The sequence below is a fragment of the Lineus longissimus genome, chromosome 7, assembly GCF_910592395.1.
Source record: "Lineus longissimus chromosome 7, tnLinLong1.2, whole genome shotgun sequence".
NCBI lineage: Eukaryota > Metazoa > Nemertea > Pilidiophora > Heteronemertea > Lineidae > Lineus > Lineus longissimus.
The window spans coordinates 17,412,774-17,484,862 of record NC_088314.1 but is presented as its reverse complement, the minus strand read 5'-3'; the positions used below and the strand labels follow the sequence as shown (position 1 = coordinate 17,484,862).

The following is a 72,089-nucleotide window of genomic DNA, read 5'->3' as shown; positions in this document are numbered from 1 at the left end:
CAGGGTTTAAATTTACCCATGTTAATATTTTTTATGCTTTATTGTCACAAAAGAATCGTGCGATATACATCTATATGATATGTCACCGGGAAAAATTTAGGTGGGTTTCGCAACCATCTCGAAGAGCTCCGAACGACGAAGTACAAAGTATTCAAATAATGTAATTTATCGATGACTTTTTTGAAAGAACGACGATTCCTCGTACAACTCGATCAATATGGTTAATGATTACGATTGTTGAGTAAATGAATTAGCCCAGGCATTGATGAAATCTTTGCAGTTCGTAGTAGGGGTTAAAAGATTCCTCTTCGAACGAAGAACGAAGTATGTGTAAATGCATTTTATCCGCGAGATAATCGTTGGAATTTGCAACACAATTCAATCCACAACTAAGTCTGACAGATGATCTACTCGTGTCGAGTATATGAATAAACACAGGATGTACATCGTAAAGCCCAAATCACAATTGACATACCCTAAGTTGCGTCATTGGCGCGACTTTACTCGCTATCTAGCGCATGGGTCGCGCGTAAGTCGCGCGTAGAGAAACATAGAGAGATCATTGGCGCGTGCGTACCAGCGGGAAGGATGTCAATTGTGACTCGTACTGTACTTCGTCGATCGTGCGGTTGCAAAAGACGCCAGTTTTTGATAAATGAAGGAAGAAGCCTCATGAGGTTATTAGTTAACGTGGGACCTCCTACAGTTTCTTCTATGTTGCAGGTGAGAAACCTTGGAGGTCACGTTACGAATTACTACCGTAAAGATGAAACACTAAAATATTCTTCGAGTATGGGCGCACATACCAAATTTGTCTTCACAACTGACGAATCAAACCCTACCTGGATGAGCAGCAGGACCTGTTTTTACAATAAGAAAACCGATGTATCTTCTACGAGAGGAGGCATCAGAAGAAATAAGACTAACAAGCGATACTGCATTTGAAATAATCATATGCACATTCGTTAATAAGTTTCATGTTTCTCTATGACGGACAAGTCGAGATATCTACGATTATCAGATGTGATATATAAGTTTCACATTGACCTTGACCTTTGACCTTGAAGTGGATTAGTTCATTGAACGCCCCAACAACACAAACATACATGTCATTTAGTTTCATACTACCGTCTGTCCGACAATTCGAGATATTTCCCACTATAAAATATGACAAGTCAGTCTCCTCACAATGACCTTGACTTCTGACCTTGAACATGGAACATTGAGAAATCAAGGTAAGATCTTTGACTATAGATAGTAGTGTCAACCCGGAGGAAAAATCTTCTACATGGTGTAGTCGAGGGAACCCGTTTTATATCGAGTTCGTCGAATCTATGAAACTACCAAAAAAACGTCATTTCATGAATTTAGTTCAAACAAAAGTAATTCCAACTGGTGACACATTTATCAACAGTGTCTTACAGTTTTTTTATGAACTGCATCAAACTGCACCATGAAATGTAGCAGTGCTGTATCCTGATTCTTTTTTATTTTTGAGTCTTGGGGGAAAATTATGCGATTCTTCACCGTGGGAATTCATGTGTCACTGAATGTGTGGCCCACCCAATAGAACATGTTTTATTGCAATTAAATACATTAAAATCATCATCATTTAAAAAAAAATCGTAGATTTGGCAAACCGACTCGTGAAGTTCCCTCGGCCCGATCACAATGATCTTATGATCTTCCCTTTCTCCGGCGTGTACTTGCAATATTGTCTGCGGGCCGCCAAGCTTCCATCGAGAGTGGTTTCTTGTTCTTATGACTGTGTGATCCCATGACATACAGAAGTAACACTCAATGCCATCTCGAGGTGATTGGTTCAATTGAATTCTCATTCGGGAAAGCTCGCAATACAGCAGCTAGTACGGAACATCTTGCGCAAGCGTAATACACTGTGTATCGGAATGCATTACTCGACCGATCCAGAAGTATTAAGGTAGCAGGAAGGGTTGGGCGTTTGTGGTTTCTGAGTCTGAGGGGGTTGGTGTCTGTTGACTGTGCTTTAAGAGAGACTAGGCATGGCGCCAGTCTCTCTTAAAGCACAGTCAACAGGCATTTGGTCTCAGTATTTGGGTTTTGATTGCCATGACTGTACCCCTGTATAAGTCAGAGGAGGAGAAGTTTGGAATGATGAAAGCATTGAAGAAGAAGAAATGTTATTATTGAGGAAAGCAAAATTTATTATGAGACTAGAAGGCAGTGTCCTGACTTGATTATTTTGAAAATGGCGGTCTGAACACATTAAAAGGTGGAACATGGCATTTTATCGACTTTGAAGTGTTCCGCAGTTAAAGGGAGACTATAGGCAGCAGCTAGGTAGGCAAGATAAAGTCATACAAATTTGCCAATAGGGGCCAGTCATATCTCTAGGCATGGCGCCAGTCTCTCTTAAAGCACAGTCAACAGGCATTTGGTCTTAGTATTTGGGTAAGTACAGAATCAAGGCAGCTCAGAGAGCAATGATTGAACGATGCTGTGGACAAGTCCAAGGATACTGCATCAGTCACGACCAACTTCTCATCAGAAAGCGTCACCACCAGCATATTCAATGTTCAGTTCCAACCTGTACCAGTCCAATGCACGCCTGTCATGGTCAGCAGTGGTCAGCTTAGCGCGATATGGAACATTCTTCCGAAACTCAAGCGAGGGAAGTCTGCTCATTAGCCTATCTCGCGCACTGCTACTTCTTGTCAAACATCGTAGTGAAATCGTGGTACAGTGGGGCGTCCTCGAGGATTGCAGCTGGTCGGACAGACGTGAGGTGGAATGTGGGCGGCTGCACTTCTTCGTTGATGTGCGATGGCAGATAGCACAGTTGTTGCGTTGCATGACAGCTGAAAGTGAATGTGATATCATAGAACTGAGGCGTTTGCAATGAGACTATAGGTGAAGTAGAAGCAAGGAGTGAAATGGGCCATCTTCCAGTGACTAATATACAGAGTAAGGGCACTGGGTGTTGTTAGATTCAGCATTGAATGTATTCCTCGTACAAGCGTGAATAGTGTGGACATACAGTGAGAGGTGAGAGACCCCTATTGACTACTTCTTGTAACTTTATCTTGGATATTATATTAGTATTGAACTTCTAGCCATGGAATATGAAGAAATTGAAGTTGTAGGCATGGAATATGAAAAATTATTCAACGGTGAAAGACATTATTCCATGAGGCTTTGCCGTGATCGCAAAGGACGCGACGCGATTGGTTCACATGCTAATGAGGTATGATAATGATAATTACCTCTATAATGCTACTTGGATAGCGACTGTGTCGTTGATTGCAACAGTGGTCTATGTCAATGTGTGCCTGTAATGTCAATGAAGTATGATGAGGTGATGACGATAGTGCAATTATTAAATATTGGCAAGAGATCATACCACAACATAGGTCTTGTTTTTGACAGATGACTGTGCGACATTCCCATTGGGTCTTGTTAGAGTCAGCGCTGCATGTATTCCTTGTACAAGCTTGAATAGTTGTGACAGACTTTGAGGGGTGAGAGACCCCTATCGGCTACTTCGGCTAACTTTATCTTGCCTACCTAGCTGCTAGCAATAGTGCCCCTTTATCAAAACTGAAACCCACTGTGCGGGGCTAAGAAATTACCTTTATAATCCTAGTTGGATAACCACTGTGTAGATGATTTGAAGAGTGCTCTGTGGATGTGTGCCTGTAATGTCAATGAAAGTATGATGAGGTGATGACGATAGTGGAACTGGAATGACGAAATATTGGAAAGAGATCTATTCCTAGAAGAACATATGTCCTGTTTTGACTAGGTGGCGCATTTTAGAATCAGCAGTGAGCACTGTGTGTAACATGGTGGAGGCAGCGGAGATAATAACTGTGTCGAAAGTATTGTTATAGGGCCTTCCCTAGGCCCATGGGGTTAAATTTACAATCCACGATTGAAAAGACGTAGTTTGATCGCATTCAACTATAAATCCATTGAACAGTTGTGTTCCTTTAGTCAACCGATGACCTTTTGTTGGACCATGATCGGGGATTGTAAACTGTAAATGTATTATGGACTGGGGTGGGAGACGGGGGAAACATAAGTGAAATAGACCAAAACAAGTGATTTTGGGGCTTTGGTTTAGACGCATGCCCCACATGCGCCATGCGGGATTATACGGTTCATGTGAACTTGTTGACATATGATCTAGTGCTGTTATTGGTCATGGTACATGGTAGGCCTAATCATCATGGCTATATGTTTCAGGAAAAGCTCGGAGTAAAATGAACTGCTGATGAATAATGATGTTGTTCATGTTTACCATGTTTACTAGTACATAGCCATAGGGTATGTACTGGCCAGTGCACTTTCTGCACGTCGTCATGGTCATGTACGTGATACCTTGCATATTTTGTTTTTTGAATGCGCATGCTTTTTGGGCAAAATCACTTGTACCAACACTAATGAATAATGTCTTCTTATCCCTATGACTCCATACACAGTGAGAGCATTGTCCCATTCTCATCAAATGGTAACTTATTGTACCGTATTAGGGTGGAAGTTGGGGAGCAGATACCTACCGTTGCACGCATGTCATAATCAGCATCAGTGAATGAGTGATGAGCTTAGCGCGATATGGAACATTCTTCAGAAACTCAAGCGAGGGAAGTCTGCTCATTAGCATATCTCGCGCACTGCTCCTTCTTGTCAAACATCGTAGTGAAATCGTAATGGAAAACGTCTGGCTTTGCGCCAGACGTTGAGACTAATAAGTGAAGAACTAATAGGTAAAGAACTTCTACTTGCGCGAGACTGCTCTGATAAAATTATCATTGCAGAGACTACGGTGACGTACACATATATTTTTTACAATCAAAAATGCCCTCAAAAGACGACATGGAATGATTATTTTATTGATATTTCCTACTATATACCTTCCAATTATCACTTTATACAAATAGATCGGCGTTAGGTCGCATGCTTTTCTTTCCTGGTGACACTATAAAGCAAAATAGTTGCAACCCCGTAAATGCGCTATAAGTCCAATAATAAGTGACGGTGACCCGTTATAAATGTTTCGCCAGCTTCGCTTTTTTGCCGCTACGCGGCGCGTTGGGCCCTTGCGTCAAGATGTCCGCATACAAGCTTCTACAAGGTGTCGTATGCTATACATTCTTAACTTGGAAAAAAGCTTACTCCTGCTCCTTGAATATTCGTCGTTTTATCACTTCTTTCTATAGTAAACAATACTAATTTCAGTAGTATTATTTCTGAATTTCATTTTAAAGTGATACAGGAACAAGGGCAAGTAGCTCTTGTTGCTGAAAATAATACGTTTTATTTCCATCTGTACATTTCATTACTAGTTTTAAAATAAAGAATAACATCGGAAAATTCATCCCCTCAGCATTTTCTCTTTGGCCTTCTCTGACTAGAAATCCCAGAGTTCATTTTACGTTTTGTGAAAGAGAGCATTCATGATCTTGCAAATTGAATGAATGTGCTGAGACGGGTCATAATAGAATCGCCTGAACCTCGTTATCAAGCTAATATGGAGTTTGGGATGAGAGGTGGTATGCAATCCATTCACCTCTCAGTTTCGACAGGCACAAACTATTCCGGCGGCTTATTGCTACTGGCAAGGGAATCCACACACCAGCATGGTAGAGGCTTTGATGAATTGTAAACTTCATCGAAAACATGCATCAGATATATACATTTGTATTCTTTTAACCTTCAGATTAGGCATGAAGTGTTGCAGATGTCTATGTCAAAGTCACCAACTCATTGTGTTGCAGGCCGACCATGGTTATATACATTTAGGTCACAATATTAAAAATCACAAATTTCATAATATCATTCGAAATCACAAATCCTAGGAAAGTTAGAGAAAGTTGTGAATGAGCCTTGGGTCCACGGCAAACATGTACATAGGCGTACGAATGTATGACTTATGCATTCGGGCATTTTTTTCAGTTGTCATTATGCAAATATGTATTCATTCGACGGATCTGTTATTGATAAAGCACTTCTGATCACATTAATTTAGTATATTTCACCAGAATCAATGTTTCACAAGGGATCAATAAATCAAAAAACACAAAGAGAACAGGATACAGAAATGATATATTGTCTCTAACTTGCATTTTGCATTTTGTATTAACAAGCTCAGTACTGTTCTCTGCAGCATTTGCTCGGATAATGACATGTGAGCGCGGGCATATATCGCAATGAGGAAAATCCATTCATGTTTCAGGACATGCCGAATAGAAGATGGGTATCACACAACCGATCACGAAATCCTTTTGAGCAAGCCAAGATCTTAGACCCCTCCAATCAATTTCCATACCAGTTCGGAGATAGTTCAACAACACTAACATCTTGAGGGAGTGGTAGCCTTGGGAAATCCATGCATAGACGTTGTCAGATCGGGCGAGCGTTGGGACAGACAGTCAACCAGACGGGAGGAACACCCAAACTACCTGATGGCAACATGCCGCGAGTCTGACGAGAAAATCACGGCGCGTTATTCCGATCTACCGCATTTTAATACAATTTTTTTCATGAAAATCAACGTCTAATTGCGTCGCGATTCTGGACTGATGGGAACAGTAGAAAATCCTCCTAAACAGACCAAAATCTGCTGCAATTAGATATTGCGAGAAGCTGGTCGCGAAGACAAGAAATATCAATGACTATAGTCGATGAGATGTAGCACTAAGAATGATTGCCAGCAAACGGGATAAACTTCAATTAAAAATGGGTTCAACAACGTGGATGAGGCTTTTATTCATGTATCAAATAGTTGTGGCGACGGCTCTTTTGAAACGTAAGCTTTTTGATGGCCATTTAGGACCATATTCCTGCGAGACGGAATTTGTATGGGCTTCGCATATGGAACCGCAAGAGGCTCTGAAAATGTCAAGAACCTCCCGAATTTTGCAAGTAGGTCAGGCTCGCGAAAATATTCTTCCGCGAAAATCTCTTGCTTTTCTCAATAATTCCACACCTCAGTATTGCAGAAAGTTGAATTCAAATTCGATTCATAATCGTAAACCATACGGAGTAGGGGTTAGATTGCCCGCGTATACGCTGGTCAATTAGCTCATATCGGCCCGCAACCCAAAATAGGATGTCAATTGTGATTTAGACTGTAATTACACCTTACACTTTTTGCACCACTGAATGAAATGAGTTTGACCTAACTAATGCCAATGTTCGTGTTCTCTAGGATTAGTGACACAGTTGATTTGAGTACATCATAAGGCATCTACAATACAGCGACTGACACTAGAGCTCTATTTCACATTAGGAAAATTTTACCCCTCGAAAATTCTACAGCATACCAGCGTCAATTATCTGTCAATCATGTGTAATGTTGATTTTCTGGCTTAAAATGAAACGTCCGAAATATTTCCCTCTGCTGCCAGAGTGTCAGGTGCCTAATACATTTGCATCTGCCAAGTGTTTAATACATTTGTAGAGTCAACTGGCTGATGTCTATAATAGGCTTATATCATAGATGTCAAATATATGTCTTTTAGATATTTTGTCTAAAAAACACCTTTTCCCTGTGTAAAATGTTCATGCATGTGGCATACATGCAAGAAGATACACGCACACAGAAAGATGAACCTTTGTTGCCCTTATACATGTATATCTTCTATTATAATACTACTGGATGGGGGACGAGTTACGTCTCACTTTGGGACGTTGTATCGCCTTGAAATGTGGCACGGATGTTGGTCACATGTTATTCTGATGCAACGTTTTGTTTCTTTTCAAATATTAACTTCAGCAGAGCAGCCTGTTCCTTCTGACCTGCTGAACCCAAGGAAGTTGTATACAATCAGGCTCCAAAGCAGACATTTTGACTTCTATCACCGCGCTGGAGTATGGCATGCATCCAAACACTAATGACCATGCGTGCCTATGTGATATTATACGTTGCCCCCGGTATCCCAACATGAAGAGATCAATGTCTGACCAAAGCTACTTTTGATGAGCACGTCCAGAAACTAAAAACATGACCAAATCAGTTCCTGACTACAATACACCTGAGGAGATGAACATTTAACGGCAAAAGACCTAGGTCCTAACGTCGTCGGATGTCATTTCATGGTTGTTCTCATCGCGACAGCAGGACAGGTGTAAATGATCAATCCATCACCTTTTCACACTCTTCAAACAAGTACTTCTCCACGGGTCCATTTCAAGTTTAGATACAATGCGTGGTAGTCCAGGTAACCTCGACCCTATCCGCCGCGCAGCGGAGGATCGAGGATGCCGCGTTGATTTACCCGAGGCGAGCCATACATTTTCAGTGCATACAGTGGATGCATTGTCGATACTGAGCGCTCTGGTATTCCCATCGAGTTCATGATGAGTGAAATGCCTACACGTACCAGTCTCCGTAATGAGTGAATGGTGGAGACTGGTGAAAGAGTCTAAATGCGTGAGAGATCTTTTTAACAGCCCAGTATACGATAAATATAATCATTTTAATCTTTAGCTGATTACAACTGGGCGTTTGATGGTTCTGATCCAGATCTCAGGTTCGTACAATACATATTTCTATCACACATATCGACGCGTAGTATGGATTGCGAATGTCGGTGAACGGTGTTTCAAAAAGTGAAAATACATGTATGTGCAACTAAAATCTATGAAACCGGTGTTTTTATGTTGAGGAGTTCTGATTATACAGACATCAGTTTGAACTGCTATCAGTGTTTTAACCAAATAGAACCTGGAAACAGAAGAGAAAATAGGTTGCGTGTATTGGATGGAAAGTTAAATCAACCTGGATGTACGAAACGAAAAAACGTGGTCTTCATTAGGCACACACACAAAACTCCTACTGTCCTTGAGGCAACATCGAATGGATATGACAAAACTAGGACCGAAATCAAAGAGTTTTGGCCAAAGGGGAATCCGAAATGACTACAGGTCCCTTGATTTTAGAATACAAATGGATTCTCGATGGAGCCAATCCACCACTATATACAATAATTTGAAAAGGTCTCAAGTAAAATAAGCCAAATTTTCTTTCAGAATGCTCAGTTCGGAGGCGTCATACGTCAACTCTTCTTTATTTGGGAAGGTTATGTCTTTCAATGAACATAAATCCCGTCAATGTGTCAAAGTACCGGATGTCGCACTGTTTGAGACAGGTTGGATGAGTATAATGCTCTACATTCGACCAAATGTTTGTGCGACAGGTTTCGCACTAATGAAAATCACTCAAGGAGACGGCGCGCTATATGTTTATATAGGAAAAGGTACTGAACTTTATATAAGTATTTGGCTGCTCACAGGCAACAGCTATGATAACAGGAAACAATATTTTGAGTTGGCTCTTTTTGCTGCCAGTTGGCTGTTGCTCGTTTTAAGATGCGAAATGTCCAGTTTAACATGCAACCCCTCAATGAATGGCAGGACACTGAGGTTGATCCGAAGTAATGTCGTCGTTAGAAGAGCTAGTTTAAGGAATTGAACCCGAGGCGGAGGACCTTGGTTGAGTTACCAAGACACTCGAGGGTGGAGCTAAAATACAGTCCAAACCCGAGCCGATAGGCGAGGGTTTGGACGAAATTTTAGCTCCACCCGAGAGTGTCTTGGTAACTCAACCAAGGTCCGAAGCCGAGGGTTCAATTTCTATTCTAAAATACCTCAAACTTAAAAAGATAGGCCACGAAATAACTTGAATATGTGCGAATTTGGCAAATTCCATCCATCGCCTGCCCGGAGCGCCGGTAGCGCCGTTGTTTACATTATGTTACGGCAGCCCGTATAGGAAGTCCGGATCGGCTCGCTCAAGTGACGCTAAAATCCGCGCAAATGGGCTATTTGGAGCGTTTTTCTCAGCAAATATGTGTAGTGCTCATTAAAAAACTTAGGGTGGTTGATGCTTCCTTGGCTGATTTGTGTTTGAAGCAGTGTTTTGAGAGCCTCAAACTTCTGAAGTGAGCGGTGTGCATGGTTCCACATTTTAGTGCAACCCGAGGGAACTTTGGTAGAGCATCTTGGTTGCGTGTCCAAAACACTCCACTCTCAGAACGAGGCTTATGCATTTTCCATTTAAAAGTTGACTTTACGGTACCAAGGTATTTTAGAATTAGCAATTGAAACTGTAATAGGATGTCAAAACTATCGTTCAGGTTCATGCCTGAAACGTAAAAAGAAATGCAAACATGATTTTGGGGGAAAAATTGCCAGAGTGACAATTTACCGTGCCAAGCTCGAAATAGAAGAGATCAAGAGGCTATATGAACGAGATTGTGAGTACTCGCGATGATTCTACCATATATACAAATAACTGAGATTTATGTTGCATGCACTACGATGACGAACGACGATGACTTTATGTTGCATGCACTACGATGACGAACCAACTGACTACGCTTTATTGGCTTCCGAAAATAATATATGAAATATATCATGGTTAACAAGGTATATAGTCTAGTATCTGCAACATTTCAAATCCGAAACATTAGCCGCATGCGAAAGCCTCTTATTCGAGAAGCGACAAAAAATCTAACGCATCAACGGTCATATCCAGACTGGATTACTATAACAGTCTGTTTGTTGGTGCCGATGAAAATGTCCTTGGGTCACGCTCAATCTGAGCTCTTGAGGCCACCCCAAAGTAAAAATCTCAAACAAGACCCCCAAATCACTAAAAACAGCGATTTAAAAAAATGTTCTTAGAGTAAAATCAAAAATATCGATTTTCACGTGAAGCACCATAGCCAATGTTCGAGGAGAAAGCGATAAAAAATGAAGTATAGCCAGCTCATTTTCGAAATATTTTGATTTTTGTCCAAAACAGGAAAAACACACAAAACTGGACAATGCAACAGCTGTTCACCCGGCCGACACATACACTCCAAACCAGTGATTGCCGACACCGCCATTATTACGATAATGTCTTCATTCTTTATACCAATCTATTGAACAGTGCACCCGGTCTCAGAAACTCTGCATGACATGTCCCAACCCGTTCGGGAGCTAGTTCAGTGCTAGATATAGTAGGCAGCAGGAAATCAAAATTTTTTTAGGAACTATACGGTAGGGGGTTGCAAGGTGGATGAATCCACGAAAACTCTTTGAAGGTACATTGACAAGCTACAAAAGGTGCAGAATCATGCAGCATAGAGTAATTATAGGGACACCTAAACGCGAACACATTACCACCGTGCTGAGAAGTCTCCACTGGTTACAATCTGTAAAGGTACAGAGTTCAAGGCAGCTATGCTACTCATCTACAAAGCAAAAACGGACTTGCTGACATATCTGAGCTCCTCCCATCCTTCGACCCCGGGCGATCCCTGAGAGCTAAAGACAACAGTCTGCTTAGGATCCTTAGGTATCACCTGGAGACGTACGGTGAGAGGAGTTTCCTTTTCGTTGTTCGTACGTTCGCTCGTTCGTTCATTTTCTGGTTAGAGCTGGTAAAGCTATTTGAATAAATCATTCAAGTAAGAGAAATTTTCTACTAAACTGTTTGCTACTTCAATTTCAAAAGTTTTTACTCCTGACTAGCTGAAATACTACTTTCTTCTTCAATTACTGCCCATAAAAAGTTTGCAAACACGACGTATTATGCGCGTCAAATTGAATTCTTGGACGTAGTTATCGATTTTTCAGGTATCGGAGTCTATCTGCCTCCCTTGTAGGCAATCCGAAACTAGCAAACTGATCATCTGCAAGTTTCTTGATGTTTTCTTTCAAGGTGAACTTTTGTTCTGCTTGTAAGATATTTCTATGCAACACTGTCAAAATTAAATCACCTTGCGTCGAAGTTTGACTGCTCGTCAGCCAGGCAGTGGTCACGCATGCTCGAAGAGAATTAAAGAAAGCTGTACGTGTAGCCTTGGGTTCGTTGTGTAACCTGATCAAGAAGCTCCCGAGAAATGTAACCTAGTGACTTCTGCCGACTTGGTACATTAAACTGATTTTTTCGCCATTTAATTGCTTTATCATTGATGAACGTTGTTTGAAAAGGATTTTTCACGGCGCAGAGCATATTGATAATCCGCACTTTTAGTGTGGTATTCCTACAAGCGCGGCGAAAACAAGCGGTTTTTTTGCTGCTTCTTGCAACTATAATCGTTCCTCTGTGGTACAAATGGTTTAAATCGCCGGTCACGTTGACCAGCCAGGCTAGTTTTGAAAAATCAGTAAGTTGACACCGCCCCCAATGGCGAGAAGTTACGTCCTGCCGTTGGACGGAAATTAGGAAAATGTGTATATCAGCTATTCAAGAACGAAACTTTTTTAATTTGCAACAAACCATTGCTTGATGATTGCCAAATTATGTGATCACCACATTAGAAAAACGCCTAGTTATGCTTGCCAAAGGCTAAAATCCAATTATAGCACAAAACTTTTGAAATAATCATTTTCCTAAAAAATCGAGTAGACGCATTAGACGCTTTGTGTGTTATGAGTCAATACATTTTTGCTTCTTGTTTTAGTCATTTCACGACGCGGAGGTAGGTAAAAGATAACTTTTGAATTAATGTGATCTGCTAGCAAAATAGGCCTTGCAAACACACGTTTCTACAAATTTGTTTTTGTATTGTTGTCGTTTTCGGCTTTTGGGGTCAATTTGAACGAAGATACTTTCACTCATGTGTGTCACAAATACAGTTGCGATAGGAAGGTTCATCAGGATATAATGCGAAAGCAGCTGGTTCCTTATGCTCATAATGAATTGCTTGAACGGAGGGGGGTTAACATCTGGGAGTTACTAGGTACGAGGAATGCGGGCAATGAGATCTTGAATCGATCGGAAATTACTGACATCATTAGTTTATTGTGTGTCGGGTGAATTAGTGGAAGGTATCAATGTTGTAAACCACTATGCATATGTAAGTAATTTAGGCCCTTAAATTGGTCATTTCTTGTTTATTTGTTTTTTCCTGCACTGTGCACTACCTTTGTATATGCACCACGAATCCCATGTACTTTTTGTAGTACGAAATAAACATCTATATATTATTTTTCTTGAAAAAATACTGGGTCCAATCGCCAATAAGATCCCAAGCCACACAATACCCGATTTGTAACATCGCTTCGACGGGTAGAGTCTAACAACGTAATCGTCATGAATAATCATGACTCTACAGCGGAACTTTTCATATTACAATTAAGGACCAATTGAAAGAAACGGAGACAAGATATCCCATCCCTTTTATGGCTGCGAAAGGCCTACAATTATGCCCGCTTGTTTAGGCTCTACCCATCGAGGCTGTAGTAGAAGTCGGGTATTGTAGGTCTTGGGATTTTATTGGTGAGTGGATGACCCAGTATTACGATAAAGCTTCTTTCTTAGGTTTAAATGTTCTCATTATTATAAACATAATTTGACACCTTTTATGATTTTAACAACCTAAGAGCGACTTTGGTTTATCAAACACGATAATTACGACGAAACTGAGTTGATTAGTGCTTTCAAGTCGAAATCAAAACTTTGGTGTGCAAAGGAAGGATACACTTATTGGAAAGGAGAGAAGAAGAACAAATCACAATTCGTTTATGATGCAAGAGCGCAACGTTGCGAGTTTATCATTGCTTTTGATAAATGTGCGATTACAAACTTGAATAAACAAACGACTAAATCACGATGTGAGTTATCTTCAAAACAGAAAGTATTCGTTCCTTTGCAGAGAAGCAATCACCGGACAAAACTAGCAGTTTCGTATGAATGATTATTTGTCAGGGTTTAAATTAATATTTTTTATGCTTTATTGTCACAAAAGAATCGTGCGATATACATGTGTATGATATGTCACCGGGAAATTTAGGTGGGTTTCGCAACCATCTCGAAGAGCTCCGAACGACGAAGTACAAAGTATTCAAATAATGTAATTCATCGATGACTTTTTTGAAAGAACGACGATTCCTCGTACAACTCGATCAATATGGTAAATGATTACGATTGTTGAGTAAATGAATTAGCCCAGGCATTGATGAATCTTTGCAGTTCGTAGTAGGGGTTAAAAGATTCCTCTTCGAACGAAGTACGAAGTATGTGCAAATGCATTTTATCCGCGAGATAATCGTTGGAATTTGCAACACAATTCAATCCACGACTAAGTCTGACAGATGATCTACTCGTGTCGAGTATATGAATAAGCACAGGATGTACATCGTAAAGCCCAAATCACAATTGACATACCCTAATTTGCGTCATTTGCGCGACTTTACTCGCTATCTAGCGCATGGGTCGCGCGTAAGTCGCGCGTAGAGAAACATAGAGAGATCATTGGCGCGAGCGTACGAGCGGGAAGGATGTCAATTGTGACTCGGACTGTACTTCGTCGATCGTGCGGTTGCAAAAGACGCCAGTTTTTGATAAATGAACGAAGAAGCCTCATAAGGTTGTTAGTTAATGTGGGACCTCCTTCAGTTTCTTCTATGTTGCAGGTGAGAAACCTTGGAGGTCACGTTACGAATTACTACCGTAAAGATGAAACACTAAAATATTCTTCGAGTATGGACGCACATACCAAATTTGTCTTCACACGTAGCGAATCAAACCCTACCTGGATGAGCAGTAGGACCTGTTTTTATAATAAGAAAACCGATATATCTTCTACGAGAGGAGGCATCAGAAGAAATAAGACTAACAAGCGATTCCGCATTTGAAATAATCATATGCACATTCGTTAATAAGTTTCATGCTTCTCTATGACGGACAAGTCGAGATATCTACGATTATCAGATGTGATATATAAGTTTCACATTGACCTTGACCTTTGACCTTGAAGTGGATTAGTTCATTGAACGCCCCAACAACACAAACATACATGTCATTTAGTTTCATACTACCGTCTGTCCGACAATTCGAGATATTTCCCACTATAAAATATGACAAGTCAGTCTCCTCACAATGACCTTGACCTTTGACCTTGAACATGGAACATTGAGAAATCAAGGTAAGATATTTGGCTATAGATAGCAGTGTCAACCCGGAGGAAAAATCTTCTACATGGTGTAGTCGAGGGAACCCGTTTTATATCGAGTTCGTCGAATCTATGAAACTACCAAAAAAACGTCATTTCATGAATTTAGTTCAAACAAAAGTAATTCCAACTGGTGACACATTTATCAACAGTGTCTTACAGTTTTTTTATGAACTGCATCAAACTGCACCATGAAATGTAGCAGTGCTGTATCCTGATACTTTTTTATTTTTGAGTCTGAGGGAAAATTATGCGATTCCTCACCGTGGGAATTCATGTGTCACTGAATGTGTGGCCCACCAGATAGAACATGTTTTATTGCAATTAAATACATTAAAATCATCATCATTTAAAAAAAAATCGTAGATTTGGCAAACCGACTCGTCAAGTTCCCTCGGCCCGATCACAATGATCTTATGATCTTCCCTTCCTCCGGCGTGTACTTGCAATATTGTCTGTGGGCCGCCAAGCTTCCATCGAGAGTGGTTTCTTGTTCATATGACTGTGTGATCCCATGACATACAGAAGTAACACTCAATGCCATCTCGAGGTGATTTGTTCAATTGAATTCTCATTCGGGAAAGCTCGCAATACAGCAGCTAGTACGGAACATCTTGCGCAAGCGTAATACACTGTGTATCGGAATGCATTACTCGACCGATCCAGAAGTATTAGGGTAGCAGGAAGGGTTGGGCGTTTGTGGTTTCTGAGTCTGAGGGGGTTGGTGTCTGTTGACTGTGCTTTAAGAGAGACTAGGCATGGCGCCAGTCTCTCTTAAAGCACAGTCAACAGGCATTTGGTCTCAGTATTTGGGTTTTGATTGCCAGGACTGTACCCCTGTAAAAGTCAGAGGAGGAGAAGTTTGGAATGATGAAAGCATTGAAGAAGAAGAAATGTTATTATATATTGAGGAAAGCAAAATTTATTTTGAGACTAGAAGGCAGTGTCCTGACTTGATTATTTTGAAAATGGCAGTCTGAACACATTAAAAGGTGGAACATGGCATTTTATCGACTTTGAAGTGTTCCGCAGTTAAAGGGAGACTATAGGCAGCAGCTAGGTAGGCAAGATAAAGTCATACAAATTTGCCAATAGGGGGTCAGTCATATCTCTAGGCATGGCGCCAGTCTCTCTTAAAGCACAGTCAACAGGCATTTGGTCTTAGTATTTGGGTAAGTACAGAATCAAGGCAGCTCAGAGAGCAATGATTGAACGATGCGCTATAAGTCCAATAATAAGTGACGGTGACCCGTTATAAATGTTTCGCCAGCTTCGTTTTTTGCCGCTACGCGGCGCGTTGGGCCCTTGCGTCAAGGCAGCTCAGAGAGCAATGATTGAACGATGCTGTGGACAAGTCCAAAGATACTGCATCAGTCACGACCAACTTCTCATCAGAAAGCGTCACCACCAGCATATTCAATGTTCAGTTCCAACCTGTACCAGTCCAATGCACGCCTGTCATGGTCAGCAGTGGTCAGCTTAGCGCGATATGGAACATTCTTCCGAAACTCAAGCGAGGGAAGTCTGCTCATTAGCCTATCTCGCGCACTGCTCCTTCTTGTCAAACATCGTAGTGAAATCGTGGTACAGTGGGGCGTCCTCGAGGATTGCAGCTGGTCGGACAGACGTGAGGTGGAATGTGGGCGGCTGCACTTCTTCGTTGATGTGCGATGGCAGATAGCACAGTTGTTGCGTTGCATGACAGCTGAAAGTGAATGTGATATCATAGAACTGAGGCGTTTGCAATGAGACTATAGGTGAAGTAGAAGCAAGGAGTGAAATGGGCCATCTTCCAGTGACTAATATACAGAGTAAGGGCACTGGGTGTTGTTAGATTCAGCATTGAATGTATTCCTCGTACAAGCGTGAATAGTGTGGACATACAGTGAGAGGTGAGAGACCCCTATTGACTACTTCTTGTAACTTTATCTTGGATATTATATTAGTATTGAACTTCTAGCCATGGATTATGAAGAAATTGAAGTTGTAGGCATGGAATATGAAAAATTATTCAACGTTGAAAGACATTATTCCATGAGGCTTTGCCGTGATCGCAAAGGACGCGACGCGATTGGTTCACATGCTAATGAGGTATGATAATGATAATTACCTCTATAATGCTACTTGGATAGCGACTGTGTCGTTGATTGCAACAGTGGTCTATGTCAATGTGTGCCTGTAATGTCAATGAAGTATGATGAGGTGATGACGATAGTGCAATTGACTAGGTGGCGCATTTTAGAATCAGCAGTGAGCACTGTGTGTAACATGGTGGAGGCAGCAGAGATAATAACTGTGTCGAAAGTATTGTTATAGGGCCTTCCCTAGGCCCATGGGGTTAAATTTACAATCCACGATTGAAAAGACGTAGTTTGATCGCATTCAACTATAAATCCATTGAACAGTTGTGTTCCTTGGCTTTAGTCAACCGATGACCTTTTGTTGGGCCATGATCGGGGATTGTAAACTGTAAATGTATAACTGTAAATGACGGGGGAAACACAAGTGAAATAGACCAAAACAAGTGATTTTGGGGCTTTGGTTTAGACGCATGCCCCACATGCGCCATGCGGGATTATGCAGGATTATACGGTTCATGTGAACTTGTTGACATCTACATGATCTAGTGCCGTTATTGGTCATGGTACATGGTAGGCCTAATCATCATGGCAATATGTTTCAGGAAAAGCTCGGAGTAAAATGAACTGCCGATGAATAATGATGTTGTTCATGTTTACCATGTTTACTATACATAGCCATAGGGTATGCACTGGCCAGTGCACTTTCTGCATGGTCGTCATGGTCATGTGCGTGATACCTTGCATATTTTGTTTTTTGAATGCGCATGCTTTTTGGGCAAAATCACTTGTACCAACACTAATGAATAATGTCTTCTTATCCCTATGACTCCATACACAGTGAGGGCATTGTCCCATTCTCATCAAATGGTAACTTATTGTACCGTATTAGGGTGGAAGTTGGGGAGCAGATACCTACCGCTGCACGCCTGTCATAATCAGCAGTGATGAGCTTAGCGCGATATGGAACATTCTTCAGAAACTCAAGCGAGGGAAGTCGGCTCATTAGCATATCTCGCGCACTGCTCCTTATTGTCAAACATCGTAGTGAAATCGTAATGGAAAACGTCTGGCTTTGCGCCAGACGTTGAGACTAATAAGTGAAGAACTAGTAGGTAAAGAACTTCTACTTGCGCGAGACTGCTCTGATAAAATTATCATTGCAGAGACTACGGTGACGTACACATATATTTTTTACAATCAAAAATGCCCTCAAAAGACGACATGGAATGATTATTTTATTGATATTTCCTACTATATACCTTCCAATTATCACTTTATACAAATAGATCGGCGTTAGGTCGCATGCTTTTCTTTCCTGGTGACACTATAAAGCAAAATAGTTGCAACCCCGTAAATGCGCTATAAGTCCAATAATAAGTGACGGTGACCCGTTATAAATGTTTCGCCAGCTTCGCTTCTTTGCCGCTACGGGGCGCGTTGGGCCCTTGCGTCAAGATGTCCGCACACAAGCTTCTACAAGGTGTCGTATGCTATACATTCTTTACTTGGAAAAAAGCTTACTCCTACTCCTTGAATATTCGTCGTTATATCACTTCTTTCTAAAGTAAACAATACTAATTTCAGTAGTATTATTTCTGAATTTCATTTTAAAGTGATACAGGAACAAGGGCAAGTAGCTATTGTTGCTGAAAATAATACGTTTTATTTCCATCTGTACATTTCATTACTGGTTTTAAAATAAAGAATAACATCGGAAAATTCATCCCGTCAGCATTTTCTCTTTGGCCTTCTCTGACTAGGAATCCCAGAGTTCATTTTACGTTTTGTGAAAGAGAGCATTCATGATCTTGCAAATTGAATGAATGTGCTGAGACGGGTCATAATAGAATCGCCTGAACCTCGTTATCAAGCTAATATGGAGTTTGGGATGAGAGGTGGTATGCAATCCATTCACCTCTCAGTTTCGACAGGCACAAACTATTCCGGCGGCTTATGCTACTGGCAAGGGAATCCACACACCAGCATGATAGAGGCTTTGATGAATTGTGAACTTCATCGAAAACATGCGTCAGATATATACATTTGTATTCTTTTAACCTTCAGATTAGGCATGAAGTGTAATGCAGATGTCTATGTCAAAGTCACCAACTCATTGTGTTGCAGACCGACCATGGTTATATACATTTAGGTCACAATATTAAAAATCACAAATTTCATAATATCATTCGAAATCACAAATCCTAGGAAAGTTAGAGAAAGTTGTGAATGAGCCTTGGGTCCACGGCATACATGTACATTGGCGTGCGAATGTATGACTTATGCATTCGGGCATTTTTTTCAGTTGTCATTGTACAAATATGTATTCGACGGATCTGTTATTGATAAAGCATATCTGATCACATTAATTTAGTATATTTCACCAGAATCAATTTTTCACAATGGATCAATAAATCAAAAAGGATACAGAAATGATATATTGTCTTTAACTTGCATTTTGTATTTTGTATCAACAAGCTCAGTACTGTTCTCTGCAGCATTTGCTAGGATATTGACATGTGAGCGCGTGCGTCGCCAGTATTTACATAAAAGGCATATATCGCAATGAGGAAAATCTATTCATGTTTCAGGACATGCCGAATAGAAGATGGGTTTCACACAACCAATCACGAAATCCTTTTGAGCAAGCCAAGATCTTAGACCCCTCCAATCAATTTCCATACCAGTTCGGAGATAGTTCAACAACACTAACATCTTGAGGGAGTGGCAGCCTTGGGAAATCCATGCATAGACGTTGTCCGATCGGGCGAGCGTTGGGACAGACAGTCAACCAGACGGGAGGAACACCCAAACTACCTGATGGCAACATGCCGCGAGTCTGACGAGAAAATCACGGCGCGTTATTCCACTCTGCCGCATTTTAATACAATTTTTTTCATGAAAATCAACGTCTAATTGCGTCGCGATTCTGGACTGATGGGAACAGTAGAAAATCCTCCTAAACAGACCAAAATCTGCTGCAATTAGATATTGCGAGAAGCTGGTCGCGAAGACAAGAACTATCAATGACTATAATCGATGAGATGTAGCACTAAGAATGATTGCCAGCAAACGGGATAAACTTCAATTAAAAATGGGTTCAACAACGTGGATGAGGCTTTTATTCATGTATCAAATAGTTGTGGCGACGGCTCTTTTGAAACGTAAGCTTTTTGATGGCCATTTAGGACCATATTCCTGCGAGACGGAATTTGTATGGGCTTCGCATATGGAACCGCAAGAGGCTCTGAAAATGTCAAGAACCTCCCGAATTTTGCAAGTAGGTCAGGCTCGCGAAAATATTCTGCCGCGAAAATCTCTTGCTTTTCTCAATAATTCCACACCTCAGTATTGCAGAAAGTTGAATTCAAATTCGATTCATAATCGTTAACCATACGGAGTAGGGGTTAGATTGCCCGCGTATACGCTGGTCAATTAGCTCATATCGGCCCGCAACCCAAAATAGGATGTCAATTGTGATCTAGACTGTAATTACACCTTACACTTTTTGCACCACTGAATGAAATGAGTTTGACCTAACTAATGCCAATTTTCGTGTTCTCTAGGATCAGTGACACAGTTGATTTGAGTACATCATAAGGCATCTACAATACAGCGGCTGACACTAGAGCTCTATTTCACATTAGGAAAATTTTACCCCTCGAAAATTCTACAGCATACCAGCGTCAATTATCTGTTAATCATGTGTAATGTTGATTTTCTGGCTTAGAATGAAACGTCCGAAATATTTCTCTCTGCTGCCAGAGCGTCAGGTGCCTAATACATTTGCATCTGCCAAGTGTTTAATACATTTGTAGAGTCAACTGGCTGATGTCTATAATAGGCTTATATCATAGATGTCAAATATATGTCTTTTAGATATTTTGTCTAAAAAACACATTTTCCCTGTGTAAAATGTTCATGTATGTGGCATACATGCAAGAAGATACACGCACACAGAAAGATGAACCTTTGTTGCCCTTATACATGTATATCTTCTATTATAATACTACTGGATGGGGGACGAGTTACGTCTCACATAGGGACGTTGTATCGCCTTGAAATGTGGCACGGATGTTGGTCACATGTTATTCTGATGCAACGTTTTGTTTCTTTTCAAATATTTACTTCAGCAGAGCAGCCTGTTCCTTCTGACCTGCTGAACCCAAGGAAGTTGTATACAATCAGGCTCCAAAGCAGACATTTTAACTTCTATCACCGCGCTGGAGTATGGCATGCATCCAAACACTAATGACCATGCGTGCCTATGTGATATTATACGTTGCGCCCGGTATCCCAACATGAAGAGATCAATGTCTGACCAAAGCTACTTTTGATGAGCACGTGCAGAAACTAAAAACATGACCAAATCAGTTCCTCACTACAATACACCTGAGGAGATGAACATTTATCGGCAGAAGACCTAGGTCCTAACGTCGTCGGATGTCATTTCATGGTTGTTCTCATCGCGAGAGCAGGACAGGTGTAAATGATCAATCCATCATCTTTTCACACTCTTCAAACAAGTACTTCTCCACGGGTCCATTTTAAGTTTAGATACAATGCGTGGTAGTCCAGGTAACCTCGACCCTATCCGCCGCGCAGCGGAGGATTGAGGATGCCGCGTTGATTTACCCGAGGCGAGCCATACATTTTCAGTGCATACAGTGGATGCATTGTCGATACTGAGCGCTCTGGTATTCCCATTGAGTTCATGATGAGTGAAATGCCTTCAAGGACCAGTCTCCGTAATGAGTGAATGGTGGAGACTGGTGAAAGAGTCTAAATGCGTGAGAGATCTTTTTAACAGCCCAGTATACGATAAATATAATCATTTTAATCTTTAGCTGATTACAACTGGGCGTTTGATGGTTCTGATCCAGATCTCAGGTTCGTACAATACATATTTCTATCAGACATATCGACGCGTAGTATGGATTTCGAATGTCGGTGAACGGTGTTTCAAAAAGTGAAAATACATGTATGTGCAACTAAAATCTTTGAAACCGGTGTTTTTATGTTGAGGAGTTCTAATTATACAGACATCAGTTTGAACTGCTATCAGTGTTTTAACCAAATAGAACCTGGAAACAGAAGAGAAAATAGGTTGTGTGTATTGGATGGAAAGTTAAATCAACCTGGATGTACGAAACGAAAAAACGTGGTCTTCATTAGGCACACACACAAAACTCCTACTGTCCTTGAGGCAACATCGAATGGATATGACAAAACTAGGACCGAAATCAAAGAGTTTTGGCCAAAGGGGAATCCGAAATGACTACAGGTCCCTTGATTTTAGAATACAAATGGATTCCCGATGGATCCAATCCACCACTATATACAATAATTTGAAAAGGTCTCAAGTAAAATAAGCCAAATTTTCTTTCAGAATGCTCAGTTCGGAGGCGTCATACGTCACATCTTCTTTATTTGGGAAGGTTATGTCTTTCAATGAACATAAATCCCGTCAATGTGTCAAAGTACCGGATGTCGCACTGTTTGAGACAGGTTGGATGAGTATAATGCTCTACATTCGACCAAATGTTTGTGCGACAGATTTCGGACTAATGAAAATCACTCAAAGAGACGGCTCGCTACTTGTTTATATAAGAAAAGGTACTGAACTGCTTATAAGTCTTTGCCCGCTCACAGGCAACAGGTATGAAAACAGGAAACAATATTTTGAGTTGGCTCTTTTTGCTACCAGTTGGCTGTTGCTCGTTTTAAGATGCGAAATGTCCAGTTTAACATGCAACCCCTCAATAAATGGCAGGACACTGAGGTTGCTCCGAAGTAAAGTCGTCTTTAGAAGAGCTAGTTTTGCAATTGAAACTGTAATAGGATGTCAAAACCATCGTTCAAGTCCATGCCCGAAACGTAAAAAGCAATGCAAATATAATGATTTTGGGGGGAAAATTGCAAGAGTGACAATTTACCGTGCCAAGCTCGAAATAGAAGAGATCAAGAAGCTATATGAACGAGATTGTGAGTACTCGCGATGATTCTAACACATATATACAAATAACTGAGATTTATGTTGCATGCACTACGATGACGAACCAACTGACTACGCTTTATTGGCTTCCGAAAATAATATGAGGAAGGCTCAGGCCTTGATAGGGAGCTCTTCGTTAATAGGGCTGGTGAGCGAGAAGACTCGGGGGGGGGGGGGTATATAGTTAGGATGATGCCATCATGACAGTTGACCGAAGAAGCAGTTGGCTAGCACACAATGTCAATGATTGATGGCGAGTAGTTGGTGGGTGGGAGAGGGGGGATATAGTTAGGATGATGCCATCATGGCAGTTGACCCAATAGACGCTGTCGCAGTATAGAAAATAAGTGGGGAGAATGTGGGAAACTAAACACAACAGGAGAAGGATAGGTATTTTTGCCCGGAGATAAGCATAATGATCCCAAGACCCAAGTGTAATTAAGATTTATATTCTAATTCAAAAACACCTTAGCCGCCCCCCCCCCCCCCGTCCTGAATAGTTTGAGGTCTCACAAGCCAGTGGTGATCAGGTGTTAATCTTGAAGTTATAAGGCATAGAGGTGAAATTTTTCAAATTTGCGTTATATATACAGGGTGTCTCATGCATTGTGCTACATCAGTCTATGCATGACTGTAAGTCTAGACGACGTTGAAACTTGGTCAGATGTATTCTACAAGAGACAAGCTATTCAGAAATGTATAGGTTTGTGTGAGAGTAAGGTACTGTCAAGTCTACAGCCGCTGGAACAGGGGTGTGCATGAAATGACGTCGCGTCATTTTTGGAGGCAAGTAGACCTGGCCTCCGCACCGGCTAGTGAGACCTGAGGTCAGCGCGTGCGTTTGAGTTAGTGCGCATGCGCTTTCTGAAAATAGAAATGGCTTGTGTTGTGGACGAGTGGTTTCAGGTTTCAAGGTAGGATTTTGTCATGGAAACGGAGAAATAGACATTGAGACCAATGTACTTTCAAGATTATTGCATTATTAATGGAACCAGACCGTCGACATATTGTCACACCCCATGATATTGACGAAATCGTCGTCGAAACGGGCAGCCCCGGACCGATCATGTTGGTGCGCTTGAAACTACGGAAAAGTTAGCAGACGGAAAATCTTTTGCGGAATTTTGCCAGTTAAAAGCACGATTTCTTCGCGGAAAGAGTAAAATAATCTCTGGCAGCGATGCAGCTTGTTGTTTAATGCATTTCGATTCGCCCCAGGGTATCGTTACACTTTGATTCGGCCCTGTTTTGACGAAATCTTCAACCAAACAGCAACTTCTGTGCGTAAACATCGTAGCGTCCCGCTGAATTGTTTGGAAAAAGAAAATCTCTCCCCAGGTAAATTGCTGTGCATTAGCGTATACGATTCGCGTGCAAGAATGTCACCTGGGTGTGGAGGTTTTCTGGTTCCGGGTCAAGTTTTTTTCGTTGATGGTATACACACACTCTCTAACCATAAAGCTCGCTAGAGCTCCCTAATATATGAAATATATATCATGGTTAACAAGGTATATAGTCTAGTGTCTGCAACATTTCAAATCCGAAACATTAGCCGCATGCGAAGCTTCTTATTCGAGAAGCGACAAAACTTCTAGTGCACCAACGGTCATATCCAGACTGGACTGATTACTGTAACAGTCTGTTTGTTGGTGCCGATGAAAATGTCCTTGGGTCACGCTCAATCTGAGCACTTGAGGCCACCCCAAACTAAAAATCTCAAACCAGACCCCCAAATCACTAAAAACCGCGATTTAAAAAAATGTTCTCAGAGTTAAATAAAAAATACCGATTTTCACGTGAAGCACCATAGCCAATGCTCGAGAAGAAAGCGATAAAAAATGAAGTATAGCCAGCTCATTTTCGAAATATATTGATTTTTGTTCAAAACAGGAAAAACACACAAAACGGGACAATGCAACAGCTGTTCACCGGGCCGACACACACACTCCATACCAGTGAATGCCGACGCCGCCATTATTACGATAATGTCTTCATTCTTTAATCAATCTATTGAATAGTGCACCCGGTCTCAGAAACTCTGCATGACATGTCCCAACTCGTTCGGGATCCAGAAGTATTAAGGTAGCAGGAAGGGTTTGGCGTTTGTGGTTTCTGAGTCTGAGGGGGTTGGTGTCTGTTGACTGTGCTTTAAGAGAGACTAGGCATGGCGCCAGTATCTCTTAAAGCACAGTCAACAGGCATTTGGTCTCAGTATTTGGGTAAGTACAGAATCAAGGCAGCTCAGAGAGCAATGATTGAACGATGCTGTGGACAAGTCCAAAGATACTGCATCAGTCACGACCAACTTCTCATCAGAAAGCGTCACCACAAGCATATTCAATGTTCAGTTCCAACCTGTACCAGTCCAATGCACGCCTGTCATGGTCAGCAGTGGTCAGCTTAGCGCGATATGGAACATTCTTCTGAAACTCAAGCGAGGGAAGTCGGCTCATTAGCATATCTCGCGCACTGCTCCTTCTTGTCAAACATCGTAGTGAAATCGTAATGGAAAACGTCTGGCTTTGCGACAGACATTGAGACTAATAAGTGAAGAACTAATAGGTAAAGAACTTCTACTTGCGCGAGACTGCTGTGATAAAATTATCATTGCAGAGACTCCGGTGACGTACACATATATTTTTTTACAATCAAAAATGCCCTCAAACGACGACATGGAATGATTATTTTATTGATATTTCCTACTATATACCTTCCAATTATCACTTTATACAAATAAATCGGCGTTAGGTCGCATGCTTTTCTTTCCTGGTGACACTATAAAGCAAAATAGTTGCAACCCCATAAATGCGCTATAAGTCCAATAGATAATAAGTGACGGTGACCCGTTATAAATGTTTCGCCAGCTTCGCTTTTTTGCCGCTACGCGGCGCTTTGGGCCCTTGCGTCTAGTTCAGTGCTGGATATAGTAGGCAGCAGGAAATCAAAAATTTTTAAAGAACTATACGGTACGGGGTTGCAAGGTGGATGAATCCACGAAAACTCTTTGAAGGCACATTGACAAGCTACAAAAGGTGCAGAATCATGCAGCATAGAGTAATTATAGGGACACCTAAACGCGAACACATTACCACCGTGCTGAGAAGTCTCCACTGGTTACAATCTGTAAAGGTACAGAGTTCAAGGCAGCTATGCTACTCATCTACAAAGCAAAAACGGACTTGCTGACATATCTGAGCTCCTCCCATCCTTCGACCCCGGGCGATCCCTGAGAGCTAAAGACAACAGTCTGCTTAGGATCCTTAGGTATCACCTGGAGACGTACAGTGAGAGGAGTTTCCTTTTCGTTCGTTCGTTCGCTCGTTCGTTCATTTTCTGGTTAGAGCTGGTAAAGCTATTTGAATAAATCATTCAAGTAAGAGAAATTTTCTACTAAACTGTTTGCTACTTCAATTTTAAAAGTTTTTACTCCTGACTAGCTGAAATACTACTTTCTTCTTCAATTCCTGCCCATAAAAAGTTTGCAAACACGACGCATTTTGCGCGTCAAATTGAATTGTTGGACGTAGTTATCGATTTGTCAGGTATCGGAGTCTATCTGCCTCCCTTGCAGGCAATCCGAAACTAGCAAACTGATCATCTGCAAGTTTCTTGATGTTTTCTTTCAAGTTTCTTTCAAGGGGAACTTTTGTTCTGCTTGTAAGATATTTCTGTGCAACACTGTCGAAATTAAATCACCTTGCGTCGAAGTTTGACTGCTCGTCAGCCAGGCAGTGCTCATGCATGCTCGAAGAGAATTAAAGAAAGCTGTACGTGTAGCCTTGGGTTCGTTGTGTAACCTGATCAAGAAGCTCCCGAGAAATGTCGACCTAGTGACTTCTGACGACTTGGTACATTAAACTGATTTTTTCGCCATTTAATTGGTTTATCATTGATGAACGTTGTTGGAAAAGGATTTTTCACGGCGCAGAGCATATTGATAATCCGCACTTTTAGTGTGGTATTCCTACAAGCGTGGCAAAAACAAGCGGTTTTTTCGCTGCTACTTGCAACTATAATCGTTCCTCTGGGAGACAAATGGTTTAAATCGCCGGTCACGCTGACCAGCCAGGCTAGTTTTGAAAAATCAGTAATTTGACACCGCCCCCAATGGCGAGAAGTTACGTCCTGCCGTTGGCCGGAAATAACGGGAAAATGGGTATATCAACTATTCAAGAACGGAACTTTTTTAATTTGCAACAAACCATTGCTTGGTGATTGCCGAATTATGTGATCACCAAATTAGAAAAACGCCCAGTTATGCTTGCAAAAGGCTAAAATCCAATTATAGCACAAAACTTTTGAAATAATCATTTTTTCCCTAAAAAATCGAGTAGACGCATTAGACGCTTTGTGTGTTATGAGTCAATACATATTTGCTTCTTGTTTTAGTCATTTCACGACGCGGAGGTAGGTAAAAGATAACTTTTGAACTAATGTGATCTGTTAGGAAAATAGGCCTAGCAAACAAACGTTTCTACAAATTTGTTTTTGTATTGTTGTCGTTTTCGGCTTTTGGGGTCAATTTGAACGAAGATACTTTCACTCATGTGTGTCACAAATACAGTTGCGATAGGAAGGTTCATCAGGATCTGATGCAAAAGCAGCTGGTTCCTTATGCTCATAATGAATTGCTTGAACGGAGGGGGGTTAACATCTGGGAGTTACTAGGTACGAGGGATGCGGGCAATGAGATCTTGAATCGATCGGAAATTACTGACATAATTAGTTTATTGTGTGTCGGGTGAATTAGTGGAAGGTAGCAATATAGTATATGTTGTAAACCACTATGCATATGTAAGTAATTTAGGTCCTTAAATTGGTTATTTCTTGTTTATTTGTTTTTCCTGCACCGCGCACTACCTTTGTATATGCACCACGAATCCCATGTACTTTTTGTTGTACGAAAAAAATCTGTATATTATTTTTTTAAATCAAATACTGGGTCCACTCGCCAATAAGATCCCAAGCAACACAATACCCGATTTGTAACATCGCTTCGACGGGTAGAGTCTAACAACGTAATCGTCATGAATAATCATGACTCTACAGCGGAACTTTTCATATTACAATTAAGGACCAATTGAAAGAAACGGAGACAAGATATCCCATCCCTTTTATTGCTGCGAAAGGCCTACAATTATGCCCGCTTGTTTAGGCTCTACCCATCGAGGCTGTAGTAGAAGTCAGGCATTGTAGGTCTTGGGATTTTATTGGTGAGTGGACCCAGTATTACGATAAAGCTTCTTTCTTAGGTTTAAATGTTCTCATTATTATAAACATAACTTGACTCATTTTATGATTTTAAAAACCTAAGAGCGACTTTGGTTTATCAAACACGATAATAACGACGAAACTGAGTTGATTAGTGCTTTCAAGTCGAAATCAAAACTTTGGTGTGCAAAGGAAGGATACACTTATTGGAAAGGAGAGAAGAAGAACAAATCACAATTAGTTTATGATGCAAGAGCGCAACGTTGCGAGTTTATCATTGCTTTTGATAAATGTGCGATTACAAACTTGAATAAACAAACGACTAAATCACGATGTGAGTTATCTTCAAAACAGAAAGTATTCGTTCCTTTGCAGAGAAGCAATCACCGGACAAAACTAGTAGTTTCGTATGAATGATTATTTGTCAGGGTTAAAATTTACCCATGTTAATATTTTTTATTTTTCATTGTCACAAAAGAATCGTGCGATATACATGTGTATGATATGTCACCGGGAAATTTAGGTGGGTTTCGCAACCATCTCGAAGAGCTCCGAACGACGAAGTACAAAGTATTCAAATAATGTAATTTATCGATGACTTTTTGAAAGAACGACGATTCCTCGTACAACTCGATCAATATGGTAAATGATTTACGATTGTTGAGTAAATGAATCAGCCCAGGCATTGATGACATCTTTGCAGTTCGTAGTAGGGGTTAAAAGATTCCTCTTCGAACGAAGTACGAAGTATGTGCAAATGCATTTTATCCGCGAGATAATCGTTGGAATTTGCAACACAATTCAATCCACGACTAAGTCTGACAGATGATCTACTCGTGTCGAGTATATGAATAAGCACAGGATGTACATCGTAAAGCCCAAATCACAATTGACATACCCTAATTTGCGTCATTGGCGCGACTTTACTCGCTATCTAGCGCATGGGTCGCGCGTAAGTCGCGCGTAGAGAAACATAGAGAGATCATTGGCGCGTGCGAACGAGCGGGAAGGATGTCAATTGTGACTCGGACTGTACTTCGTCGATCGTGCGGTTGCAAAAGACGCCAGTTTTTGATAAATGAAGGAAGAAGCCTCATAAGGTTATTAGTTAACGTGGGACCTCCTTCAGTTTCTTCTATGTTGCAGGTGAGAAACCTTGGAGGTCACGTTACGAATTACTACCGTAAAGATGAAACACTAAAATATTCTTTGAGTATGGGCGCACACACCAAATTTGTCTTCACAACTGACGAATCAAACCCTACCTGGATGAGCAGCAGGACCTGTTTTTACAATAAGAAAACCGATGTATCTTCTACGAGAGGAGGCATCAGAAGAAATAAGACTAACAAGCGATACCGCATTTGAAATAATCATATGCACATTCGTTAATAAGTTTCATGCTTCTCTATGACGGACAAGTCGAGATATCTACGATTATCAGATGTGATATATAAGTTTCACATTGAACTTGAACTTTGACCTTGAAGTGGATTAGTTCATTGAACGCCCCAACAACACAAACATACATGTCATTTAGTTTCATACTACCGTCTGTCCGACAATTCGAGATATTTCCCACTATAAAATATGACAAGTCAGTCTCCTCACAATGACCTTGACCTTTGACCTTGAACATGGAACATTGAGAAATCAAGGTAAGATATTTGGCTATAGATAGCAGTGTCAACCCGGAGGAAAAATCTTCTACATGGTGTAGTCGAGGGAACCCGTTTTATATCGAGTTCGTCGAATCTATGAAACTACGAAAAAAACGTCATTTCATGAATTTAGTTCAAACAAAAGTAATTCCAACTGGTGACACATTTATCAACAGTGTCTTACAGTTTTTTTATGAACTGCATCAAACTGCACCATGAAATGTAGCAGTGCTGTATCCTGATACTTTTTTATTTTTGAGTCTGAGGGAAAATTATGCGATTCCTCACCGTGGGAATTCATGTGTCACTGAATGTGTGGCCCACCAGATAGAACATGTTTTATTGCAATTAAATACATTAAAATCATCATCATTTAAAAAAAAATCGTAGATTTGGCAAACCGACTCGTCAAGTTCCCTCGGCCCGATCACAATGATCTTATGATCTTCCCTTCCTCCGGCGTGTACTTGCAATATTGTCTGTGGGCCGCCAAGCTTCCATCGAGAGTGGTTTCTTGTTCATATGACTGTGTGATCCCATGACATACAGAAGTAACACTCAATGCCATCTCGAGGTGATTTGTTCAATTGAATTCTCATTCGGGAAAGCTCGCAATACAGCAGCTAGTACGGAACATCTTGCGCAAGCGTAATATACTGTGTATCGGAATGCATTACTCGACCGATCAAGATGTCCGCACACAAGCTTCTACAAGGTGTCGTATGCTATACATTCTTAACTTAGAAAAAAGCTTACTCCTACTCCTTGAATATTCGTCGTTTTATCACTTCTTTCTAAAGTAAACAATACTAATTTCAGTAGTATTATTTCTGAATTTCATTTTAAAGTGATACAGGAACAAGGGCAAGTAGCTCTTGTTGCTGAAAATAATACGTTTTATTTCCATCTGTACATTTCATTACTAGTTTTAAAATAAAGAATAACATCGGAAAATTCATCCCCTCACCATTTTCTCTTTGGCCTTCTCTGACTAGGAATCCCAGAGTTCATTTTACGTTTTGTGAAAGAGAGCATTCATGATCTTGCAAATTGAATGAATGTGATGAGACGGGTCATAATAGAATCGCATGAACCTCGTTATCAAGCCAATATGGAGTTTGGGATGAGAGGTGGTATGCAATCCATTCACCTCTCAGTTTCGACAGGCACAAACTATTCCGGCGGCTTATTGCTACTGGCAAGGGAATCCACACACCAGCATGGTAGAGGCTTTGATGAATTGTGAACTTGATCGAAAACATGCATCAGATATATACATTTGTATTCTTTTAACCTTCAGATTAGGCATGAAGTGTTGCAGATGTCTATGTCAAAGTCACCAACTCATTGTGTTGCAGACCGACCATGGTTATATACATTTAGGTCACAATATTAAAAATCACAAATTTCATAATATCATTCGAAATCACAAATCCTAGGAAAGTTAGAGAAAGTTGTGAATGAGCCTTGGGTCCACGGCAAACATGTACATAGGCGTACGAATGTATGACTTATGCATTCGGGCATTTTTTTCAGTTGTCATTATGCAAATATGTATTCATTCGACGGATCTGTTATTGATAAGGGCACTTCTGATCACATTAATTTAGTATATTTCACCAGAATCAATGTTTCACAAGGGATCAATAAATCAAAAAACACAAAGAGAACAGGATACAGAAATGATATATTGTCTCTAACTTGCATTTTGCATTTTGTATTAACAAGCTCAGTACTGTTCTCTGCAGCATTTGCTCGGATAATGACATGAGAGCGCGGGCATATATCGCAATGAGGAAAATCTATTCATGTTTCAGGACATGCCGAATAGAAGATGGGTATCACACAACCGATCACGAAATCCTTGTGAGCAAGCCAAGATCTTCGGCCCCAGGGAGTGGCAGCCTTGGGAAATCCATGCATAGACGTTGTCTGATCGGGCGAGCGTTGGGACAGACAATCAACCAGACGGGAGGAACATCCAAACTACCTGATGGCAACATGCCGCGATTCTCACGAGAAAATCACGGCGCGCGTTATTCCGATCTACCGCATTTTAATACCATTTTTTTCATGAAAATCAACGTCTAATTGCGTCGCGACTCTGGACTGATGGGAACAGTAGAAAATCCTCCTAAACAGACCAAAATCTGCTGCAATAAGATATTGCGAGAAGCTGGTCGCGAAGACAAGAAATATCAATGACTATAGTCGATGAGATGTAGCACTAAGAATGATTGCCAGCAAACGGGATAAACTTCAATTAAAAACTGGTTCAACAACGTGGATGAGGCTTTTATTCATGTATCAAATAGTTGTGGCGACGGCTCTTTTGAAACGTAAGCTTTTTGATGGCCATTTAGGACCATATTCCTGGGAGACGGAATTTGTATGGGCTTCGCATATGGAACCGCAAGAGGCTCTGAAAATGTCAAGAACCTCCCGAATTTTGCAAGTAGGTCAGGCTCGCGAAAATATTCTGCCGCGAAAATCTCTTGCTTTTCTCAATAATTCCACACCTCAGTATTGCAGAAAGTTGAATTCAAATTCGATTCATAATCGTTAACCATACGGAGTAGGGGTTAGATTGCCCGCGTAAACGCTGGTCAATTAGCTCATATCGGCCCGCAACCCAAAATAGGATGTCAATTGTGATTTGGACTGTAATTACACCTTACACTTTTTGCACCACTGAATGAAATGAGTTTGACCTAACTAATGCCAATTTTCGTGTTCTCTAGGATCAGTGACACAGTTGATTTGAGTACATCATAAGGCATCTATAATACAGCGACTAACACTAGAGCTCTATTTCACATTACGAAAATTTTACCCCTCGAAAATTCTACAGCATACCAGCGTCAATTATCTGTCAATCATGTGTGATGTTGATTTTCTGGCTTAGAATGAAACGTCCGAAATATTTCCCTCTGCTGCCAGAGTGTCAGGTGCCTAATACATTTGCATCTGCCAAGTGTTTAATACATTTGTAGAGTCAACTGGCTGATGTCTATAATAGGCTTATATCAGAGATGTCAAATATATGTCTTTTAGATATTTTGTCTAAAAAACACATTTTCCCTGTGTAAAATGTTCACGTATGTGGCATATATGCAAGAAGATACACGCACACAGAAAGATGAACCTTTGTTGCCCTTATACATGTATATCTTCTATTATAATACTACTGGATGGGGGACGAGTTACGTCTCACTTTGGGACGTTGTATCGCCTTGAAATGTGGCACGGATGTTGGTCACATGTTATTCTGATGCAACGTTTTGTTTCTTTTCAAATATTTACTTCAGCAGAGCAGCCTGTTCCTTCTGACCTGCTGAACCCAAGGAAGTTGTATACAATCAGGCTCCAAAGCAGGCATTTTGACTTCTATCACCGCGCTGGAGTATGGCATGCATCCAAACACTAATGACCATGCGTGCCTATGTGATATTATACGTTGCGCCCGGTATCCCAACATGAAGAGACCAATGTCTGACCAAAGCTACTTTTGATGAGCACGTCCAGAAACTAAAAACATGACCAAATCAGTTCCTGACTACAATACACCTGAGGAGATGAACATTTATCGGCAAAAGACCTAGGTCCTAACGTCGTCGGATGTCATTTCATGGTTGTTCTCATCGCGACAGCAGGACAGGTGTAAATGATCAATCCATCACCTTTTCACACTCTTCAAACAAGTACTTCTCCACGGGTCCATTTCAAGTTTAGATACAATGCGTGGTAGTCCAGGTAACCTCGACCCTATCCGCCGCGCAGCGGAGGATCGAGGATGCCGCGTTGATTTACCCGAGGCGAGCCATACATTTTCAGTGCATACAGTGGATGCATTGTCGATACTGAGCGCTCTGGTATTCCCATCGAGTTCATGATGAGTGAAATGCCTACACGTACCAGTCTCCGTAATGAGTGAATGGTGGAGACTGGTGAAAGAGTCTAAATGCGTGAGAGATCTTTTTAACAGCCCAGTATACGATAAATATAATCATTTTAATCTTTAGCTGATTACAACTGGGCGTTTGATGGTTCTGATCCAGATCTCAGGTTCGTACAATACATATTTCTATCACACATATCGACGCGTAGTATGGATTGCGAATGTCGGTGAACGGTGTTTCAAAAAGTGAAAATACATGTATGTGCAACTAAAATCTATGAAACCGGTGTTTTTATGTTGAGGAGTTCTGATTATACAGACATCAGTTTGAACTGCTATCAGTGTTTTAACCAAATAGAACCTGGAAACAGAAGAGAAAATAGGTTGCGTGTATTGGATGGAAAGTTAAATCAACCTGGATGTACGAAACGAAAAAACGTGGTCTTCATTAGGTACACACACAAAACTCCTACTGTCCTTGAGGCAACATCGAATGGATATGACAAAACTAGGACCGAAATCAAAGAGTTTTGGCCAAAGGGGAATCCGAAATGACTACAGGTCCCTTGATTTTAGAATACAAATGGATTCTCGATGGAGCCAATCCACCACTATATACAATAATTTGAAAAGGTCTCAAGTAAAATAAGCCAAATTTTCTTTCAGAATGCTCAGTTCGGAGGCGTCATACGTCAACTCTTCTTTATTTGGGAAGGTTATGTCTTTCAATGAACATAAATCCCGTCAATGTGTCAAAGTACCGGATGTCGCACTGTTTGAGACAGGTTGGATGAGTATAATGCTCTACATTCGACCAAATGTTTGTGCGACAGGTTTCGCACTAATGAAAATCACTCAAGGAGACGGCGCGCTATATGTTTATATAGGAAAAGGTACTGAACTGCTTATAGGTCTTTGGCGTCTCACAGGCAACAGGTCTGATAACAGGAAACAATATTTTGAGTTGGCTCTTTTTGCTGCCAGTTGGCTGTTGCTCGTTTTAAGATGCGAAATGTCCAGTTTAACATGCAACCCCTCAATAAATGGCAGGACACTGAGGTTGATCCGAAGTAGAGTCGTCGTTGGAAGAGCTAGATTTGCAATTGGAACTGTAATAGGATGTAAAATCTATCGTTCAAGTTCATGCCTGAAACGTAAAAAGAAATGCAAACATGATTTTTGGGGAAAAATTGCAAGAGTGACAATTTACCGTGCCAAGCTCGAAACAGAAAAGATCAAGAGGCTATATGAACGAGATTGTGAGTACTCGCGATGATTCTACCATATATACAAATAACTGAGATTTATGTTGCATGCACTACGATGACGAACCAACTGACTACGCTTTATTGGCTTCCGAAAATAATATATGAAATATATATCATGGTTAACGAGGTATATAGTCTAGTGTCTGCAACATTTCAAATCCGAAACATTAGCCGCATGCGAAAGCTTCTTATTCGAGAAGCGACAAAACTTCAAGTGCATCAACGGTCATATCCAGACTGGATTACTGTAACAGTCTGTTTGTTTGTGCCGATGAAAATGTCCTTGGGTCACGCTCAATCTGAGCACTTGAGACCACCCCAAACTAAGAATTTCAAACCAGACCCCCAAATCACTAAAAACCGCGATTTAAAAAATTTTTCTTAGAGTTAAATCAAAAATACCGATTTTCACGTGAAGCACCATAGCCAATGCTCGAGAAGAATGCGATAAAAAATGAAGTATAGCCAGCTCATTTTCGAAATATTTTGATTTTTGTCCAAAACAGGAAAAACACACAAAACTGGACAATGCAACAGCTGTTCACCCGGCCGACACACTCCATACCAGTGAATGCCCCAACTCGTTCGGGAGCTAGTTCAGTGCTAGATACAGTAGGCAGCAGGAAATCAAACATTTTTAAAGAACTATACGATAGGGGGTTGCAAGGCGGATGAATTCACGGAAACTCTTTGAAAGCACCTTGACAAGCTACAAAAGGTGCAGAATCATGCAGCATAGAGTAATTATAGGGACACCTAAACGCGAGCATACTGTATATTCAAGAAAATAACACCCCTTCGGGATATTCAAGGCCCAGCCTCTTTTCCCGAGTCTATTCACCAGAGCTAACCAATGAGTGACTTCGCTGGCCCTTGCAGTCGGTCGGTAACTAGTGACGGCTGAGCCGAGCTGTCACGGTTAAACTAAACCACTTATTACCACAGCCCTATTGATTCGAAGTGTTGTGGGCCTACTGGTCGATGAGTGCGCATGTGGAATGACATAAATGGTAAGGCCACTCGCCGACCGTTTATACAGGTTGCCTCATAAAACTGAAACACTTTTTAGATTGATCCAAACCCCCAAAACAAAAAAAGGCCTTATTGAAACCCTGAAGGAAAATCTACGAACGCTTGCATTAGTAAAGCAAAATGAGATTCAGGCAATGATAGTAGTCACGAAATTCCGAGAAAAACGAGGAGCTCATCCTCTGTTTTTCTACAACCTTCTTCTTTTGATTTAGACTCCCTAGGCCTACGTGGCAGAAAACAGAATCGAAATTCTAGGATTTGTGGTTTTCTTGTGTAATTCTAGGGCCTCTTAGGCCTATAAATGAAGCCCCACTGAGGGTACCTACATTGCAGACAACCTGTGCGACAATGGATGCTGTAGCGCCGCTGAGAAAACGACGCGGACGCTACACCGTGACAGAAAAACTTGCCTACCTGAGAGACCTGGAGGAGGCACTGGTGAACGGTACGGTGCGCAGTATGAGAGAGTTCGCCGCCCACTATAACATCCCCTCGGAGACATTTAGAAGGTGGAATCTCGAGGACCTCGAGCAGAAGCAAGAACAAGGGCACGGCCGGAAGAAGATGGTGATGGAGCCCCGTGATCCGTTCTTGCCACGGGTTGAGGGCCAGCTTGACCAATGGCTGCAGCAGATGAGAGAGCGTCGCCTTGCAGTCCCCATTCTCGACATTCAAGATAAGGCGTTGGTAGTGTGGCAAAGCTGGTGGAATGAGTAAGCCCAAGATGTCAGAGAAGGGATTCAGCATTGTCGCCCACAGCTATGGGATTTCAACGCATCCATAGGCTGGGTGGAGTGCTTGATGAAGAGACGCCACGTGTCGCTACGTAAGGTGACCAAGAATACAACGACCGTCCCCGCTGATGCTGCTGCAAGGATCCAGACCTTCCGAGATGCGGTTACTGGGAGCATCGATCGTCTTAATATACAGATGCGGTTCTTCTTTAACATGGACCAAACCTTTGTCCTGTTTGACATGAGAACCATGTACACGGTCAACAACACGGGGAGAAGGCCATAGACGTCCGATCATCCAGGTCCAATACCAAGCTGGGATGCACCGTCACCCTCTTGCATCGCAGCCTCTGGAGCAAAGTTGCCGGCGCACATCACCTTCCCCAGAAGAGGTTTCGTCCGGGTGTTTGCAGCCCTTCAAGACAACCCACCAACAGATGTAAAGATTACCCAATCGGAAACTGGTTGGATGAGGGAGGAAACGGCGCACCACTGGTTAGATGAAGTCCTATCACCCCAAGTCACCGACAACGAGACCGACCAGTTCCTGTTAATCGTCGATCATTATCGGGTCCACCGGACAGAGAAATTCAGGACGAGAGTCCGCGACATTAGAGGCAGCCTGGATTACGTACCAGCTGGTTGCACATCCCTCGTGCAACCGTTAGACGTTGCAGTCATGAAGTCCTTCAAATGTCACGTACGGCGACAATGGAAATCGTGGAAGAAGGATCACACGGACGAACGAGGAGATTGCCCTCACATCGGCCTGAGAGACGTGACCAACATCATCAGAGATGCCTGGGATGGTGTTGATGAGGACGTTATCGTCAACGGCTTTGAAGCATCGTTTCGACCAAGGCCAATCGAAGCTGGAACACAGGTTATCTTGGAGGAAGAAGAGGAGGCTGCCGTGGATGGACCAGAGTTCGTGAATGTAGTCGAGGAGGACATTGTGATGGACTAGAATTGACTGTGGGTGTTGTGAATGATTGTGGGTACGATTCTGAACGCTGGACAATCTAATAATGTGTATCTTTAGCTTTGAAAAAAAATTGAATTTGGATTTACATCGTTCTTTTTTATTCCTTCACTGACCACTTCGGACAAGACTGTACATTCAGAAGGATGTTCGGTTTTGTCTCCAGATATGTGACGGACAACTTCTCATTCATACCAATTTCGCACTGCAAAGTATCTTTGAAAGCCCGAAGCTGGTAAGGGATGATAAGACCCGAAGACATGCTCCATAACCTTCCTGAGCAGTGCCTCACTTTGAAAGGGCAGGTCAGTCCCTAAAACCAGCAGAAGCCAATAAGTCAGTTGGACTTTTTTCATGGACACCCTGTACGCTATCAGCCATTAGCACTGGGACACCCTTTAAACTACCAATGACGATTAGTTGAAAATGTTCTGGGACACTCAGTACAATGGCCGAAGGCCCTGATCCCATTATCCCACTCATAGGAGACCTACGAATCGGTTTCAACAACCCAAACAATAAGGATTGGACTCGAAACTGAAGCATATTGGATATGAGGCCTGGACAACCCTCTCTGGAATCCCAGCCAATGATCGGCCTTCTCAACAGCTCTGTTCGCCACCCTATGTGTCAGGGGCGGCGACACCGGCTGTTAATGAAGTGGTGTTATTTTCTTGAATTTACAGTATTACCACCGTGCTGAGAAGTCTCCACTGGTTACAATCTGTAAAGGTACAGAGTTCAAGGCAGTGCTACTCAACAAAGCAAAAACGGACTTGCTGACATATCTGAACTCCTCCCATCCTTCGACCCCGGGCGATCCCTGAGAGCTAAAGACAACAGTCTGCTTAGGATCCCCAGGTATCACCTGGAGACGTACGGTGAGAGGAGTTTCCATTTCGTTCGTTTCTTCGTTCGTTCGTTCATTTTCTGGTTAGAGCTGGTAAAGCTATTGGAATACTGTAGTTTCATGGAAAAAGGATGAGCTCCTCGTTTTTCTTCGGAATTTCGTGACTACTATCATTGCCTGAATCTCACTTTGCTTTACTAATGCAAGCATTCGTAGATTTTCCTTCAGAGTTTCAATAAGGACTTTTTTTGTTTTGGGGGGGTTTGGATCAATCCAAAAGGTGCTTCAGTTTTATGAGACAACCTGTATAAACGGTCGGCGAGCGGCCTTACCATTTACGTCATTCCACATGCGCACTCATCGACCAGTAGGCCCACAACACTTCGAATCAATAGGGCTGCGGTAATAAGTGGTTTAGCGTAACCGTGACAGCTCGGCCGAGCCATCACAAGGGCCAGCGAAGTCACTCATTGGTTACCTCTGGTGAATAGACTCGAGAGAAGAGGCCGGGCCTTGAATATCCCGAAGTGGTGTTATTTTCATGAAACTACAGTAAATCATTCAAGTAAGATATTTTCTACTAAACTGTTTGCTACTTCAATTTTAAAAGTTTTTACTCCTGACTAGCTGAAATACTACATTCTTCTTCAATTCCTGCCCATAAAAAGTTTGCAAACACGACGTATTTTGCGCGTCAAATTGAATTCTTGGACGTAGTTATCGATTTTTCAGGTATCGGAGTCTATCTGCTTCCCTTGCAGGCAATCCGAAACTAGCAAACTGATCATCTGCAAGTTTCTTGATGTTTTCTTTCAAGGTGAACTTTTATTCTGCTTGTAAGATATTTCTGTGCAACACTGTCGAAATTAAATCACCTTGCGTCGAAGTTTGACTGCTCGTCAGCCAGGCAGTGCTCATGCATGCTCGAAGAGAATTAAAGAAAGCTGTACGTGTAGCCTTGGGTTCGTTGTGTAACCTGATCAAGAAGCTTCCGAGAAATGTAACCTAGTGACTTCTGACGACTTGGTACATTAAACTTATTTTTTTGCCATTTAATTGGTTTATCATTGATGAACGTTGTTGGGAAAGGATTTTTCACGGCGCAGAGCATATCGATAATCCGCACTTTTAGTGTGGTATTCCTACAAGTGCGGCGAAAACAAGCGGTTTTTTCCGCTGCTACTTGCAACTATAATCGTTCCTCTGTGGTACAAATGGTTTAAATCGCCGGTCACGCTGACCAGCCAGGCTAGTTTTGAAAAATCAGTAAGTTGACACCGCCCCCAATGGCGAGAAGTTACGTCCCGCGCTGGACGGAAATTAGGAAAATGTGTATATCAGCTATTCAAGAACGAAACTTTTTTAATTTGCAACAAACCATTGCTTGGTGATTGCCAAATTATGTGATCACCACATTAGAAAAACGCCCAGTTATGCTTGCCAAAGGCTAAAATCCAATTATAGCACAAAACTTTTGAAATAATCATTTTCCTAAAAAATCGAGTAGACGCATTAGACGCTTTGTGTGTTATGAGTCAATACATATTTGCTTCTTGTTTTAGTCATTTCACGACGCGGAGGTAGGTAAAAGATAACTTTTGAATTAATGTGATCTGTTTGCAAAATAGGCCTAGCAAACAAACGTTTCTACAAATTTGTTTTTGTGTTGCTGTCGTTTTCGGATTTTGGGGTCAATTTGAACGAAGATACTTTCACTCATGTGTATCTCAAATACAGTTGCGATAGGAAGGTTCATCAGGATCTGATGCAAAAACAGCTGGTTCCTTATGCTCATAATGAATTGCTTGAACGGAGGGGGGTTAACATCTGGGAGTCACTAGGTACGTGGGATGCGGGCAATGAGATCTTGAATCGATCGGAAATGACATAATTAGTTTATTATGTCTCGGGTGAATTAGTGGAAGGTAGCAATATAGTATATGTTGTAAACCACTATGCATATGTAAGTAATTTAGGCCCTTAAATTGGTTATTTTTTGTTTATTTGTTTTTCCTGCACCGTGCACTACCTTTGTATATGCACCACGAATCCCATGTACTTTTTGTAGTACGAAAAAAACATCTATATATTATTTTTCTTAATCAAATACTGGGTCCACTCGCCAATAAGATCCCAAGCCACACAATACCCGATTTGTAACACCGCTTCGACGGGTAGAGTCTAACAACGTAATCGTCATGAATAATCATGACTCTACAGCGGAACTGTTCATATTACAATTAAGGACCAATTGAAAGAAACGGAGACAAGATATCCCATCCCTTTTATTGCTGCGAAAGGCCTACAATTATGCCCGCTTGTTTAGGCTCTACCCATTGAGGCGGTAGTAGAAGTCAGGTATTGTAGGTCTTGGGATTTTATTGGTGAGTGGACCCAGTATTACGATAAAGCTTCTTTCTTAGGTTTAAATGTTCTCATTATTATAAACATAACTTGACACATTTTATGATTTTAAAAACCCAAGAGCGACTTTGGTTTATCAAACACGATAATTACGACGAAACTGAGTTGATTAGTGCTGTCAAGTCGAAATCAAAACTTTGGTGTGCAAAGGAAGGATACACTTATTGGAAAGGAGAGAAGAAGAACAAATCACAATTCGTTTATGATGCAAGAGCGCAACGTTGCGAGTTTATCATTGCTTTTGATAAATGTGCGATTACAAACTTGAATAAACAAACGACTAAATCACGATGTGAGTTATCTTCAAAACAGAACGTATTCGTTCCTTTGCAGAGAAGCAATCACCGGACAAAACTAGTAGTTTCGTATGAATGATTATTTGTCAGGGTTAAAATTTACCCATGTTAATATTTTTTATGCTTTATTGTCACAAAAGAATCGTGCGATATGCATGTATATGATATGTCACCGGGAAAAATTTAGGTGGGTTTCGCAACCATCTCGAAGAGCTCCGAACGACGAAGTACAAAGTATTCAAATAATGTAATTTATCGATGACTTTTTTGAAAGAACGACGATTCCTCGTACAACTCGATCAATATGGTTAATGATTACGATTGTTGAGTAAATGAATTAGCCCAGGCATTGATGAAATCTTTGCAGTTCGTAGTAGGGGTTAAAAGATTCCTCTTCGAACGAAGTACGAAGTATGTGTAAATGCATTTTATCCGCGAGATAATCGTTGGAATTTGCAACACAATTCAATCCACAACTAAGTCTGACAGATGATCTACTCGTGTCGAGTATATAAATAAGCACAGGATGTACATCGTAAAGCCCAAATCACAATTGACATACCCTAATTTGCGTCATTGGCGCGACTTTACTCGCTATCTAGCGCATGGGTCGCGCGTAAGTCGCGCGTAGAGAAACATAGAGAGATCATTGGCGCGTGCGTACAAGCGGGAAGGATGTCAATTGTGACTCGGACTGTACTTCGTCGATCGTGCGATTGCAAAAGACGCCAGTTTTTGATAAATGAACGAAGAAGCCTCATAAGGTTGTTAGTAAACGTGGGACCTCCTTCAGTTTCTTCTATGTTGCAGGTGAAAAACCTTGGAGGTCACGTTACGAATTACTACCGTAAAGATGAAACACTAAAATATTCTTCGAGTATGGACGCACATACCAAATTTGTCTTCACACGTAGCGAATCAAACCCTACCTGGATGAGCAGCAGGACCTGTTTTTATAATAAGAAAACCGATATATCTTCTACGAGAGGAGGCATCAGAAGAAATAAGACTAACAAGCGATTCCGCATTTGAAATAATCATATGCACATTCGTTAATAAGTTCTATGCTTCTCTATGACGGACAAGTCGAGATATCTACGATTATCAGATGTGATATATAAGTTTCACATTGACCTTGACCTTTGACCTTGAAGTGGATTAGTTCATTGAACGCCCCAACAACACAAACATACATGCCATTTAGTTTCATACAACCGTCTGTCCGATAAGTCGAGATATTTCCGACTATAAAATATGACATGTCAGTCTCCTCACAATGACCTTGACCTTTGACCTTGAAACGGATTAGTCAATGGAATTCCTCAACTGAACTGATATGTGTAATACTTGATTTCATGTTTCTATATCTCACAGAAGTCAAGATATTTGAGATTATCAAATTTGTAAATTCTATCATCATCGCTAGTGTCTACGATTAATATCAAAATCACTGAGCCATGTTACCCGCTGACGAGGGATCTTTTTGTCGTTCATAGCAGCGATTATAATTACAGGTCAGAGAGACATAGATCATTCGTTTGCGAGTCGCTTTATATCAGGCTATATATCGCCTAAACAGGATGGAACGTAAGTTCCAACCTGTTGCACTGGCAGCTGTACTTCGACCTTGCTGGTGCACAGCATGTGCTCAACAGCAGCCGCAATGATTGTCACAGTCAACCATTTGGTTGACCTGCCTTTAGAAATTGGTATTAAATTTTGGGATAAGACGATCTCAAGGATCTACATGCTACATTTTTTGTAAAGTAAAGTAATTCAGATAGTGAGATAAGTTAACTGGAAACGAAAAGTACTGATCACAGGTCCGTGCAGCTGAAATTAAGTAAACAAACTGAGAAGTTCATATTGTGGAAGTTATTCAAGATCAACGCACATAATATCGGGGTGGATAAAAAAACTGCACCGAAATTCAAGGGATCATAACTCTCGATTCATTGCATGTACGGTAATGAAATTTAGTCCATATATAGATCTGGTATTTTTACACACATCCGCATTTTTTGGCAAAAAGCTTTGTTAGTCTCTATTTGACAAGCAATTGAAGAAAATAGAAAAAAATGCAATAGAGAGATTAAGATTTTGATCCGAGAGCGAAAACGAAAGCGAGGTGGTATTTTGACGATAGATACCGTATTGCCTGTTGTCAGAAATGAAATGAAGCAGTGTGTTTATAATGCCTGGTGTGCCTAAAAACAATAATACAAAACAATCAGTTTGACTTGATGACGTCAACAAGAGAAAAAAACCACCTCGTTCTCGTTTTTGTTCTCTGATAAAAATCTTAACCTCTCTATTGTCCAGAATGATCCCCGAGATGTTGCCTGCAGAGATACCTGTAAACCAAAGGTCATGGATCACCTGTACGGCGTTTTTCGACCTGTTTTTTGGCCACATATAGATAAAGGTCAAAGTTTGAAACTATATTTTTATCAGTTGGTGCATGGAAGAAGAGATGGTGGGCCAATTGATCACTTGTTGTCACCAAGTTAGGACTCTCAAGCAATGACATTTTGAATGACTGCATCAAAATGAAATGTACACACACTGTGGGGGGAAATGCCGATTAGGAAATGTAGTAATTTTCATTATGATTACATGAGTGCCTTTTGAGATAGAGCGCTCTTAATTTTGGGATATGATTTGTTATAATGAGAGTATTCTCTCTTGACATTTGAACAGTATTGTTCCCCTCGTCGGCAGGGCAGCGCTGAAATGTTAGTAATACAGACAGATGTCACACCCGATAGCTGATAGCGCATGTCCAGCAGGGACGACAGCAGGTAAATTCATTATGAAATCCTGTCCAGGGTGCCTTATTTAATGATTGCACACCCTCGTGGTGACACTCCCTCGTCTGATTTTATTGACGCTGCACACAGAGTTTGCTGAGCATTGTTACGATTTTGAATATCTTGAATTCTAATCCACATATTTTTCGAGGTTTTTATCACATTGACACTTTTGGTAAGTAAAAAATTTCTCTGTTCAAGTTTCCTTAATGTACATCTAATTTATCCTATGTCCCACTCTCTATCTGTGAACAAGATATTCTGGTTCTATTTCAAGCACCCCGATCCCCCCTTCCTCCAGAAAATGTACTATCGAATCAACTTTGCCAGTAAATTTGTTGATGGTACACATAGTTGCAAGCATTAAAAATAGTAAAACGACAACCGCGAAATTATTCATTCATGCGCTGACGAAGTCTACCCGTTTTATTCCTCAATTGAATGATTACTCATAGGGCCAATAATACGTAGGGATCTGCGGAAATATTCCATTTCTCGGAAAGACACTTTGACTACATTACCAATGAAAGGTCCTGATTGTTGTATTCATGCCACACGGCGGACGAGTACCCCTTAAGGGTAAAGTTCTCCGAGTGGTGAAATATCGCTGTTCCATCGAATAGTTGGCGGATTTATCACCACCAGGTGAGCAGAAAAAATCCCTCTCATTGAATGGTTCAGCTATATCGTAATTCTTAGAACTGGCATCACACCTTCTCTCGGCGAAATGGCCAACATTCCAGAATCCTATGTCTCATGAAGTTTCTCGATCTACAGCCACGTTCCGCGTTACAAGGGAATTGTTTTTGAGATCAATGCCATTTTGAGACTCGTGTGTGGGGTATATCACGAAAAAATTGCATTCAGTGGATGTTCGGATCTTTTTATTTGAAAACGCGACGTTTTGACGAAGTTGGTTTTTCTGACCTCCTTCTAGGGCCTTCAGGTCTCTCTCTAAGCTCGAAAAGTGTTGTAAAGTTATTGTGTATTTATAGTCGGCGATCCAGTGACACACGTTCAGCACATCTCGTGATCAGTTTCGGCTCCGCTATGCCATTGGTAACGGTAGGCCAAATTACGTTGAAAAAGTCGCGATTTCAAAACAAATCCGGGTGCAAGAGGGTCAAGCAAATGTTCGTATCAAACAAGTCGTATACTTTAAATCAAATGTGTGAGAGGTTGTTAAGAAACACGGAAGGCTTTTCGAAACTTCTCCAGGCTTCGAGGCCAGACACTCCTGATTTTCTTTCGGAGATCGGATTCATCCCCGTTTTTTCTCCATTTCATCATAATTTCATCTTAATTTCGCTGTTTTCTTTTTTTCAAACCCAGGATAATTCTTGAAGAATCGTCAACATATACGTGATGCATCCGTTGATCCCTCTTCTTGTGGCCATTCTGGCTGTCACCGCGCCAACACATTCTGCTGGTAAGTATAGCCATATATGCACTTACAAGTGTCACACGAGTTTCGGTGCTACAGATATACTAGCAATATATATACATTTCATAGTAAAAATATTCATTAAGAAATGGCAGCATCAGTCATAGAAGAGGGTAAAAGGCACATGCTGTTGATTTCACCAGAGTCTCTTTATGTGAAAGACTTTGATTGCACTGAAGCCGAGACCGACCAAATCACCTCAGCTTCTGGTCTGCGTTTCTTTCGCACCACTCTCTGGTCACGATTTGAGTACAGGTAACCGCCAGTGAGTGTACTTTACGGTTTTTACCAAGTAGCTAGGGCTTTTCATCTTACATTACATCATGTTCACAGCCATTATTTTTAACCCTATTTTAGGTCAAATACCTTCAAGCCAATGCTTAATTCCACTTGTTTTATCACACAGCACAAGAGTTGGAATCAAAGCTTTGTGAATGTCCAAAACCGCAACATCGCCGGATGTTCACTCTTTCGATCTATCCAACGAAAGAGAAATGCCTCGAGTTCGGATACCGCATCAAAGAATCCGCTGACAGAAACCTGACAGTGGCCTTGAAGATAGGTGGCGTCATAGGAGCCCCGATCTGGTCAGCAGTTCGCGGCAGTGGAGAAGGCTGGAACAATGCGACAGTTGATATAACTGAAAGGAAGCAGCAGTACATGGTAAATAGCATCAATCTAATCCATAAAGAGGGGTGTGTTTCACCTATCAGACAATATCATCGTTGACTTACACTATAAAAGTCGTCAAATAATATATGAATACTCGTAAAATATCTAAAAATATATCATTTATTTTGACGGATTTGAAGGAATCGATATGATGATAATGTATTCATAAAGATCTCTTTTCATTCGGTTCTATGGACTTTTTAAGCGGTGATGCCATTATTTCAGATTGCGTTTGAGGGTGTTCGACATGCTGATCGAAAGGGTCGTGTCGCCATCAGAAACTTGATAATCCATGACGGCGCTTGTTCCGGAGGTAATTATTTCAAAGTATAAAATCACTACACATTAGTATATCCCCGGTCAATTGATTTAAAGCGTATTTCCTAAGACAAATACAATGCTCTTCCCGCATCTCAGTAGGTATCAAAGCATCATCAAGTCATACGCAAGTTATTGAATGCAACCATATTGCGTATCCTATTGTCCACACGTTAAGCAGGCCTAATCTAGATAACTGATCTGCGCCAGACTTAAAATAGAAAATGAGACGGTTCATTTTCACCGCCCGAGAAAAGGTAAAAAGTAGGCTGGATCGTTAGTGTGCGAAATCCCATTTTGGCACAAACCCCATTTCGCTTGAGCTCCTTTTAAGGTGCCTGGTGCTTGAAAATGCACCCCTTTCCCTGTTTTACTTTTTTGGGGGTGTGGGTAGGGGTGAATATTCAGAACAAGTACTTAAAGGGTCAACTTGGGCATGGGATTTACCTGACCAGGAGGATAATACCCCTGCTTGTCACCATGCGCCGCCAAATGTCGTATAACACCACTGCTGATCTATGATGATAATTTTCGCCAGTCTCAAGAGGCAGTTTTGGACATGGCTTGTGAATTTCAGACAGGCCTTTGGTTAGACCCAGTTCTAGTGCATTGTTTATTGCAGTTCAACGATTTTTCAATGATCCTGTTTGGTGACGTTGCGGTCCTGCCGGAAGCCATTTTCGTATGAAAAACCAACATATCACAAACCCAAGTTGTCCCTTTAAATTGGCTTTATTACAATCACTTATCAATTAAAGTAGTGGAATATTTTAAGGCGCATGATTAGGACAAAGGAATTAGTTTGGAGCCAGCAAACTAGATGAAGTGAATTAACAACAATCACTAGTAGGTGGCTTTATTATGCTTGAGAAAAATACGTGCTTACCTGGAGGGGAAATGACGACACAAAAGAAACAAAGAAAAGTTTAGTTCATTTTCAGGGGCGCAAGGCCTGCATTTATCATATTTATCCGAGGGTACCCCTCCAGAATTGTTGTGGGAGGGCCTTGTTTCTATTGCGTTAGAAAGGTACAAAAGCACCTTTACCCACCGTGGGCCCTATGTCTGACATGTCAAAGAGATGGTGTTTGTGCCAGTGAGACATCATCGCACATAGCTTTTTGTTTTAAACCTTGTTTCATGGCCGCGAAATTATTTGCTTATTATTTATAAGGGGTATATTCTTTATTCAGTATCTACAAATTTGGCCACCACATAACATGACCGAAAGGACTAGGTTTATCTCTTAGAATATTATTTTTACTCGCCAAGATGTACGATTCTTTGTTATTACAGATGAAGTCAAAACTACGGTGATACCTACACTAAAGCCTACATTGAAGCCTTCGATGAAACCTACAGTAAAGCCTACATTGCAGCCTACCGAGAAACCTACAGTAAAGCCTACATTGCAGCCTACGGTGAAACCTACAGACGGGGAAATTGGACCCGCTTATGGTACGTGAAGAAATTGCTTTTTTGCAATTCTTGTTTTTGTCATTTGACGAGCTTTTCGTTAGTGTATTTTAATATAGGGAACCAAGAAACGTATACACCTTCAACTCGATGGGCGCTCGTGCGGAATACTTTCGACACAGTCTCGGTACTAGCTTGAATTGGGTATTCAGAAAAAACGCTCTCAGATCGGTGAAACTATATGGTGTATCTAATGTATAATGCATTTACCACTTGATGCCTTTCTTTCATAGATGGATGTGTATATGATCCACCCGTCAACGGTATCACTTTCGGTCTTGAACTGCCAGCGGGTTTCCCAGCGTTTGCAGCTAAAAATATGCTGATTTACAAACGAGACACAACACTAAGTGAGTGTGCAGCTGAGTGTACCGAATCGAATTGCCCCGCCTTCTCCTTTAATACCAACAGCAACATATGCATAAGCTTGCCGCCCTCCAGCAATGGACAGTTTGTTGTGAGCAAACCATCACCCGAAAGTGTTGCCATCTTCACAGACTGCCAGGACAGTAAGTAATACAAGTGTTGACAACTGCTAAATTGTCTCTGTCATTCCGTTCATTTTCCCTCGCAAGTTCAACCTATCGATAGCCATGACAGCTGTTTCCTTGGACATGTTGGGGGGGGGGGGGGGTTATAAAAGAAAGGAAGATGATGCTCCCCAAAAAAGCCAAAAAAAGGAAACCCATGATTGTGTCGATAAAATTCCTAACCTAGCATATATTTGTACATTATATCTAGTCCATGCATTATTTTCGCACAAACTTTTCAGCCTTGATGGGGCACGATTAAAAGGCTCAGAATGGCTTTAGCTTTAGCTTTTCCATTCGCAGAACAATTTCGCGAAAATAAATTAAAATGCTCGCTAAAATATTGTGGTTTACAGTAGTCGACCTACATTTAGGAAGGAATGTAAAATAAAACTTGCTGCTATTCCAGCACTGTCATGCAACCCCCTTTCTATACTTCCAAATTATAAATAGTTCAAGGGAAACAAAATGAATTCGCGATTTTCACATTGACAGATTACTCAAAATTTTCAGTTTTCCTATAACAAAAATTGTTCGTGAAAACAAATTAAAAGGATCGCGAATTACAGTTAACGACCTATGTTAGGAGGGGAGTAAAACAAACTGGCTGCTATACAGGGTGGTCCTGAAAAAAACGCAAATGGATACTACCACTATGTTAAAACCATTGAAATCAGTGGATGGGGAATCTTTATAGAAGAAGAATGATAGCAAGGTCGCCTGATTCTGTTCAGTAGTTTTTGTTGTAGAGACTTATTTTGTTAAGTAAAGTCCGATCAGGGTGCACTCGCACATAGAAATAATCGAACTGTGCTGGTAAATTGGACTCAGTGAGTAGGTGGATTAAATACAGGTCGTCCTCGTGAATATCGGTATCGGGTGCCATTTTGAAGAGCCCACTAGGGTGCCATTTATTGCATGGCTATTTATATTCCATTAACAGTGTTATTTAAATGTTATTGTATGCACAGGTCGTCACAGTCATTGGTTAAATATATGCAAGCCACACCAGCGGGTATTTCTAATGTTTTGTTAGTCAATGTTCAAGGGTGGTATGGGAAGCGGCCCTTTGCAGATTGTGCATGACAAGTCACAAAAAAGGCGGGACCAGGGCCTACTTAGTCCGACTGGTACTCTTTTGTGGACCTCCGAAATGTATGGTCCTACTTTTATAGTACAGAAAGGATACGCTATCGTAATTCACGAGGGCATCCCGTATATCGGCATCATTCCTATCATGCAACCATACATAAAAATTTTTGGGAAAACCGGTTACATTTATTTTAGAAGTCAAATCTCACATCTAGAAAGTGTTATTTGAGCTTATTCATGAAGTGGGGAAACAGGATCAATGCCAAAAAAAACATAGACCCCACAAATATGGTCCAATTAGGTTTTCTAGACAATTTAGGCAAATTTATAGAACTTAATTAATTTTTCAAATTCGATTCTTTTTACAGAAAATTGCATCAAATACATCAATTTATACAATACTTAAACCAACATAATGTATTTCTAATTCAAAGCTGCGATATACCTTGTAATAAAGTAAGGTAATACAGACAAATTTATACGTTCATCCTCCACTTCCTCATCACTTTCGTCCGAATGATCGCTAGTGATATTAATGGCCCGAACATGTACGGCTCAACGTTTAAATATCCTCCTGTATCGACCAAAACATCCTCAAATTCACTGCTCTCACTCTCTGAACTGTATGCGGAAGCCATCTTGCTTTGTTCTGAATAGCCTGATCTACGTCATCAACAAATCCCTAGCGGCCACATGTGGAACTAATCTAAAGTTGTGTGTGGTGGGAAATTCAAATAGTTTAAAATTGAAAATTGAAATAACTAAATAATGACTTTATTATTAGAATTTTTTTAATGTCTGGGATCTTGTTTTTTTAACCCTCAACATATTTCATGAGTATCAAGCATGTTTTAAACCTAGATATATGGCCTTTAACCTTGTTATATACTCTGCAACTCTTTTTTTCAGTTGAAGAATGTAGAGATTCCCCGTGCAAGAATGCAGGAACCTGTGTTAATGCTAATGGTTCTGTATCAAGATACTGTATCTGTCGATACGGGTGGACGGGAGACGTGTGTGAAATGCGTGATTCGTCTAAACGCAAGGTTGGTTAACTCGGCCTTAATTCTCGTTGCTTCACTGACTCATCAAAGGGTATCAGGGCGAATCCAGAAGTATTAAGGTAGCAGGAAGGGTTGGGCGTTTGTGGTTTCTGAGTCTGAGGGGGTTGGTGTCTGTTGACTGTGCTTTAAGAGAGACTAGGCATGGCGCCAGTCTCTCTTAAAGCACAGTCAACAGGCATTTGGTTTCAGTATTTGGGTTTTGATTGCCATGACTGTACCCCTGTAAAAGTCAGAGGAGGAGAGGTTTGGAATGATGAAAGCATTGAAGAAGAAGAAATGTTATTATTGAGGAAAGCAAAATTTATTATGAGACTAGAAGGCAGTGTCCTGACTTGATTATTTTGAAAATGGCGGTCTGAACACATTAAAAGGTGGAACATGGCATTTTATCGACTTTGAAGTGTTCCGCAGTTAAAGGGAGACTATAGGCAGCAGCTAGGTAGGCAAGATAAAGTCATACAAATTTGCCAATAGGGGTCAGTCATATCTCTAGGCATGGCGCCAGTCTCTCTCAAAGCACAGTCAACAGTCAGCAGTGGTCAGCTTAGCGCGATATGGAACATTCTTCCGAAACTCAAGCGAGGGAAGTCTGCTCATTAGCCTATCTCGCGCACTGCTCCTTCTTGTCAAACATCGTAGTGAAATCGTGGTACAGTGGGGCGTCCTCGAGGATTGCAGCTAGTCGGACAGACGTGAAGTGGAATGTGGGCGGCTGCACTTCTTCGTTGATGTGCGATGGCAGATAGCACAGTTGTTGCGTTGCATGACAGCTGAAAGTGAATGTGATATCATAGAACTGAGGCGTTTGCAATGAGACTATAGGTGAAGTAGAAGCAAGGAGTGAAATGGGCCATCTTCCAGTGACTAATATACAGAGTAAGGGCACTGGGTGTTGTTAGATTCAGCATTGAATGTATTCCTCGTACAAGCGTGAATAGTGTGGACATACAGTGAGAGGTGAGAGACCCCTATTGACTACTTCTTGTAACTTTATCTTGGATATTATATTAGTATTGAACTTCTAGCAATGGAATATGAAGAAATTGAAGTTGTAGGCATGGAATATGAAAAATTATTCAACGGTGAAAGACATTATTCCATGAGGCTTTGCCGTGATCGCAAAGGACGCGATGTGATTGGTTCACATGCTAATGAGGTATGATAATGATAATTACCTCTATAATGCTACTTGGATAGCGACTGTGTCGTTGACTGCAACAGTGGTCTATGTCAATGTGTGCCTGTAATGTCAATGAAGTATGATGAGGTGATGACGATAGTGCAATTATCAAATATTGGCAAGAGATCATACTGCAACATAGGTCTTGTTTTTGACAGATGACTGTGCGACATTCCCATTGGGTCTTGTTAGAGTCAGCGCTGCATGTATTCCTTGTACAAACTTGAATAGTTGTGACGGACTTTGAGGGGTGAGAGACCCCTATCGGCTACTTCGTCTAACTTTATCTTGCCTACCAAGCTGCTAGCAATAGTGCCCCTTTATCAAGACTGAAACCCACTGTGCGGGGCTAGGAAATTACCTTTATAATCCTAGTTGGATAACCACTGTGTAGATGATTTGAAGAGTGCTCTGTGGATGTGTGCCTGTAATGTCAATGAAAGTATGATGAGGTGATGACGATAGTGGAATGACGAAATATTGGAAAGAGATCTATTCCTAGAAGAACATATGTCCTGTTTTGACTAGGTGGCGCATTTTAGAATCAGCAGTGAGCACTGTGTGTAACATGGTGGAGGCAGCGGAGATAATAACTGTGTCGAAAGTATTGTTATAGGGCCTTCCCTAGGCCCATGGGGTTAAATTTACAATCCACGATTGAAAAGACGTAGTTTGATCGCATTCAACACAATCCATTGAACAGTTGTGTTCCTTTAGTCAGCCGATGACCTTTTGTTGGGCCATGATCGGGGATTGTAAACTGTAAATGTATTATGGACTGGGAGACGGGGGAAACACAAGTGAAATAGACCAAAACAAGTGATTTTGGGGCTTTGGTTTAGACGCATGCCCCACATGCGCCATGCAGGATTATACGGTTCATGTGAACTTGTTGACATCTACATGATCTAGTGCTGTTATTGGTCATGGTACATGGTAGGCCTAATCATCATGGCTATATCATGTTTCAGGAAAAGCTCGGAGTAAAATGAACTGCCGATGAATAATGATGTTGTTCATGTTTACCATGTTTACTAGTACATAGCCATAGGGTATGCACTGGCCAGTGCACTTTCTGCACGTCGTCATGGTCATGTAGGCTACGTGATACCTTGCATATTTTGTTTTTTGAATGCGCATGCTTTTTGGGCAAAATCACTTGTACCAACACTAATGAATAATGTCTTCTTATCCCTATGACTCCATACACAGTGAGGGCATTGTCCCATTCCCATCAAATGGTAACTTATTGTACCGTATTAGGGTGGAAGTTGGGGAGCAGATACCTACCGTTGCACGCCTGACATAATCAGTAGTGATGAGCTTAGCGCGATATGGAACATTCTTCAGAAACTCAAGCGAGGGAAGTCTGCTCATTAGCATATCTCGCGCACTGCTCCTTCTTGTCAAACATCGTAGTGAAATCGTAATGGAAAACGTCTGGCTTTGCACCAGACGTTGAGACTAATAAGTGAAGAACTAATAGGTAAAGAACTTCTACTTGCGCGAGACTGCTCTGATAAAATTATCATTGCAGAGACTACGGTGACGTACACATATATTTTTTACAATCAAAAATGCCCTCAAAAGACGACATGGAATGATTATTTTATTGATATTTCCTACTATATACCTTCCAATTATCACTTTATACAAATAGATCGGCGTTAGGTCGCATGCTTTTCTTTCCTGGTGACACTATAAAGCAAAATAGTTGCAACCCCGTAAATGCGCTATAAGTCCAATAATAAGTGACGGTGACCCGTTATAAATGTTTCGCCAGCTTCGCTTTTTTGCCGCTACGCGGCGCGTTGGGCCCTTGCGTCTAGTTATGAAGAGGGGAGCCAAACAGCTGATCTTCAAGATGGGGTGTTCCCCTAAGACACCATATCGCCCAGAGCTAGCACTGAATGCTTGTCTTCAGGGTGGGTTGTTCCCCAAGTACATCATCGCCCTGCGCCAGTTGTAGTTTGACGTGGGGAAGTAGCCTTATTTCGAATTCTATTTTCAAGTTTCCTTTCTGTGAATGAGTACAGATGTTCAAAATGTTTAACCTTGTGAAAATATGGTAGGTGAATGACATTTTCCTCACCCTTACCAGCTGGGAAATTTCCAACCTGGATCTTTGCAATCTGTAACCAAGATATAATGGAGGGCGGCAATGAGTGGGTGGCTCGATAAGTAACACAAACCCTGTTGGCAAACGGTGCCTTGGTTATTTTTTAATTCAGCAGTTATGGCACAGGCACGTGGAAATAAGAGCTCAATAGCCCACCAATTTTCGGCGAACAGGTAGATATTAAAGATTACTGCTGTGTGCCATGATAAAATGTAGTATTCTCACTATGCAAAACAGTTGGAGTTCTGATAAAATCTTTTGCGATGACCTTGTTATCGTGTTGCAAATGTGCGTGTGTGTGTGGGGGGGGGGGGGGGGATGTTGTCAGTCGATTTGGGGATGTTGAGCTCTTATTTCCACGTGCCTGAGGTAATGGTTTAAGGAATTAATACCGAGCTGGCGGTCATTGGTTGTATAATCAAGACCGCTCGGGTAGACCGAAAATGCAGTCCAAAACCCGAGGCGCTTCGCCGAGAGTTTTGGACGTAATTTGAGGTCTACCCGAGCGGTCTTGATTATACAACCAATGACCGACAGCGAGGTATTAATTTCTATTCTAAAAGGTTTCAAAATTAAACAAATTAAATACGATTTGAAAGGTATATATGTTCCGTTTTCGGCAAAGAATGATCCAGCATGGTGTCCGGAACTCCGCCATATTGTTGCTTGTGAAGATGACGTCACGCAGCAAGGGAATTCCCAGTCTGCTAGCTCGATTTCTACCATTTCCTCGTCTTTGACCTCTTCTGAATCCTGACTGACGACCTCGAAAGAGTCCTCGGGTATCCTCCCTACTTCACAAATCCCAATATCGGGGAATACTTCAAAATCTCGTGTTCTTGACATTGTTTTGTGGGGCTGAGTCGTTGCTTCTTGGTGAAAATAATTCGTCTGCTAAAATTCAGAATTTTATACCTACCCAGGCGGTCATTGGTTACGATACCAAGACCGCTCCGATCAAAACGAGGCGTAATGTATTTTGTATTAGAAACAATGATATACTGTGACTAAGGCCTTTTAGAATCGGCAACCAAAACCGCTTAGTCGAACTGTCGGTTTCGATTGCCTCGCCAAAAACACACGGGTGTAGCAAAAAGTTGGCGTAACCCTCGGTTTCGCCTCGGATTGGTCTACTTTTTGCGCCACCCGAGTGGTTTTGGTGAGACAACCAATACCTCCAGTTCGGTATCAATGCCCTCAATTAAAAGCGGCAGGGAATGATTGAAAGTCGACATGGCGGCTTGGCGGTACAATGGACAGTTCAAGCAAGGTTCAAGCGAATATCGCGTGCAAACGACCCTGCTATACTCCCGATGGCGTTTGACACTGCTTTATTGAGAGAAGATTGGAACTGAGTTACTACAGCCTTGAATCTCACAGCACATAGTGCATAGCATTGGCTTCACAGATTGTGCAGAGCTATTTTCAAGCACTAGAATCGTCATACCTTTGACCAAGTCCGAAGTCAATGCATAGTAGTAGTACATATTACATACATGACCAATGAACTAAGTCATACACGACACATTTGTATTGTGACATCAAAGGGGCACGGTGCAAGTTATCAAACACAATAAGCAGTTACTGTTGTCTTTGCAGGTAAATATAGAGTAGTCCGTAATAGATACTATATCGAAGCAATGAGCAGCTGAAAAGAGTCTATTAAGGTAAGCAATAATCCTTTCGCTAACGGACAAGCAGAGCGGTATCAAACGATAGAAAACAAAAGCCTGAACTCCGAGCATTACCCGAATTGGAGAATCTGTCTGCTTACCGATCGAGACCTCCGATACCGAATTACGGAGTAAAACAAAAACCAGTACAAACTGAGTAAAAACCGACCCCCATGAAACCCGTTTCTCGGTCAGGTTTAAGCCAGCATCTGCCTGTTTGCTGTTTTTAATTGAATTTGGCCTGCAAAATTTGCCGAGTTTCCCTTGTTGGACTTTGTTTGAGGTCTCTCTCCGGGGTGAATGTCGGGTTGTCCAAGCCACTCCCGACCACGCGTAATAGAACGATAATTCTATCGAAGTCAAAATTTCAGCTCAAAATACATGTATATCTGCAATTTCAGGGGTTTAAAAATTTTCAGAACCTTTAAGAAAATCCGGCGAGTATTTTAGCAAAATGCGTCCTTTGGTTTTGCCTCCAAAGCTTTGTAAAACGTGAAACTTTACTTGTTTGTGAATACACAATCATGCATTGCCCAATTTCTTTTATGACAGGAACATCTTCTACGGAAGTATTTGCACAACCATTCCGACCTGACACGAGTGTACTGTGACGTAGTATATCGAAGACGAGTAACCTTATCATGAAGGTGAGGTTGGCAACATCAATCGACGGGTTACGAGCAATTTCATTGGCCAACCATTCCGCATGAATGTGCGCGTGGCAAAATATGAAGGATACATTGACCGACAACGCGGACATGGCGGTATATTGCGCAACATACAACCGACGGCAGCTCTCTTTTTGCATTAATAATTTGTGTTGTAACATAATACATGTACTCAGAATAAAACAGTCATCCTAGCATGAAATACACATTTTCGTCTTCACTCGTATCCGCGAGGTGCGTTTTCGAAGGCAAAAATATTTATTGTCCTTCGTCGAAAACGCCACCAGCCACAACCCACAATCTCAAGTTGTGACCAGTGATCTGACTTAAGTATATCCAAGTAGAGATGGTCTGAACAATTTTTTAAAGCGTTTCTTGTAGGTTTAAAGGTGTATAAACACGCAAAATGTGCGTATGATCACTCCATTCGCGTGCTGAAATCATCATGTAGACTGTATCGACAACTTTCATCAACCAATCACCCATAAAAGGGAAAGAATTCAGATTGGGCCAAATCTTCCACAGTCACCAGTTCGACGATTTGTCGGGAATGTCTTCATTATCAAGCCGTCACGCCGTCACGACATCGTTAGTAACGAGGACAACGGAGAGTGAGGACCCCAAGCTTAACTACAGAACTAAAGGCTACACAGTTTTCTCTAAGTGCTATTGGACAAACGCGACACTGTCTGAATGTCAAGCAATCTCAAATCTCGACGCCAGGCTGTTTATTTTCCAGTGTTGCACAGGAAATAGTATCTTATGTTCGACATCCTATCTTCTTAATTGTCACCATGCGATGGATTTGGTGCAGACGACAATGTAGACCTCGATCAAGACCCGTTTGTTTTGCATTGCAAACGCTCAATAGTGGGGTTACAATGTGTGAAACCCAATGGTTATTGTTCCCGTGTGAATTAACAATGTCACAACTTATTAGTAGCCAGAACTGGTAGCGATATTACACTAGATGCCATTAAAGACTTTCTTATATGGATGACAAGGAATATGGTTATAACATCAGAAAAGTGAATGATTGAAAGTCGACATGGCGGCTTGGCGGTACAATGGACAGTTCAAGCAAGGTTCAAGCGAATATCGCGTGCAAACGACCCTGCTATACTCCCGATGGCGTTTGACACTGCTTTATTGAGAGAAGATTAACACCACAGACAGTAAGTGACCAGGACTGGTTGGGACATCACACCATGTGTCATACACAGGTTGTCGCATATTCATTGGATGGAGTGTTTGTAACATCACCTTGATGTCACCTCAGACTTGTAAGGATGGTTGTGACGTCAAAATTGATATGTTCACAAACTGTCTCATATGGATGACCATGCAGGACTGGTTGCGAAATCGCAGTTGGTGTCAACACACACTATCGCATATTGATAACCTGGAGTGATTGTGACCACAACAGACAGTCGCCTATTGGTGACCAGGACTGTAACCTCACCACACAGGCAAAGGGGATTTGTTCGAGGCGACCTGTGATTATTATCGCTGTGATGCGCAATAAAGAGAATGCTGATCTGTGAATTAAACTGATATTTTCGTCAAGTGAGATAATTGTTAGCGGTTGTTGCAACGAAAATCCTTCGTTGAGGTGGATTTTACATAATAGGCAGATTTTGCAACCCTTAACGAAGAGTTACGAACAACGAAGTACGAAGTATGTAAATGTACTTTATTGACGACTTTTTTCGAAAGTTTACCCGATTCCTCGTACAAATTAGTACAGAAGATGATTTAAGAGTGTCGCGTAAATTAGTTAGCACATGGCTTGATGACACGACAGACCTTCGTCGTTCGTATTTCGTCGTACGTAGGGGTTTCGAAACCTGCCTTATGTTTTCTAAATAACCAACGAAACGCATGGTGTGTTTTTCTTTCGTCCTTTATTCTTCAGAATGTTATAAGAAATATTCAACGACTCTGTAGCTCTAAGTATCATTGTCACTCTTTCTTTGCTGCTGGGCTTTTGACCGAGTATAGTGTACATAAAGACTACTCTGCGGTTTCCGTTGGCCGCAAGTTTACTCAAATGATTCTTGAAGTGTTCATCACTTCATTACAAGGTTGCACCGTGGCTTAAATGGCATCAATACCTTTCTGCCCTGCCGAATATTGAATATTGTGTTGTCCGGTCATCTAATTCTAATTGCTCTACTAGAATAGCTTATCAGTAACTTGCAGCCAATCGAAATCACAGAGCACTTTTGATGGACTTGGTCAAAAGACCAGCACTTATACATGTATAAATAATTGGAAATTTATTCCACAGTTTTTTCGTCGCATACGATTTTAGGTTTAGGTTTGCCGCGGATGATCCGAACATGGCAGGTGCAATTCCTCATCAAACCGAATACCCTTTGCCTAAAGACCTCATTGTCATTAAAACATGCTTGCCTCCTACGAAGGTTGCATTGGTCAGCTGGAATGGAAGAGGGAAAGTTTTTACATCATTATAATCTTCCATCATGCACAAACCAACACTCTACACAAAACATCTGGTGTTTTTTGGGGGGGGGGAGCGGGGTATTCACTCTCATCTCCTTATCCACTTATTCGATTCCCGCTCGGTCCCGGTACGCTCGTGTAGAGAGGGTGACTCTCTTCGACAGCGTCTAGGTTTCCTCCAGGGTCTCCGGTTTCCTCCTACTTACATCACAATCGCCCAATATTGTCTATAGAGCTATTAATGTCCTTGTCGACGCTCAGCTCTCGACTCAATATTTTTTTATTTGAACATATTTGCGGATAATTTTCTACGGAAGTGTCGATAACAATAAATTAAATATATTCATTCTTGATTTCGGAACTATTTAAGGAAGATAATGATGCATTACTCGTTATAATAACTAAGTTAAGTTCTAAGAATTGAGTATTTGGCAAAATGTATTGTTACGTCTACAATCCGTTGTCATGGGTCAAAACAATGATGTATGTATTATTTCATAATTCAGCACTCCTAAAACGTTATGACATAGCTGACAAGGTTTTCAAAAGATCCCTGTTAAACATACGCTTTTCAAAGTGTTATTCATTGAAGAGTAAAAAGATAAAGCGCCGGCCGGATATAGTTCTTTATCTCGCCCGGGTACGGTACTTTTCGGGTAAAGAGTATCTTCCAAGTCTGGCTGGTCCGGATCCTATGGGATCAGTGATTGGTCATCAGGCCACTAATAAGACGCTTAACAGCTAAACCATATTATACTCACGTAGGCAGCTGTGCTCTAAAAAGAAAGAAAAAAATTAATCAACTCAAACAAAAACTATCAATTTCGTTTTATTGCTGAGATACTGGATCAGTACATTTTAGTAAGGAATACATGTGTGACTGCTCGCCTATAATGCTTCCATTCTCTAAAATGTCATCTCCATTGAAGCAGAAACCGCTGGCGAACGCGGTAAACCACGCGGATTTCACAGGCCTCGGATTAATTTCAATGGAGGGTATTGGCTCGGCGATTGTACCTGACCACAAAGCCTGTGGAACATGTGAAACCGCCGCGGTTTCCCGCTGTAATCATGGTGATGGAATCAGACCGTAAATGAATACTATACGCCGTGACATTTTCTTTGAACTGAAGCCGTCTATAAATAAAAAAGTGAAATGAATTTTATACGTTAAAATAATTACCTGTACAAATCCCGTCATGGACTGTTAAGTCTCTGATGGCGACAGGACCCTTTCGATTAGCATGTCGAACACCGTCAAAAACGATCTGAAAGAAATGTCAGCATCATTGAATATAATATTATAGTCCCATCCATGTACCTACATGCTCAAATAAGTAATCATGTTGCGTTCATCCGCTCAAAAGCGAATATGTCAAAACCAAAAAATATATTTCTTCATACGCGGTTTTGGGAACGTTTGGCGCCAAGGTTATTGGGCACCGCGGCGTAAAATACCATTGGACTTGGTCAACAAATGCTCGCTAAAACGCGCAACCCTTGTAGGTATATGTTCTTACACACACTGTTCATGAATAAGATGGATGCTATTTACCGTGTACTTCTTTCGCCTTTGACTGATCTCAACCGTCGCACTTTTCCAGTCCCTCCCACTGCCGCCGGCTGCTGACAAGATCGGAGCTCCGATGACGCCATCTATCTTCAAGGCAACTGTCAGGTTCCTGTCGACTGGTTTGATGCGGTATTGAAACTTAAGGCATTTTTCACCTTTGGGATTGATTGAAAGAGTGAACATCCTGCGTTGTTTCGGTTTGGGACATTCACAAAGCTTTGATCGCGTTTTTTTTGCTGTGTGAGAAAGAGAATAATATCAGACAAGTTCAAATCAGATGTTAGGTTTTAAAATGGGCCTAAAAATCAAATGGCTGTGCCAATAATTATGATATTGTATTGTAAGACCATAAAATCTCTTAAATACACCTACTGTCGATGTGCGTAAGGATGAGACTTTAGCCTGGATAGATGTTGACGTGGTTGTCACGTGACTTACTCTAGTCTGCCCCGAAAGCTTTTGATTCTCCGGGGAAACCTATCGCAAAAAGATTGAACGAATTTTGGGACTTACCTGCGGAATGTGTTGGCGCGTTGATGGCCATGACCACCACAAAAAGAGCGACCAGCGTATGCATTGCGTATGACTCTTCAAGAATTTTCTTGGGTAAAAAGGAAATACGGAATAATGAATGCAGGAAATTCTAATTCGGATCAGTGTTCAGCAAGTCAGGCGTCTACGAAATCTAATGAACGAATGAACCAAGAGGGCGAAAACGTGAATATAAATAGGTACGCTGCATGTGTCCTATCGTTCACCTTTAACTGTGGTCCCTGTAGTTTGAATACGGATTATATCAGCCGGTAGCCACGTGTTGGCCCGACCACGACCCTATGGACCAATCGATCGGGGACTACAGGTGAAGAAGTCACGATATGAGCAGTGTGTCAGTTCCAGGTGTAACATTTTTGGTTGTTCCCCATATATCAGTGTTTCGACACAATAGACAGATAGAAAGACCAGGCATGATTATTTCATAGATCTGTCGGAGTTGTGCAGTGGAAACATCAGTGCCTGTCACCTCTCTGCTATATAGAAACATCGGTAGGGAAAAAATGCGCCGAAGGTCCGGGTTGATGAGTTATGATTCGTTTCTTGTACTCGAGGGAAATTTGTTCCAGAATTATTTACACTCAATGTGGGAGAAATATAGATCAAGAAATACATGAATTTTCATTAGGATTGACCGGGTGCGTTTGAGATACAGTGATCTATATTGTGGGAATATAGCATGTGGACAGTTGATTTGAGACATCTGCACAACAGTGCCAACTAGGCCGATATTGAACGCTTCTTTTTGCTTTCAAATTCGAGATTTCAATCAGATTCTTATTGATGATAGAGCTCTTGTTCTGACTCGCGAATTACACCGTCCAATGCTTTGTTGAGTTCCAACTATATCCTCGTGTACTCGAAAGGTAAAAATAAAACGTGTTTTCATAGTTACAATATATGCGAATTCAATCAGGAGGGAGGTTTTATGTAAGGTAGGCCTACATCTATAGCAGTGTATTAAAATATGATTTGTCCAGTAATTGTTTTTCGCCTATAAACTAATATTTTCCTGTAATAAATCTCCTCATTTTGGTCTGCATTATTTTAAGGAATATATCTTTGAACGAAATAGCAAATATTGAATACCCAATCCAGGTCTAAAGGTTTAAACATCAAGCTTTCATGGTGCTTTTCAGTATAATATTTTTATGTCGAGTGTTTTTTGGCCCGCAGCAGGTGACAGTGATGATCGTAGATTGACACTTGACATGACCTTTACCAAAAGGAATCACGGCTCGTAAGCCCCGATCATAAGGATGGTCATAATTCTGAAAAATGATGTAACACCTGAAGTTAACTTTCAACGACCCTTCCGTAGAAAATTATCCGAAAATGTGTTCAAAGAAAAAAATATTGAGTCGAGAGCTGAGCGTCGACAAGGACATTAATAGCTCTATAGGCAATATTGGGCGATTGTGATGTAAGTAGGAGAAAACCAGAGACCCCGGAGGAAACCTAGACGCTGTCGAAGAGAGTCACCCTCTCCACACGAGCGTACCGGGACCGAGCGGGAATCGAATCCGGGACCTCAGCGGTGACAGGCGCTGATGTAATCTCTGCGCCACTTCGAATCACCTGACTTGTCTAATACAAACACACGTCCCGACCAAAAAAGTAGGCACGCCCCTGCGTTTGCCACAGTTTCACTATGTGGCAGTTACTGTAACCTTTGAGTTTCGTGCAGTAGAAGTTTAGAAAGTAACGCCAAAAAAATATCATGACTGTATCCTATGCATAACCAGTTATATTTGCTGGATCAATACGAGCCATACATGAATATATTCGATAAAAAAAATTAAACAAGTTTTATAAAACGATCACTGGAAAACTTTCAAGGACACTTTGGTGTCACTGTTTATTGATTGTTTTCAACGTCAACCATTTTGAGCTTTTCGTCGTTTCAGACAGTGATGATGCATGATGGTGTTAAATGGTAGATCAGTCAGCGCCCAAACCAGCGCACGAGAGTGTCTAATTTCGCGCTTTGAACTCTGGCCTATTTTACACGTATGTACTCGACTAAGCGTTACCGCATGACAAGTGTACTTGAATATGCAAGATTTGTAACCATGCTCTTGTTTGATGCATACTTAAAGGATTACGCCGTTCGTTGAAGATTTGAAATTTCTAATTGATTTGAAATTTCTAATTGTGTAAATACGTACTAAGTCAGTGTAGGTATAAATTTCAGCAGTGCCGTTGTGATAAACTTGACCCTCGAGTCTTGGATCAACTCCGCCGACCCGGACTCCGTAACACCAACCCTTGAGGCAATACCCGGATCTGTCTGTAAACTTGGTTCTATTATTCCTCACTAGATGGCACGCTACCGCCGATCTTGTTTTCGGAAGCCTCCCGCTGTTTCTAGCACATATCACATTACCACACCTTTCTGACCATTGTAATTGATATAAAATTGCGACTCTATTGCCGCAATTGCTTAAAGATGTCTTCTTACTTTTGGAACTATTTATTGTCGACTTCTGATTGAGAACGGGTGATTCATAAAAGCATCACTCAATAAATAGAATAGCCACAAATATTAACCAATCAGAAGCCCTGCAACTGTAGCAAGAGCGCACTTTGATCAGAGACAAGACCACAATTGATTTTTTAAGCCTTTTAGCAGTTAAATTGTCAATGTTTGACCGCGACACATCAAAGAATACGTGGTGTTGTGAATCTGAAATTTAGATTATGTTATTCCGGACAGTCGGGCAAGTAAATGGTGAAAAATAAACTGGTGATTGACCACGGAAATTTTTTGATAATCGACAAATTAGACAGACTTTGATATTTCCACTCTTTTCAGCCAACTGGCAGAAAAAACTCAAAACACGCCCTCTATTACCCAATTAGCAAAATTCGAAGTTAATTTTTTTCATCAAATAATTTCTTTTTATCTGTAGACTTGCCACAACAAATATTTTTTCAGTACCTCTCCAAATATGTACTTGAGAGTAAAAAACATGCACTCGTCTAATAGATAGGCCTCTCCAACCTATGAATATTCATTAGTGGTCTTGTCTCATCAGCCCATTTTTGTTTGCACATGTCAATGCATGTCAGTCAGTGGCAGCGGCGTGACAGTGACAGAACAACATACACCCGTGGACAAATCCATTAATAGCGTTATTTGTAATCCTGGGTAGTTCAGTCACTTCGGCACATTTTCATATCGGCCATACACCAGCAGCATTAAAATGTGCACTCCGTTAGACTGTTGCTGGTCCCGTCTTGCAGGGTATGCTACAGACTGCTCGTCCATAGTAGTCAAATGGTTGATGTCATCGATACCTGTAGTTGTCTTTTAAAAAGGTATCTCAATCGGGGTGACAATCTGTACCAATCGTCACACAAGCCACTCCAGTTGGTTCGTGATCTAAACAACCTAGTTTCTAGTCTTCTACGTTCAAAAACGCTGTGTTGAAAGTGTATATTGACTGCATGCCAAGACTGGAGGCGAGAATGAAAATGGCACATTGATGAAAAATCACAATTTTGAAAGCAGCGTTCTCATTGGCTCACCACAACTCGAGGTGTCCGAACCTGCAGAACTATAAATCCAGATGGCAGCACCAGTACTACTAAAAGGTATTGTTCCAGTGCATTTTCCATTAAAATTAAGTTTTGTTGATTTTCTCCCTGAAACTCATCAAAATAGAATTAAGGACCAATAAAACAACATTTTTGGTGCTATTTTCCCATGCAGAGTAATCAAGGGATGAAATATTCAATAATTATTGACCCGGGAAATGGCTTTCTCGTTACAACCATGGTCCACTTGTCTGCAGGGCACCATATTGGTAGGTTTTGCTCTGCAGGTTCCTCATTATGGCATGCTTTTCTTCCGAGGTATGAGGGGAGGTAACGGACCGGGTAACTCTGATGGCTCAGAATGTACGTATAACTGCATGTCTATTTTCCTAGACCACCAGAATTTACGAACGGCGTGCCACATTCATATCTCTTCTTCTTTTGGAATGATTCACCATCCGGAATCGATCGACACTACCATTGGTGTTTTTGACGCTAATCTAACGAACTGTGATATGAAATATAACGAATATATACGTATGACATCATGGGTTTACATCCTTCATGCAATAAGGTAATGGAATTTCCATGGGACCGTGTGCTTACTGTCATCATGGTGACTGTTCATGACAAAAACATAGCGTTTCATGTCTCGTATTGTTGCCAGTGCCACCTGATTTCAAGGAATCCAAATCATTGGAGGACATCTCATTGTTACACTTGGAAGTCCCTGTCACATACAAGTACTATCGGGCTAATATACTAGTATTGCACGGCGGCATTAAACGCAATTATTACAGTTGATACCGTAAATATAGACACTTTTGGACAGAATGGCTCATATCCACATCTCATCAATCACGTGGAGAAGAAAAAAACCCTTGCTAATGTAATGTTCAAATTCTAAGATATTCCCTGTGTGTAAATGATCTAAGAATTTAAATGAGACGTATAACATAGCCGTGGGTTGTGAACCCACCCACGAGCCCGTCACTGCTCGGAGGGGGAGAGTCACGGCAGCCTCCCAGAGGTCAGACTATCGGTCGTCCGTCTGTGAGATTTCCTCCCCAAGTATGGATCTCTAACAACAACACAAATAACGACGGAACAGAGAGCTATTCGAATATCAAATATGTACAAAGCGGGAGGTCTTCTAATTTAACCCGTCGTGGTGTCCCAGTGTCGCTCTCTCTCCCCGATGGATGCCCTGCGGTTTCGTTTATATACTTGGCCAAATAAGAGCCAGCCAATGTTTTCATATGATTTTGATTTTGCAGTTTTGGGGGACTCGTGGCAGGATGCCCGGTGTCCACAAACAACCCACCAGGTTAACCATAGCTTCTCTGGTGAGCTATGAGGGAACCAGTACAGACGCATCAATTTTATATTATTTTTTTGACACCTGTCACATTTTTTTTAAATATCGATTTCTTTGCTTTTACAAATCCTTGCTCATGTTGACCTATCGAGCAGTTCATCTGTACACTTTATCACATTGGCACGATCGTCATTATATCAAGGGGTCCATGGCAAAACATATAAAGTATCTTTTTCAATGCGATTTAGATTGTTTTACCTGACACCCCTTCATATGATATTCCGAGATGGTTAATTGGTTGAAATTTCGGGACCCAACGGCTTCAACAGCGATGATACTGAGGTTACATCAGCCGTAGGCCTATAGTGTGGACACTATAGATAATGTTAGAACTGAAGCCCATAGATTTTGGTGTGACTGTGATAGGTGTGAACCATGAAAGACGACTTCCTGCAGAAATATTTACCGCTGGTGGCTGTGACCGTTACTAATATCTTCAGCCATCACGGGAAAATCTTTTTGAAGTTGTATTACATTTAAGCTTTTTTTCACATGATTTCTAAATTGTTGATCCGTACCTCAAAAAGGTCAAGAGCCATAGACTGCGTCGGTGTTAATGGGGTGTATGATCGATGACTCTATACAGTGTGCAAGTCTGAATATCGTCCATATATTCGCAACAGGGTGTTTAGCATATAGATACCATAGATGTATGGTAAGAAATGATTAAATTTCGCGATTTCAATACTTGAATCGCGACCAGTAGCTATACATTTCAAATGTTTTAATGAGCTGGCTGTTTGCCGAACAAACCGCAAAGGAAATAGCTACCACTGGGTCTCGAACCATTGAATTCCAATCCCAGTGAGGACGCCTTGACAACGAGGCTACTGGGCTCGGTAAGAAAGTGCATTTACGATCGTACGCATAGACAGAGCTAAAAGTTTGTCAGGTCGACCGCATCTCAACTTTCAGATTACGTGTTTTCATCATGAATTGTATATCAGGGCTGGGTTGTTCAAAACCACGTCAGCTTTAACGAAGTCGTTAAGTCTTAACGTGAAAATTTTAATGCGATTAACTGAAAGAGATAACGTCTGTAATGGTACTTAACGTAACCGTTAAGGATAACGTGACTTTTATGCTTTTGAAGAACCGGACCCTTGGTATGGCAAAATATCGTACATCACCTTGAAGGCATGAATCGTTTTAAAAAAATTCTCTTCGACCCTCGCCCCATGGCATTTTGTGAAATAATATTTTCTTGTGATTAAGAAATCCCTGTTGAAAAGATGTGCAGTCACATCACTAAACTACATTTGAAAGGACATATAATTTGTGAAAGAAACGTCAGATTGACAATAAGAATAACTCGGAATAAAAGAGATGCTGAGGTCAGCATTGAAATAGTGCGGATAATACCCTGTAGTTCTTATTCATACTGTCAATTTAGTCGCACTCTCCATTGTGTTCCAGCATAATGAATTCTATCATCATCGGCCTTGTTACTTTTCATGGGGAGCAACACATTTATGTTGTTGTTACTGTTAAATATTTCGTATCGACTCAATTTCAAAATAGTGTTTTCTGTGCTCATTTTTTCTGCCAATTTTAAATTTGATGGTTTTTGCACGGTTTTGCATAGGTAAACGCCGTTTTATCACTGGTCCAGGTATGAATATGCCAATCTCTGGATGCCCAGTTGTACCTATCATATTTTGGGTCACTCCCCCCTGAGTTTCTAACCCGTCTACTGTGCATTATTTTTGCATAAGCCTTCAACTGAATAAGCAAAGAAGATTGTACGTTGCGATAATGTTTTCACCAGGTGGCATCGGTTTTCACATGAAATACAAAAGGATTTTTTCGGATTGGGAGATATTTGGCTCCAATCAGCAATATCTTATTTCAGCTTTAGCTTGTGCGATATTGTGTACTAGACAAAACTGCTCAACTTTTAACATTCTGCAAGACAGCAGTGAGTTCATATGTCTGATGAGTAAGCAGAAGGGGACGTGTATACATAAAGAAGGGGCTAACCGCATACCTGGTTCCTGGACGTATCAGGCAAAGGTAACGACCTCAGATTTTTATAAATCCCATGTGTTAGTCAGTGTAAGTGCATGAAATTATTGCGCCAATTTTTTTCAGTGGAAACAAATAACAAGGCTGTGACGCGTACTCTTTTGGAATCGCACTTAGTGGAAGCGTTCACACACTAGTTACGATAGCGATAGCACATACATGTATGCGGCAGCGTTCTGTCATTCCTCGCCGCACTGCGGCAGACCCAAATATTGCACGCGTTGTGAAATTCATGCAATATCGAGTCAAATCGCCTGCAGTGCAAGGCAAGATTAATACTGACTGCATTACTCAACTCTGCATGAATTTCACAAGGGATACAAATTTTCATGATTTAGGTGCAATAAACGCCCTAAAATGACAAAGGTACTGCCGCATTCGTTGTCGCCAACGGGTCCAATATTTGGTGTAGCTAATTTAATTTCACTTTTACGCTCACTTATAGGAGCCTTCTATCCTAACTTATCGTCCACGCGACCCCCTTTATTTCCTACCACCGATAAGAATGGTAGGACGGAGCATTGTACAATTCCACCCAACCCTCTATTTAATTTTCGCTATTACGTACAAGAGTTTTCTACGGAGAAGCGTCCTTATTTATAGTTTCAATCCCAACGCACCGGCATGCCGGATGCTTTATAATGCCTCCCACTACTTTGATAAAAAAGAGCGAGTCGTGCCTCAAATAGTTTCAAAATATATTATTTTGTTTGCAATAGTGTCGAGGAACGGCCCCTTATCTATTCGTCACAAGATTTATGATTACACAGTTGGGAAATTTGTGGGGCATTTCTTGATTCCGCAGATGGACAAATCGTGTTTCAAGGATTGGAGGAACATGTCGATTCTAAGCGTGGATATGGTCAGTTTCTCTGTTCACTGCGTCATACAAGGCAAACACTTATTACAACTGTTTAATGTGAGATTGAAGAAAAAATACAATGAATTACTCTGTACTTTGTTTCACAATAACACACTGATAATAACCAATTCTCGCGAAGGACGCCATGCTGCATTTGCCATGGAATTCATTACAAAATCTAATGCTTGTTATATGTGTTATTCGTTTGATTCGGTTACGTTCTTCGTCCTCTACGACATACACCATGGGCCGACCGGGCAGCGGCGGTGCGCCATGCCGGTAGCAGGTAAAAAGACATATTTAACGGATAATCGTAAGTTAGGAGTATTCTTAATGTATTTCGCTCGGGACCTGAGCATCTTCAAGGCAGATTGCGCCTCAATAAATCCCCATGATTCGTTTAATAGAGGCAAGTGTGTCGTAGGAAGAATACATATAGAAATACTTGGGCCAACACGAAATTACATGGGAAAGTTTCAACAAGGCCTTGTAAAGGTTGGCGACGGGCTCAATATATTACAGATAAATCCACACACACGGACGAAGCCTATGGACGAGGTTCAGGTGCGTGTTTACAAGGTAACCTCGGTCCTACCACTATTGTGATGTGACAAACAGCGTGCGAAGCCTTTAAAATCATGTCGAATCGAAGCTGGACTACGCCCCCACCAGGATAGCCGACCTCATGGAAATTGGGCAATTAAAGGCCGTACTCGTTGAACGTAAATTCATTAGACTGGATTGAAGAAGTTTCCTTAATGACTTCAGCTGCTAAATTCGATGCTTGCATTTGCGAATTTCGTCAAAGAGGTCTTGGACAAATTGAGTTTCCCGTCTCTGTTCATGGCCGGCTGACGTCTCCTGTTGTGGGCGGCTTCCTTTCATGTACAGCGTCTTATTACTCCGTCATTATTTAGTAGTCTTCAATTTGGAGTAGACAGGTTATTGCATCACAATCAAGAGTTTTATATTCACCTCAATTTTTCCTCTGTATATCTGCAAGACTTCATCAGGAGTGACCCGAATGGTAGGTGTTGATGACGTCATTCGAGTTTTGGCGGGGAATTCGAACCAATCGCTTGCCATAAACGGGCCACGCCTTTGTGATTGTTCTACAATTCCATATTCGGTAATGTTTCTTACCCAACCGATATAAATGGGGGCCATCATGTCCGTACATTGTAGAGCATTGTGGTTCCCTGGTAGCGTGCCTTGGTGTGGAAAATAACCGAGGTTCGTGACATACATGCAGCCGTCAATCAGCTTCCGGGACCGGTTTGATAGAAGTCATGTTAGTTCATGGCATCATACTGACATGGTGTACAGCAATGCACATGCATTTTAAAAACATGTCAATATGATAAGCTAACATGCTTTCTAACAACCGGGCCCGGTCGCAGGTCACTGTGAGTGAAGAGTGGACAAAAACTGTGACACTCGAAGGGGATAGAGACATAAATGCTGAAAACAATGGCTGACGTTACTGTTACAGACTAAAACGCGAATTCCAGCACTAGATATTGAACTCGAGCCAGCGACGAAAGCTCTCAGTCTCTTTGAAGTGATCCGTCATCTTTTAAATACACTTGTCTAACAGACGTCAGCGCTGGAGCTGTATTTGTAACTATATACATGTACTTTGGACTGAAATAAGATTTTCTTTATCAAACACGTGACTGTCTCATCGACAGCATCTTACGCAACTCCTCTCTATAGTACTTCAATGTACAACCATAAATTAAAAAGTTGCAGCTGTAATTGAGCATACTTATTTGATCACAAAACTTAACTAGATAATCCAGAAAAATCAGATAACTTTGATTCACTGTGCCTGATTCCATGTATATAAATTGGTAGCTATTGAGACCAGACGCTGGCGTTAGCAAAATGACGTAGAGCGTAGAGACCAGCAGCAAAGAGACGATAACTCTTCCTTCGCTGTGTCGTCTGTTAGTTCTTCCAACGATATCACCAGATTTGTTGATACCAATCAAGATGGAGACATTTGCCATGAAGATCATTAGACATGGGCCGTAATTGTACAAGGCTGTGTCAATCTGATAAATAATGACAAACAATTCAGCGGACGTGGTGTAGAAACACGCCGGCAGACCATAGATGAGGTATGTGTCCCACAGGACGAGCCGATGTATGCCTGCTGCCACGGCCGCTGCGAAGATGAAGCACAGCATAATATTTCGCTTGCCTGCAGTGATGCTAGTCCTTTGGAGAGGACACCAGACGACAATCGCCCGTTCCACGGAAAAAGCCACAATAATCCAAGCAGAGGCGCAGCTAAATGTATTCAACGCCGCACCAATGAACTTACAAGAAAAGCGCGAAGTTCGGACCAAATCGAAGGAATACCTTCCTCCAGTAATGTGGCCGAGACCCTTGAGGAGCCAGTCGACGACTCCATAGAATAGAATCACCCCTGAGTCGGACAGGGCTAGGCATGAGAGGTATTGGACTGTTGGGTCGGCTCGTTTCTTTACGCGGACGAAGACGATGAAGGAGAGGGAGTTCCCAATGAGTCCAACGGAGAGGATTACGAGCATCCCGTAACCTTCGATGAAAGCAAGTGTGCGTTGCAGGAATAACACGTCGCTGTTTGTCGCCAGAGTGTCTGGCTCTGTGGATGCCATTTTCACAGCTTGGTACTGTGTTTCTCTCACCAAGGAAAAACAAAAAAATCACGTATTATATGAGGTGCCGTTGCAACAATTTTGTAAGTCCGCTAACTTGAGACCGATACACATGATTACGTTTTCCCAACAGGATGTATCCTATCACGTAAGCTTGGTCTTTCAAGTGTGATTTTGTAAAACTAGACACCTAATGCAACACATTCTTTTTAAGCTACCTAGAAGACGTGCGCCCGCAGTTCAGTAAAGAATCATGGTAGGTACTAAAGCTGGCGTTATCCAAACGTTTCGGACACCTGGTCGAGACAGAGAACGTCTTGTGGAGTGTCATCACTACAGTGTTTTCCATTCGTTCAGCTCCATAATCGGTAAATGGTTCTCCCAGCGGGATATCTTGTACTCTGTATTCGCGTGAGTTTTTAAAGTTGATGTGATGAAGTCCTGTGAAATTGCAAACTTTTTCTAAGGATCGTTCGAGTATTCAGACGACCCGATACCAGACAATACAGTGCTTGTTATCATCTTCGTTGCATACGATACACTACCTTTCCAATGATGTACACTGTATTTATGTCAGAATCGACAACTTCAAAATAGATCAAACTGTAAAGGCAGAGTTTTCTATTCTTATTTGAAACTGGAT

At 41.3% G+C, this 72,089-nt stretch overlaps 1 protein-coding gene across 1 annotated transcript; it reads left to right on the top strand.

Annotated features, from left to right (window-relative positions):
• The first annotated feature begins 44,250 nt into the window (after positions 1–44,250).
• On the top strand, positions 44,251–56,594 carry LOC135491667 (uncharacterized). Its single transcript, XM_064777648.1, has 9 exons — positions 44,251–44,344; positions 45,502–45,598; positions 46,020–46,276; positions 46,511–46,598; positions 47,900–48,061; positions 48,313–48,588; positions 50,611–50,747; positions 55,664–55,731; positions 56,290–56,594. Exons 2-8 carry the CDS (start codon positions 45,535–45,537, stop codon positions 55,676–55,678), a joined length of 999 nt encoding a protein of 332 aa, XP_064633718.1. The 5' UTR covers positions 44,251–44,344; positions 45,502–45,534; the 3' UTR covers positions 55,679–55,731; positions 56,290–56,594.
• The last annotated feature ends 15,495 nt before the right edge of the window (positions 56,595–72,089 follow it).

What these genes read in the sequence shown, in the direction of transcription:
- LOC135491667 (XM_064777648.1), top strand. Translation starts at nt 45,535, where the DNA reads ATGCATCCGTTGATCCCTCTTCTTGTGGCCATTCTGGCTGTCACCGCG. An exon ending in AAAGGAAGCAGCAGTACATG is followed by an intron (nt 46,277 to 46,510) that starts GTAAATAGCATC and finishes CCATTATTTCAG; the next exon opens with ATTGCGTTTGAGGGTGTTCG. An exon ending in TGACGGCGCTTGTTCCGGAG is followed by an intron (nt 46,599 to 47,899) that starts GTAATTATTTCA and finishes TTGTTATTACAG; the next exon opens with ATGAAGTCAAAACTACGGTG.